At 46.8% G+C, this 71,381-nt stretch overlaps 1 protein-coding gene and 1 pseudogene across 1 annotated transcript; both read left to right on the top strand.

Annotated features, from left to right (window-relative positions):
• The first annotated feature begins 26,820 nt into the window (after positions 1–26,820).
• Positions 26,821–35,640, top strand: LOC123573072 (elongation factor 1-alpha 2-like; annotated as a pseudogene).
• Positions 35,641–48,563: 12,923 nt separating this feature from the next.
• RPL11 (ribosomal protein L11) lies at positions 48,564–53,416 on the top strand. The gene is made up of 6 exons (XM_005544465.4): positions 48,564–48,592; positions 49,354–49,504; positions 50,529–50,635; positions 51,648–51,779; positions 52,794–52,904; positions 53,335–53,416. Exons 1-6 carry the CDS (start codon positions 48,587–48,589, stop codon positions 53,362–53,364), a joined length of 537 nt encoding a protein of 178 aa, XP_005544522.1. The 5' UTR covers positions 48,564–48,586; the 3' UTR covers positions 53,365–53,416.
• The last annotated feature ends 17,965 nt before the right edge of the window (positions 53,417–71,381 follow it).

Raw genomic sequence — 71,381 nt, 5'->3', positions numbered from 1 at the left:
GAGGCAGGAGAATTGCTCGAACCCAGGAGGCAGAGGTTGCAGTGAGCCGAGATCGTGCCACTGCACTCCAGCCTGGGCAACAGAGTGAGACTCCATCTCAAAAAAATACAAATTAAAATAAAAGAAATAATGATAGGTGCTGCTTACTGAGCACTTACTTTGGGCCCCCTGCTTTCTGTGCATGGTTCTACTGAATCCCATTTTACAGAGAAGTAGGGGATTATGTGTCCCAATTTGGATGGGACAGACCCGATTGGCACCTATTGTCCCAGCATAGTGAGTATTTTATTCCCACTTTCCCCTTCTATTCTCAGAAGTGTACTGAGCTCATCAATAAAGTACACGGTGCCCCCTTAGATAAGGCAACGGAGTCTTAAAAATTCCCGAAGGCAATAAATTCAGCACCTGATTTGCTCTCTTCTCAGAGACTCTAAAGCCCTTGCCCTTAACTGCTAGTGGTGCTGAGGGTGTTAATTAGGAGGGTTTTTTTTCGTTGTTGTCCTTGTTTTGGTTTTGGCAGAAATAAGCCTGGTATCAAGTAACCATCTCAAGAGAGAGAGGTCACAGAGAGGCCAGCTCCCTCCCTGCTCCAGTCCAGTGATCTGTGGAGAAGGACAGAGGTTCACAGACCCCCATCCACGCAGACTGGCTCAAGAATTTGTGGGGCCCAGTGCAAAATCAAAATGCAGGGCCTCTTGTTAAACAATTAAAAAATTGTTAATAATTCAAGACAGCAACAGCAGAACATTAAACAAACGCTGGGCCCTTTGGTGTGTTGAGACCATGCAGGTCACATGCCCATGGAACTGTCCCTGCATCCCCCTGTTACTCAAGCTAGGAATCTGGCAGTCATCCTTGACCTCTCCCCCTCCCTCAGCCCTCCTTTCACATTGAGTCCTGCAGATCCAAGCTTATTGAGCAGCTCCCCCTACTCCCTCCCAAATGCCTTGCCTCTGGTCCAGTGGCACGTCTCACCTCTGGACTACAGCAGCCATTCAAACAGCTTCCAGTCCTGCCTGCTCCGGCCCATCCTCCCCTCTGAGGCCAGAGAGAGCACCCCAAAGGCCCATCTGACCCTAGCACCTTCCATGGCCCCTGCTGTGGATTGAATTTTGTCCTCCCAGAATGACATGTTGCAGCTTTAAGTCCCATTGCAACTGTGTTTGGGAAAAGGGTCTTTAGGAAGTAATTAAGGTTAAATGAAGTCATAAGAGTGGGACCCTGATCCCCTGGGATTCGTGTCCTTATAAGAGGAGACACTGCAGAGCTCACTCTCCTCTTCCACCCTGTGAGCACACACACAAAGAAAAGGCCATGTGAGGACACAGTGAGAAGGCAGCTGTCTACAAACCAGGAAGAGAGCCCTCACCGGAAGCTGAATCTGCTGGCACCTTGATCTTGGACTTCTGGCCTCCAGAAGAGTGAGACATCAATGTCTATTATTTAGTTACCAAGTCTGTGGTATTTTTTTGTGGCATCCGGAGCAGACAAAGGCAGCTCCCCGCCGTCTGAGATCTGGACATGATCTCCATGGCTGTGTGTTAGAGACCCCACCTCTCCAGCCCTTGCCAGACCTTCTTTCCTGTCTCTGGGTGTTCTACAAGATCTCCTTCCTCTGGATCTTCCAACATATTCTTCCTCTACCCCTTTCTTACCTACTTATCTGGCCAACTCCAGCTCGGCTCTTAGTCCCCAGCTTAGAAATGAAGCTTTCCTGACCTCCCCACCCATGCACAGTCCATGGAGGGCTCCTCCTCCCTGCCCCCACAGCTCCTCCATGCTCCATCCCTTGTAGGGAATTCTTGTCATTTGTGTCACTACATGTTTTGGGCCTCTCTTGCCCAATAGTTCAGGAGCTTCCTGAGAACAGGGACCTTATTCTGCTCAACCCTTTGTCCTGAGTATCTACAGGTCTGGGGGCCTCTCATCCCTGGTGTCCTTGACCTTTGAGAAGGATGCCAGGGGCAGACTGTGAGATCCAAAGCCCCTCTGGGAAGCTGGGGGCTGAGGAACAGAGTTGGAGGCCAGACTGTGGGTAGAGGAGCAGGGCTGAGGGTGCAGGAAGAGACCTCAACAGCCTCTGTGGGTTCACTTTTCATCCACCTCCTTTCCAAGGAGAACTTGCAACTGGCTCTGCTTGGAACGTGTCATTCATTTATTCAGTCAACAAACATTCATTGTGCTTCCAATTAGGGCCAGGCCCTGGGCCAGGTGCTAGGATGCTGCAGGGGAGGTTCCTGGGTCCCCACCAGGAGACACATGGCACAAGCCGTGACGTTGTGTTAAGTGAGGGACTTCCCCCAGTGTAACGGGAAGGAGAACTTGGAGGTCAGAAAAGCCTAGTGTGACTCCAGGCTCTGCTCCTCATTAGCTGGTAACATGGGACAATCCAAGCATGTGCCCTAGTTTTTTAAATCTTGAAAACGGCTCTGACAGCAGAGCCTCTGGAGGCCTGGGGTGGGATGAGGTCCTGGAAAATGACCCCAGTTCTGGGCTTCTGCTTCCTCCCATTCAGCTTGACATGCCTCATGCATGTCTTCCTCACAGTCACCTACTCCCCAACTTCATGGCCATGGTCAGGCTCGTGTCCATGTGTGGGGCGTACTTGACCACGAGGAAGACATAGCAACAACCTACAGCAGCAACCTTCAGCCAACACCCCCGGTGAGACCTGTCCAGAGACTCAGGCAAAGAATCCTCATGCGACACATTCCTCCCAAACCAACGTACCACTTTCTGCAGAGGCCGCCTCGGCCTCTCTCTCCCCTGGGTTCAGGTTTCTACTCTGACTGGGGATCTTAGAGCTGCCTGACCTGGAGAGAGAGCCCAGTGGATGAAACCTGTTATCAAGGAGGAGGAAATTCACTTTTAGGTCGTCCCATTCAGGCAGGCATCACTCGGGCAGCGAATGCTGCCATCCGGATAACAGTTTTCCACGTGTTAGGTCATTGAACGCAGAAGATACCTTCATCTCATTTAATCATTGTGAAAAGTCCTGAAGTGAGTACTATTACTCACCCTGTTTTACAGATGGGAGGCTGAGGTTCAAAGAGGTGAAGTCACTTGCCCAAGGTCACACAGCTTATAAGTGCTGCAGCAGGAATTTGAACCCAAAAACCAACCACTTAACTTCTATTCTAATTGCCTCCTCTAAGCCTCAGTTTCCTCATCCGTTAAAGGGGAAAATAGTGTCTCTAACCTACTATTAGTGTCTCTAACCTCTAACAACCTACTTCACAAGGTTGTTGATTATTAAATTACAAAGTTAAGAGCTGGTGAAAGGTGAGAAGTTCTCTGGACTCAGACAGACTTGGGCTTTAATCCCAGCTCTGAAACTTAACTGGGTGACCTTAGTTACATTACTTCCCCTCCCAGAGTGAATCTCTCCATTGTTGGAATGGGGAAACGTGGTCATACCTACCTGGAAGGGTTGTCGGAAGGAGTGAATATGGACATCTATTGGCGTGTGAAGCAGGATTTGGACTGAGGAGGGGAGGGTGCTGCCGGCAGAGGAAAGAACCCGAGCAAAGGCCTGGAGGTGGCGTGTCACGGGGAACATTGCATTGAATGAGATCCAGCTTGACTCAAATCTCATTTGCTGATGGCTTGACCCCCAGAGGACACCCCCAATCCCTCTGCTTCCTCAAGTCTGGTGAAGATGTTAACTCAGCTTGTCTCAATCCATCAACAAATATGCTGGGAGTGGCTTACTGGCAAAGACCTCAGAAAGAAAATGAGGGACATGTATTGAAATCCCAGTCCCCCCACTTACCAGCAGTGTGACTTTGCTGATCATTTCACTTCGCCGAGTCTCAGTTTCCCCATCGGAAAATGGGGAGAATATACACAAATTACAGGGCATCATGGAGTGGGCTGAATGGGCTCAGGTGGCAACCCTCCCACTGAGGGTCCCAGCCCTCTCCTATTGCAAGTGCCTGTGTACAGCTGGAGCTCAGACAGTGGAGCCTCCTTCCTCTTCTGTGCCTTCTGTGGCATCCTCATCACCTTGACCGCCATGATTTTGGCTGGAAGTGAGCCCTGGATATAGGGCTTCTGGTCTCTTCCTTGCTGTGCCCTCCGGTGTCCAAAGTCGCTGTGCTGGACCCTGGTGACCTTGTCCTGCTGCTGCTCCTGCAGATAGGTGCCCACCTGGAGCGCAGCCCCAGCACCTGTGCTCAACTAGAAAGGCAAGAAGTCACATTCCAGCTCCCACCTCTAATTTTATGAGGAAGCAGGAGCAACCCTTAATTTTTTTTTTAGTTTTAAAAACTGGCATTGGCTGGGCGCAGTGGCTCACGCCTGTAATCCCACCACTTTGGAAGGCTGAGGAGGGCAGATCACTTGAGGTCAGGAGTTTGAGACCAGACCGGCCAACATGGTGAAGCCCTGTCTCTACTAAAACTATAAAAGTTAGCCAGGCGTGGTGGTGCATGCCTGTAATCCCAGCTACTTGGGAGGCTGAGGCAGGAGAATCGCTTGAACCTGGGAGGCAGAGGTTGCAGTGAGCTGAGATTGTACCACTGCACTCCAGCCTGGATAACAAGAGCGAGGCTCTGTCTCATAAACAAAACAAAACAAACAAACAAACAAAAAATGACGTTGACTATGTGCAGTATGGCTGTATTGGTTGGTAAACTATGCAAATACTTTGCTCTAGTTGTTGAATAGCAGCTGCTGCAAACCCTGTGAGTGCCCCCAGCACCCTGGCAGTCTCAGCCCACCCCAGAGACACTCCCACTGTTGTAAATAGCTCAAGAAAGAATACCTGTAATTATATTTCCTTTGAAAAGTATCTCAAGTTGAATTACTGAGTCAGAAGGATGCACATTTTAAGGCTTTAGATTCGTATTTCCAAAATACCCTTCAGATAAATTATGTGATTTGAAACTCCCGTCAGCAAAGTATGAGACCGAGAGTGCTCATTTTCCTGCGTCTTCATCAACAATGGTTGTTACAATTTTTCTATTGCTTGAAAACCTGGAAGATGAAAAGAAATGATATACTGTTTTAATTTGCCTTTTATTTAGAGAGAGAAACAGTCTTGCTCTTGTTCTTCTCGCCCAGGCTGGAGTACAGTGGCGAGATTACAGCTCGCTGCATGCCCAAGCAATTCTCTTGAGTAGCTGGCACTACAGGTGTGTGCCACCATGCTTCACTAATTTTTATTTTTATTTATGTATTTATTTTTGAGACAGAGTCTTGCTCTGTCGCCCAGGCTGGAGTGCAGTGACGCCTCCCGGGTTTAAGCGATTCTGCCTCAGCGTCCAAGTAGCATGCACCACCATACCCGGCTAATTTTTTTTTTTTTTTTTTTTTTTGAGATGGAGTCTCACTCTGTCGCCCAGGCTGGAGTGCAGTGGCGCGATCTCGGCTCACTGCAACCTCTGCCTCCTGGGTTCACGCCATTCTCCTGCCTCAGCCTCCCCAGTAGCTGGGATTACAGGCGCCTGCCACCACACCCAGCTAATTTTTTGCATTTTTAGTAGAGACGGGGTTTCACTGTGTTAGCCTGAATAGTTTCGATCTCCTGACCTCGTGATCCCCCTGCCTTGGCCTCCCAAAGTGCTGGGATTACAGGCATGAGCCACCATGCCCAGCCCTAATTTTTTTATTTTTAGTAGAGATGGGGTTTCACCATGTTGGCCAGGCTGTTCTCAAACTCCTGACCTCAGGTGATCCACCTACCTTGGCCTCCCACAGTGCTGGGATTATAGGCGTGAGCCACTGTGCCCAACCAATTTTTTTTTTTTTTTTTTTTTTTAGATGGAATCTTGCTCTGTCGCCCAGGCTGGAGTGCAGTGGCGTGATCGCCGCTCACTGCAAGTTCTGCCTCCTGGGTTCACGCCATTCTCCTGCCTCAACCTCCTGAGTAGCTGGGACTACAGGCTCCCGCCACCACGCCTGGCTAATTTTTTGTATTTTTAGTAGAGACAGGGTTTCACAGTGTTAGCCAGGATGGTCTCGATCTCCTGACCTCATGATCTGCCCGCCTCAGCCTCCCAAAGTGCTGGGATTACAGGCGTGAGCCACTGCGCCCGGCCCTAATTTTTTTATTTTTCATAGAGACAGGGTTTCACCATGTTGGCCAGGCTGTTCTCAAACTCCTGACCTCAGGCGATCCACCTGCCTTGGCCTCCTGGAGTGCTGGAATTACAGGAGTGAGGCACTGTGCCCAACCAATTTTTTTTTTTTTTTTTTTGAGACGGAGTTTCACTCTTGTTGCCCAGGCTGGAGTGCAAATGGCTCGATCTTGGCTCACCGCAACCTCCAGAGTTCAAACAACTTTCCTGCCTCAGCCTCCTGAGTAGCTGAGATTACAGGCATGTGCCACCACACCTGGTTGGCACCTGGCTAATTTTGTATATTTAGCAGAGACGGGATTTCTCCATTTTGGTCAGGCTGGTCTCGAACTCCCGACCTCAGGTGATCCGTCCACCTTGGCCTCCTAAAGTGTTGGGAGGCGTGAGACACCTCGCCCAACCAATTAAAAAAAATTTTTTTTTGTAGAGATGGAGTATCCCTATATTGCCCAGGCTGGTCTCCAACTTCTGGACTCAAGTGATTCTCCTGCCTCAGCCTCCCAAAGTGCTGGGATTAGAGGCATGAGCTACCCCAACCAGTGGCCTCCTCTTATCTATTCGAAAGAGATTTTTTTTTTTTTTTGAGACAGTCTTACTATTGCCCAGGCTGGAGTACAGTGGCATGATCTCAGCTCACTGCAACCGCTGCCTCCTGGGTTCAAGCAGTTCTCCTGCCTCAGCCTCCCGAGTAGCTGGGATTACAGGCACCTACCACCATGCCTGGCTTTTTTTTTTTTTTTTTTTTTTGTATTTTTTTTAGTAGAGACAGGGTTTCACCGTGTTGGCCAGGCTAGTCTCAAACTCCTGACCTCAGGTGATTCACCTGCCTCAGCCTCCCATAGTGCTGGGATTACAGGCGTGAGCCACCACACCCGGCTGAAAGAGATTTTTGTATATTAAGTTGAGCAACTGCAAAGTAAGCTCTTGATTCCAGAAGCAATTTTGGTATTGCCTCTTCTGTTCGTCCATGGAGCTAGGAGAGGAATTATTTGTACTCTCAATCCAGAAAGGCTTTTTTATAGGAGAAATCTGGAGAAGATGGAAAACAAGAGATGCTGAAATATTCCAAGTATTTTTTACTTCGGAGGATTTTCTTCTTGAACCTACCCTTCCCGCTTCAAACCGTGGAAAGACCACTGTGCTCTTCTGTAGCCAGAATGACCGGGTTGCGCCCTCATGGCAGGGTGGGGTCTCTCTGGCTTGCTGCACTCTCTGAGCCAAGTGGGTCCCCACCCAAGAAATCTCCTTGCTCAGGAGCTGTGCTGATGTCAGAAAGACCCAGCTGACCGTCCTCTCGCCAAGCCCTGGCTCAAGTTGTCTCTGCCCCTGGCCAGCTGTGTGTCCTTGCCCTGTCTTTTAACCTCTCTGTGCCTCAATTCCCTTGTCTCTGAAATGGAGAAAACATTGCCTACCTTTCAAGGGTTGTTGGGAAGATTAGACAAGGTCATGCGTCTAAGGCTTTGGATACAATGCCTGGCACGGTGTAGGTGCTCCAGAGACACTTGTCAAATCAGTAACGGATGGCTGTTTTCCTTTCCGTTTGTTCTTGTTACTTTTGTGTGCATGATGTGTGTGTGTGTGTGTGTGTGTGTGTGTGTGTGTGTCCTTTTATAGCCTGCACTTTTTTTTCCAACTGAAAACTTACTCAACTTTTCAGAAAAGTAATAAAGCAAACCCCTTCACTTTAAACTATGTGGGCTAGGAACCTTTGGTGACAAGAAACAGAAATAAGTTGGAACTTGTAGAAAAAATAGAAAGTGGGGAGAATGTATTAAAAAACACAAGGGTGTCACAGATTCCAAGAGCCTGAAGTAGGGATTCTTCTCTCTACTAATCCCTGGAGGTGGGCTGTGTTTTCCTCTCTCCTCCTCTCTCTCACCCTCTCCTGTCTTCTCCCCAGACTGGCGTTCTCCTCCACTCAGTCATGCACAGCCTCATGGCTGTAACCACCTTCTTCTCCCAGGGACAGTCTCAACTACCTGCAGAGACTCACTAACTGACCCTAAGTCCCTAAGCCAGGTTCCGGTTAGGGAGATTCTGATTGGCTCACACTGGGCCAGGTCCAATCAGATGTTGTCCCTCGAGAAACACATAGTGTGTCACAGCTGGAGGGCAACTGAGTTCATCTGATCTCCTCTTGGTAGGCAGGAAAAGTCTGGGCCAGCTGAGAGGCTCTGGAGGGACTGGGGTGGAGGTAGCTGGAAACTGAATTCAGAGCTCATGGAATTCACCCCAGAAGGTCAGAGCTTGAAGGAGACTCATATATTGCCTGGTCCCACCTCGGCCCACAGTTCATAGAGAGAATGAGGCACAGAGGGGTGTGGTTTGTCCAAGACTGCCTGGCCAGTCAGTGATGGGGCTGGACAGAAACTCAGGTCCCCTAGCACCACGGCTCAGGCTCACATTTTCAGACAGTCAGACGATTTCTCCAAAAGCAGTGCTATTCAATAGAACTTTCTATTTTTGCTGGGTGCGGTGGCTCATGCCTGTAATCCCAGCCCTCAGGGAGGCAGAGGTGGGAGGATAGCTTGAGCCTAGGAGTTCGAGACCTGCCTGGGTAACATAGCAAGACCCCATTCTCCACAAAAAGGAAAAATTAAAAGGACAAAAAAAAAGAGAACTTTCTATTTTTGTGATAAAATATTTTCTATCCATATTGTTCAATATTGGTTATGAGCCACATGTGGCTCTTAGCACTTGGAATTTAACTATTGTGGCTGAGGAATCAATTTATTATTATTATTTTTTGAGATGAAGTCTCACTCTGTCACCCAGGCTGGAGTGCAGTGGCGCGATCTCAGCTCACTGCAAACTCTGCCTCCTGGGTTCAAGCGATTCTCCTGCCTCAGCCTCCTGAGTAGCTGGAGCTACAGGCGTGCGCCACCACACCCGGCTAATTTTGTATTTTTAGCAGAGACAGGGTTTCACCATGTTGGCCAGGCTGGTCTTGAACTCCTGACCTCAGGTGATCCGCCCACCTCGGCCTCTGAAAGTGCTGGGATTTCAGGCGTGAGCCACCACACCTGGCCACCTCATTCTCTTAATGAGTAAACTGAAGCAGAAAGAGGCCAGGTGGCTCACTCAAGGCTCACTCAACTAGCCAGCCTCCAAAGTCTGAGTTCTTCTGGTGAATCCTTGCAGAAGAGGTGAAGGTGGGAAGGAGAAACAGAGAGGGAGAGGGAGGAGGGGGAAGGGCAGGAGTGGGGACCAAGGATAATGACTGGGAGGAGAAGTCAGGGAGGACCGAAGGGAGGAGGGAAGAGAGCATATCACCTGGACAGGATTGTCCATCGGTCCACTGTTTCCCCCAAAATGCCAGGCCCTGCCCTATTGCTCTTGGCTGTGATCTATGGGGGCTGTGACTGCAACGTCTCAGTCATCTTGTTCTCTCTCACCATGACCTTGACCACCCTCAACCCAAGCAGGCTTCTTGGTGAACCTGAAGACATCGCTCCCAGGTGGGGCCTCTCCTTCCCCTCCCCTATCCTCCCTCCTCTCTACCCTTCCCACCCTGGGCGAAGGCTTGGCTCTGATTGGAAATAGGAGGTCAGAAGTAGATAGCCCAAACAGAGGACAAAAATGGGACCCATGGGCTAAATCCAATCACAAAAGGTCTGGATTTAGCTGGAATAATGCTTTTATGAAATTTGAGGCCGGGCGCGGTGGCTCAAGCCTGTAATCCCAGCACTTTGGGAGGCCGAGGCGGGCGGATCACAAGGTCAGGAGATCGAGACCACAGTGAAACCCCGTCTCTACTAAAAATACAAAAAATTAGCCGGGCGCGGTGGCGGGCGCCTGTAGTCCCAGCTACTCAGGAGGCTGAGGCAGGAGAATGGCGGGAACCCGGGAGGCGGAGCTTGCAGTGAGCCGAGATCGCGCCACTGCACTCCAGCCTGGGCAACAGCGTGAGACTCCGTCTCAAAAAAAAAAAAAAAAAAAAAAGAAATTTGAGACACCATTAAAAAGTTAGGTCTGGCCGGGCGCGGTGGCTCACGCCTGTAATCCCAGCACTTTGGGAGGCCGAGACGGGCGGATCACGAGGTCAGGAGATCGAGACCATCCTGGCTAACCCGGTGAAACCCCGTCTCTACTAAAAAATACAAAAAAACTAGCCGGGCAAGGTGGCGGGCGCCTGTAGTCCCAGCTACTCCGGAGGCTGAGGCAGGAGAATGGCGTGAACCCGGGAGGCGGAGCTTGCAGTGAGCTGAGATCCGGCCACTGCACTCCAGCCTGGGTGACAGAGCGAGACTCCGTCTCAAAAAAAAAAAAAAAAAAAAAAAAAAGTTAGGTCTGACAACACTGGGATGGGTTTATGCCCTTTATGTGGTCTCTTAGCCACTAAAGCCAATTAAAGGTAAAGTCAATTACCTTTCATTCTGCCTTTCATACTATTTGAGCAGTCATTTGTCTTCACAGTAAAAAAATACTTCAGTCAGCTGTGGTGACTCACACCGGCAATCTCAGCACTTTGGAAGGCCGAGGCAGGTGGATCACCTGAGGTCAGGAGTTCGAGACCAGCCTGACCAACATGGCAAAACCCCTGTCTCTACTAAAAAAAAAAAAAAAAAAAAATTGCCAGGCGTGCGTGGTGGCACACACCTGTAATCCCAGCTACTCAGGAGGCTGAGGCAGGAGAATTGCTTAAACTTGGGGGACAGGGGTTGCAGTGAGCTGAGATCGTGCCACTGCACACTCCAGAAAAAAAAAGAAAAAGAAAAAGAAATGTACCCAGGATCTCTTAGCTATGGAAGATCAGGGCCAATATTTGAGCCTAGCTCCCCTGACTCTAGGACTAAGTGGTTTGTACCACATTAGAGCTGCCTCTAGGACCAGGGGGGAAACTAAAATGCCAGCTCCCCAGGGTCAGGGGCTTTGGTGCTTTCATTCACCAGTGACTAGAACAGTGCCTGGCACATGGTAGGTGCTCAATCATACTTGCTCAAAAACAAAATAAATGAATGCATAGATGAACATGACATGGTCTATAGTCTATTACCATATCATAACTGCTAGTTCAAGAAGTCTGACCTACGCTTTAGTAGAACCAGGAGGGAAGAGAGATGCTTCCTGCCCAGGGGCTCAGGGCAGCCTTCAGAAAGAGTGACCGATGGGTTGGGCCTTGGAGGATGAGATGCACTAGGTGGGGATATTAGGAGAGGTCATTCTTGGCAGAGGGAAGCATGTTAGTAACGACCTGGAGGTGCGGAGAAAAGATGAGTCTCCTGAGGCCTCCCTGCAACTTAGTAGGTGGAATCAAGGTTCAAACCCAGAAAACTCAACTCCAAAGCCCATGCTTGTAACCACTAACTACCTAGACTGCTTCCCATGCAGCAGATAGTGAGCGCTGACCCTGGGGCATTTCGGAGGAAGAACTGACAGAAATGGGTGACAGAATGGATGACAGAGGGGAAGAAATTGAGAATGACTTCAGGTCACCAGAAAGTCACTCAATGAACAAGTAGTGAGCATTCGCTCTGTGCCATGCCCTGGCTAGGAGTTAAAGTCAGCGTTGAGCGAGACCCACCCCTGCCTACCAGAACTCACCGTGTGATGGGGGAGGTCGGCACACGTGCACATGACCAGGCCCGAGGGAAGGAGGGAGGCAGAGGTAAGAGGTTGTCTCCTGGCACAAATAATTAAACGGTATTTGTTCTGTCTCCTTCTCCGCCAGGTACACAGCCTTCTTATTTGGCATCCCAGACACCGCAGCAACAGACGGGGCATCTCGTCTTGCATGGCTGTGGGAGATCTGACTGGCCAAGGCAAGGACCCTGTTGAGGGGGTAGGGATGCCAGCTTTGCCCACAGCACCATGGATTCTGTCCCCACTCCCTGAGAGTCGCTTAAATCAGTTTGTTGGGTCAGATAGCCAGCAGCATTCCCTCTCCCTCTTCTTTTTTTTTTTTTTTTGAGACGGAGTCTCGCTCTGTCGCCCAGGCTGGAGTGCAGTGGCACGATCTCGGCTCACTGCAAGCTCCGCCTCCCGGGTTCACGCCATTCTCCTGCCTCAGCCTCCCGAGTAGCTGGGACTACAGGCGCCCGCCACCTCGTCCGGCTAGTTTTTTGTATTTTTTAGTAGAGATGGGGTTTCACCGTGTTAGCCAGGAGGGTCTCGATCTCCTGACCTCGTGATCCGCCCATCTCGGCCTCCCAAAGTGCTGTGATTACAGGCATGAGCCACTGCGCCCGGCCCCCTCTCCCTCTTCTAAAGCTGCTCTGAAATGGTTTCTCTAGGCAGAACTTCCCTACTCTGCCACGGACCATGCCAACTTGTGGCATTTCTGCTGCTGTTGGATCTAGAGAATCCCAGAATATCAAATCTAAGGCACTGATAGAGCTTCTAGAACTGTGAACCTCAAATTCTGTCCTTTAACCTGGGGAGCATCACCCCATGCGGTTGGGTGGACTCGGGGCTTCCTCAGAGTGGGGGGTTGAAACTCTTGTAAACTGTGCGATGGTCTGGGTGGTAGAGGGAACGAAAGACCTGGGAATGTGCCTATATATTGTTCTCTCACCTCTTTTTTTTTTTTTTTTTGAGATTGAGTCTTGCTCTGTTGCCCAGGCTGGAGTGCAGTGGTGTGATTTCAGCTCACTGCAACCTCCACCTCCCAGGTACAAGCGATTTCTCCTGCCTCACCCTCTTGAGTAGCTGGGATTACAGGTGCCTGCCACCATGGCCGGCTAATTTTTGTATTTTTAGTAGAGACAAGGTTTCACCATGTTGGCCAGGCTAGTCTCCAACTCCTGACCTCAAGTAATCCACCTGCCTTGGCCTCCCAAAGTGCTGAGATTACAGGCATGAGCCACCATGCCCAGCCTCTCCCCTTCTTTTTAACATAGATTCTAGTGTACAAGACGAACTATTCCTAACCTTACTTTTTCCCCCTAACTAATTTTGAAAAGCCTTCTTTATTACAGCTGCATAGTATTCCATTGTGTATGAACCAGAATTTCAAAACCTACTTAGAGAGAAAGAGAAAATCTCATGGGTGTTTTTAAATAGAAAAATTGAGAAGCCCCAAATTTTTATCCAACTTCCTCCTTTTGATAAACAAGCAGAGGTTCACAGGAGAGAGAACTATCATTTATTGAATACTTGATATGTGCCAGGTATGTTCACATACGTGACCTCAATGTATCCTCTCAATAGCTCCATGAAAGCTGGGTGTGGTGGTGTGTGCTTGTAGTCCCAACTATTCGGGAGGATCGCTTGAGCCTAGGAGTTTGAGTCCAACCTGGGCCACATAGCGAGAACTGGCCTCTTAAAAAAAGTTATGGCTGGGCGCGGTGGCTCAAGCCTGTAATCCCAGCACTTTGGGAGGCCAAGGCGGGCAGATAACAAGGTCAGGAGATTGAGACCATCCTGGTTAACACGGTGAAACCCCGTCTCTACTAAAAAATACAAAAAACTAGCCGGGCGAGGTGGCGGGCGCCTGTAGTCCCAGCTACTCGGGAGGCTGAGGCAGGAGAATGGTGTGAACCCGGGAGGCGGAGAGCTTGCAGTCAGTGGAGATCACGCCACTGCACTCCAGCCTGGGCGACAGAGCGAGACTCCGTCTCAAAAAAAAAAAAAAAAAAGTTATATGGGATACATATTAATATTCTCATTTTCGGGGGGAGGAAACTGAGGCTCAGAGGTTAAGCCACTTGCCAAAGGCCACACAGATGACACAGCTAGTGAATGGCAAAGCTGGATTTTTTTTTTTTTTTGGTAGAAATGTTTTAAATATATATATACAAGACACATTAATCCATTAATTTTTTTTTTTTTTTTGAGATGCAGTCTCGCTCTTGTCGCCCAGGCTGGAGTGCAATGGTGCTGTCTCAGCTCACTGCAACCTCTGCCTACCAGATTCAAGCGATTCTCCTGCCTCAGCCTCCCAAGTAGCTGGGATTACAGGCACCCACCACCACGCCTGGCTAATTTTTGTATTTTTAGTAGAGATGGAGTTTCACTGTGTTGGCCAGGCTGGTCTTGAACTCCTGACCTTGGGTGATCCGCCCACCTCCGAATCCCAAAATGCTGGGATTGCAGGTGTAAGCCACTGCACCTGGCCGTTAAATTTGAGGACACAGTACAAAAAAAAAAACCACTTCAACTAATGCATTTGACAATTTTGTTCATATTCATGACACCATTTTTAGTTGTTGTTGTTTTCCTAATAGTAAAGAAGGTGACCTTAGGGCTGTTGGGCTGATGTATATTTGCGGGTTCCATCTCCCCACCTCACCCATATACCACCAGGGTCAAAGCTGGAATTTATTTATTTATCTTTATTTTTATTTATTTATTTATTTTGAGGCGGAGTCTTGGTCTGTCACCCAGACTGGAGTGCAGTGACACCATCTCGTCTCACTGCAACCTCCGCCTCCCAGGTTCAAGTGATTCTCCTGCCTCAGCCTCCTGAATAGCTGTGATTACAGGCATATGCCACCATGCCCGTCTAATTTTTGTATTTTTAGTAGAGACAGGGTTTCTCCATGTTGGCCAGGTCGGTCTTAAATTCCTGACCTCAAATGATCCGCCTGCCTCGGCCTCCCAAAGTGCTGGGATTACAGGAGTGAGCCACCATGCCTGGCTAAAGCTGGAATTTATTTATTTATTTATTTATTTATTTAATTATTTTTTTTGGGGGGGATGGAGTCTGGCTCTGTCGCCCAGGCTGGAGTGCAGTGGCCGGATCTCAGCTCACTGCAAGCTCCGCCTCCTGGGTTCACGCCATTCTCTTGCCTCAGCCTCCCGAGTAGCTGGGACTACAGGCACCCGCCACCTCGCCCGGCTAGTTTTTTGTATTTTTTTTTTAGTAGAGACGGGGTTTCACCGCGTTAGCCAGGATGGTCACGATCTCCTGACCTCGTGATCCACCCGTCTCGGCCTCCCAAAGTGCTGGGATTACAGGCTTGAGCCACCGCGCCCGGCCTAAAGCTGGAATTTAAACCCAGGTCTGTGGACCTCGATGGTCTACAGACCATGTCTTTAGCCACAGGACTATATTGTTTTTTAGAAAAGCCAACTGTGCTGAGAAGGATATAGGTGAGGGGTTTGGCCAGCATTTTAGAGGGGGAGTTACAAACCACTAGAGGCAGGTGTGGTGCTGGCCGTGGAGATTACTGAGAGGCCAAAAGTGGCTGGGTAAGAATTCAGGTGCAGCTCTTGGACTCCTCAGTGCTGCCCGGAGATCTCTGCAGCCCAACGCCCCAACCTCAGTGCTCCTGAGCCCAGTGGGGTTCCTGCGATCATAAGCAGAACTATTTACTCCAAACCTGTACTGTCTCCATCATAGACGGAAGCGCTGAAGCTCCGTCTATGTCCCTGTGCCTAGCAGGCTGGGAGGTAGTACAGCATGGTGGCCAGGAGTCTGGGCTAGCTTTACATCCTAGCCTGGCTTTTGCTGGCTGTGTGCCCTGAATAAGTCACTTCACTTCTCTGAGTCTCTGAGTCTGGAAATGATAATAAAAACAAACCTCATACGATGTAGGAATAATAAAGGCTAAAGACACACTGCCTGGCACATGGTGCACACTTGTAAATATTGGTAATAATAGGACTAAGCATTGGACAAAGCTTTGGTGGGTTTGGTATTTGGGTTCCACAAAGGAATCCGCTTTATTACAAAACACAATCTGAAGCATCCCGACTTATCTCCCAGAATCTGGATTTATTCCCACTTTCTGCGCCCATCACCCCTTGCACCTGGCCCCAACACCAGGCAGCTCCAGTACCAAGAGCCGCACTGGTAGCACCTTCATTTGAGCCCAGTCCTGTCCAGGTTTCCCATCCACGGGACAACGTAGATACCTGTGCCAGGACTTTAATGCTTCCCTCCAACGGCCGGCCTTGTACCAGACTCCCTCCAACGGCCGGCCTTGTACCAGACTCCCTCCAACGGCCGGCCTTGTACCAGACTCCAGGCCTGGGCCCGAGTGGACAGCGCCCCTAGCGGGTGAAGGCGCAAGCAGCTTTCCAGGGGGCTCGGAAGCTCTGGGAGGGGGAGCCTTGGGTTGTGGAAAACTTAGAGGGGCCTTTGGCAGTGTGGGTTTGGTTTTCGTTTTGTTTTGAATTTTTATAAAGTTTTTCTGTTATAAAAATAATACAAGCCATTGTAACAAAACAAATTGGATGGATATACGAAAAATCAATCTCTCTGTAGTTCCCTGCAATCTCATGTTGGATTGTGTGACCTAATGCTGATTTTGGAATTTATTTATCCATGCTATTCACTATATATGTATATGTTGGGTTTTTTCTTTTTACACTTTGTTACAAAGATGGAATGATATAATTTACTTTGAAACTTTTTTTTTTTTTTAAGATACTGGCTCCCACTCTGTCCCCAGACTACAATGTAGTGGCATTACCTTGGTTCACTGCAATCTTGACCCACTGGGCTCAAACAATCCTGCTACCTCAGCCTCCCGAGTGGCTGGAACTAGAGGCTCTGCCACCATACCCAGCTAACCAAGTTTTTAATTTTTTGTAGAGATGGGGGTCTCACTATGTTGCCCAGGCTGGTCTTTCTTTTTTTTTTTTGAGACGGAGTCTTGCTTTGTTGCCCAGGCTGGAGTGCAGTGGCGTGATCTTGGCTCACTGCACCCTCCACCTCCCAGGTTGAAGTGATTTTCCTGCCTCAGCCTCCCGAGTAGCTGGGATTACAGGTGCCCACCACTACACCCGGCTAATTTTTGTATTTTTGTATTTTTAGTTTCACCATGTTGGGCAGGCTGGTCTCTAACTCCTGATCTCAGGCAATCCGCCTGCCTCGGCCTTCCAAAGTGCTGGGATTATAGGTATGAGCCACTGTGCCTGGCCCCAACCCTCTTAGTATTCCTCAAGGGCCAACTGAAGCAGAATTGGAACCCTCACCCAGCTCCTCGGAGTGTTTTCCTTTGGACCATGCAGTTCCATCACCTCTGTTCTGCTGGGTGGTTCCAGGCAGGAACACAGACAACTTTGTACAGAGGAAAGTTGACTTTGCATGCCATAGCTCTGGGATATGCTGTCTCTGCTTCCTAGTGTGGTTTCAAAGTTTGGTTCACGGATTTTAGTGCTTGTGGTCTGTTGAAGTTTTTGGATCCATAGGAGTACAGTTTTCATCAAGCTTGAAAAAAATTTGGCCTTTATTTGTTTGTTTATTTATTTATTTATTTATTTTGAAATGGAGTCTTGTTCAGTTGCCCAGGCTGGAGTGCAGTGGCACGATCTCGGCTCACTGCAAGCTCTGCCTCCCGGGTTCACACCATTCTCCTGCGTCAGCCTCCCTAGTAGCTGAGACTACAGGTGCCCGCCACCACACCCTGCTAATTTTTTTTGTATTTTTAGTAGAGACAGGGTTTCACCATGTTAGCCAGAATGGTCTCGATCTCCTGACCTCGTGATCCACCCACCTCGGCCTCCCAAAGTGCTGGGATTATAAGCATGAGCCACCGTGCCCGGCCGGCCATTATTTATTTAAATTTTTTTTTTCTTTCTTTTCCCTCTACCTCCTTCGGGGACTTCATTTACACAGATATTGGGCTACTTGAAGTTGTTGCAAAGCTCCCTGATGCTCTGTAACTATTTTTAAATCTTTTTTTTTTAATCTATTTCATTTTGGATGCTTTCTATTGCTATGCCTTCAAGTTCACCAATCTTTTCATTGGCAGTATCTAACCTGCTGTCACTCCTCGCAAGGGTATTTTTCATTTTAGATGTTGTTGTTTTAATTTCTAGAAGTTTGAGTTGGGTCTTTGAAAAGTCTTCCATGTCCAGGCTGGGCATGGTGGCTCACGCATGTAATCCCAGCACTTTGAGAGGCCAAGGTAAGAGGATTGCTTGAAGCCGGGAGTTCAAGACCAGCCTGGGCAACATAATGAGACTCCCCACCTCCTGCCCATATCTACAAAATCTTCCATGTCTCTACTTAGCTTACTTAATCTTTTTTTACCTGTTTGACCATGTGGGATACCGTATAGTTACAGTAACATTAATTCCCTTTTCTTTCTTTTTCTTTTTCTTTCTTCTTTTTTTTTTCCTCAGCCCAAGCAAAATGCCATGGCATCCGTTTTCTATTAATTCTATCATCTGTATCATTTCCCAGTTTGCTTCTATTAATTTATTTTTCTTTTCATTTTAGGTCTTATTTACTTTCCTCTTTGCATACCTAGTAATTTGTAATTGGATGATGCCAGACATTGTGAATTTTACCTCTTTTGGTGCTAGATATTTTCCTGTTCCTATGAATATTCTTGAAATTTGTTATGGGACACTTAAGTTACTTGGAAACAGTTTGATCCTTTTAAGGTTCACTTTGAGGCTTTTTTTTTTTTTTTTTTTTTTGAGATGGAGTCTCTCTCTGTCGCCCAGGTTGGAGTGCAGTGGCACAATCTCGGCTCACTGCAACCTCCACCTCCTGGGTTCAAGCAATTCTCCTCCCTCAGTCTCCCGAATAGCTGGGATGACAGGTGCCTGCCACCATACCCAGCTAATTTTTGTATTTTTAGTAGAGAAGGGGTTTCGCCACATTGGCCAGGCCAGTCTTGACCTCGTGATCTCAAGTGATCCCCACACCTCGGCCTCCCAAAGTGCTGGGATTACAGGCGTGAGCCACTGCGCCTGGCCAGACTTTGAGGCTGTTAGGTGAGACCAGAGCAGCCTTTATTCTGGGGTTCATTTTGTCCCACTACTGAAACAATACACTTCTGAGGACTGTACCAATCCCCCTGGAATAAAGAGGTTTTCTACTCTGCCTGGTGGGAACACAGAGTACTCCGGTTTCCATGTGAACGGTAGTGATTGTTTCCTGTAGTCCTTTCAGGTGGTTCTTCCCCAGCCTCAGGAAGCTTCCTTACAGGCATGTGCTGAGCAGTGAAGAGGGAGCTCTCTGCAGCTCTCTGTAGCTCTCTCCTCTCCAGTACTCTGCCCTGAACTCCAGCCACCATGGCCTCCTTGGACTCTCAGCTCCAGCTGCTCAGCTCCAGAAGTCCATCAGCCTCCACCAGGGTGCGAGCTGCCGTGCCTGACCCCAACCCTCTTGATGCAGCTCCCTTCCACGTGCCACAGCTCAGAAACTCCTTCCAGGCGCAAGGTGGGAGGGGCAATCATAAGACTCACGTCCTTTGTTTCTCCTCTCTCAGGAATTACTGTCCTGCACTGGTGAGGTCCAATATCAGAAAATCATTGCTTCCTAGATTTTGTCCAGTTCTTTCTGTTGTTTCAGTTGGGAGAATATATCTGGTCTCTGTTATCTCATTTTGGCCAGAAGCAGAAGTGTTCTGTATATGTAATGCACTATTTTAAAGTTTTTTTAAAAGACTATCTTAAGGCCGGGCGCAGTGGCTCACGCCTGTAATCCCAGCACTTTGGGAGGCCGAGGCGGGCAGATCACTTTAGGTCAGGAGTTCAAGACCAGCCTGCCCAACGTGGAGAAACCTTGTCTCTACTAAAAATACAAAATTAGCCGGGCGTGGTGGTGCGTGCCTGTAGCCCTAACTACTTGGGAGGCAGAGGCGGGAGAATCGCTTGAACCCAGGAGGCGGAGGTTGCGGTGAGCCAAGATCGTGCCATTGCACTGCAGCCTGGGCAACAAGAGCAAAACTCCATCTCAAAAAAAAAAAAAAAAAAAAAAAGAAAGAAAAAAGAAAAAAAAAAAGAAGAAAAAAAAAGACTATCTTTCTTCAGGCTGCTGAAACAAAATACCATAAATTGGGTGCCTTATAAACAACAGACTTTTATTTCTTACAGTTCTGGAGGCGGGAAGGTCCAAGAACAAAGTGCTGGCAGATTCGGTGTCTGGTGAGGGCCCTCTTCCTGATTCATAGAGGGTGCCTTCTTGCTGTGTCCTGACATAGTACAAGGGGCTAGCTAGCTCTTGGAGTTCTCTTTGATGAAGACACTAATCCCTATCATGAGGGCTCCACTCTCATGACCTAATCACCTCCCAAACGCCCACCTCCTAATACCGTCACCTTTGGGGTAAGGCTTATAATATATGAATTTGGAAGTACACAAACATTCGTTGTATAATCAGGATCAACTAAAGAGAAGGGTTCTAGGACTGTGCAGTCTTTAAAATATCCCCTAAGCATAATCACAGAAAGATTTGGAAAACAACATAATTCAAGAGTCAGAGATCCAAGTCCCTCCTATTCCGTTTGGCATATGGGCTGATTTTCAGGCATGTTCAGGTTGGTCCTTGGTGCCATGCCTGACTCATCTGTCTACAATTGCTACATCTTTTCTCTCTCCTCCCATCCACTCATCAGGTATTCCTACCCCCACCATCCTCCACAGGTACCTGAAAAGTCCACATGCACACCAACCCCTTCTCCAAGCTGCAGGAGGTGGGATGTTGGAAAGGCGGCATCCCACCCTGGAGAGGGGGAGTCCTTGCAATAAACACATTGGACAGTGGTGGAGAGGTCTTGCCTAGGTACTTCCCTCACCCAAATTTCAAGCTGTTTGTTTTGAAATCATTACACACTCAAAGGCAAGTGTAAGAACAGCACACAGGGATTCACATACCACTCACCCAGCTACCCCAATGGTGAAATCTTTTTTTTATTTTGAGATGGAGTCTCGCTCTGTTGCCCAGGCTGGAGTGCAGTGGCGTGATCTTGGCTCACTGCAGCCTCTGCTTCCCAGGTTCAAGCGATTCTCCTGCCTCAGCCTCCCAAGTAGCTGGGACTATGGGCATGCGCCACCACACACCCAACTAATTTTTGTGTTTTTAGTGGAGATGGGATTTCGCCATGTTGGCCAGACTGGTCTTGAATTCCTGACCTCAGGTGATCTGCCTGCCTTGTCCTCCCAAAGTGCTAGGATTATAGGCATGAGCCACCACACCCAGTGCCAATGGTGAAACCTTGTGTAGCCATATTATAACATCAAAACCAGAAAACTGATGTTGCTCTTGGCGTATTACTATTAGCCAGTCTACAGACCTTACTCAGTTTTTATCATTTTTAAAAACTGCTTTCATGTCTGTGTAGTTCTAGTTTTATCCTATGTATAAATTTGTGTAACCAACACCACAGTTAAGAAACAGAACCATTCCATCACCTCAAAATCACAGCCTCATGCTACCTGTTTGTATTCTTAGCCACTCTCACCCTCTCCCAGTTCCTCACCCCTGTCTTTGTCCTCTGGCAACCACAAATCTGCTCTCCATCTCTATAGTTGTGTCACTTTGAGATGTTATATAAACGGAATCACACAGTATGTAATCTTTTGACACTGGCTTTTTTTCACTAAGCCTAACACCCTTGATGTCCATCTAAGTTGCTGCGTGTATCATTAGTTCATTCCTTGCTATTGCTAGGGAGTATTCCATGGTGTGGATGTACCAGAGTTTGGTCAACCATTCTCCTACTGAAGAGTTGTTTCCAGTATTTTGTTGTTACAAATAAAGCTGCTATAAACATTTCTCAGGCCGGGCACGGTGGCTCACGCCTGTAATCCCAGCACCTTGGGAGGATGAGGCAGGCGGATCACAAGGTCAGGAGATCCTGACTAACATGGTGAAACCCTGTCTCTACTAAAAATACAAAAAATCAGCCAGGTGTGGTGGTAGGTGCCTGTAGTCCCAGCTACTTGGGAGGCTGAGGCAGGAGAATGGTGTGAACTTGGGAGGCGGAGCTTGCAGTGAGCCAAGATCGTGCCACTGCACTCCAGCCTGGGTGACAGAGCGAGACTCCGTCTCAAAAAAAAAAAAAAAAAAAAAGTCTGCAGGTTTTTGTGTGAACTTAAATTTTAATTTATCTGGGATAAATGCACAAGAATATAATTGCTGGGTTATATGATAAGTGCATGTTTAGTCTTATAAGAAATTGCAGGTCGGGCGCGGTGGCTTATGCCTGTAATCCCAGCAATTTGGGAGGACAAGGCGGGTGGATCACCTGAGGTCAGGAGCTCAAGACCAGCTTGGCCAATATAGTGAAGCCCTGCTTCTACTAAAAATACAAAAATTAACCGGACGTGGTGGTGCACCCCTGTAATCCCAGCTACTTGGGAGGCTGAGGCAGGAGAATTGCTTGAACCCAGGAGGTGGAGGTTGCAGTGAGCCAAGATCACTCAGTGATCTAAAAGTAGAATTTAAGGAATCATCAAGCCAGTGGAAAAGGCTTTTGGAAGGAGGGAAGAAAGAAAAGAAGGAGTTATTGATGTTTTACAAGAAGAATCTAAAGCAGCAGATTGCCAATGATGGGATTTCTGGCACTCTAATGGGCAGGTGCACAGAAAGACTTTCCAGACAATTAGGTGACTACCAACTTCACCCTGGCCAAAAGCTCAGCCCCGTATTTTTTAAAGTCCAGATACCAGAAAAATCTCTTGAGAGGTAAAATGAAATTTCTGACACAATAGGGAATTAGGACAGCAAAGAATCAGCGTCTTCAAAAACCACATATTAGACACTTACTTATTTATATATTTCCACAGGCCAGTGTCATAACAAATATAGACCTTCCTACAGTACTTTACAGTTTATAAAGCCACTTTACTGCTCATCTGCTCTTCACAATAATTCTATGAGGGCAGCTATTACCGTCTTTCTCTCAGTGGTAAGATAATGAGGCTCAGAGAAGTGAAGTAACTTGCCCAAGGTCACACAGCCAGGAAGTGGTGAAGCTGAGACCTGATGCCTGGTCTTTGGATGCCAAAGCCAGTTTCCTTCCCAACACTCCACAGATGCTCTCAGAAGCACGGCCTGAAAGGCCAAAGATGGGTGTCATAGGGCCTCACTTTACCTTTTATGAACTTGTGGGAGTTATGGCCAAGAAATTACATCAATACACCAAGATGCAAAATAATTCATGGAAAACAAAGCTTACAGGAAGGTGAAATTAGCTACATTACCCATCCATCCCCATCACTACCTATAACCTAAGGGGAAAGACCAGAATTGGTGATGATGTGATCAGAAAAGTGTTGTAATAGCAGCCCCCCAGGCATCCACGGCCTTCAGTGTCCTTGGTTTTAAGATCATTTTTCTCTGCAGTTTGTGGCAAGAGCGCCCCCGTGTGTTTTTTTCTTTCTTTCTTTCTTTGGAGACGGAGTCGCCCAGGCTGGAGTGCAATGGCCCATCTCAGCTCACTGCAACCTCTACTTCCCGAGTTCAAGCAATTCTCGTGCCTCAGACCCTTGAGTAGCTGGGATTACAGGCACGCGCCACCACGCCTGGCTAATTTTTGTATTTTTAGTAGAGATGGGGTTTCCCCATGTTGGCCAGGCTGGTCTCAAACTCCTGACCTCAGGTAATTGGCCCACCTTGGCCTCCCAAAGTGCTAGGATTACAGGAATGAGCCACCGGGCCAGTTTTAGTTATCAGCAGGGTGTGGTAGCTCATGCCTGTAATCCTAGCACTTTGGGAGGCCAAGGCGGGCCAATCACTTTCGGTCGGGAGTTCAAGACCAGCCTGGCCAACGTGCAGAAACCCCATCTCTACTAGAAATACAAAAATTAGCTGGATGTGGTGGTGCCCACCTGGAATCTCAACTACTCAGGAGGCTGAGGCATGATAATCGCTTGAACCCGGGAGACAGAGGTTGCAGTGAGCCGAGATTGCGCCACTGCACTCCAGCCTGGGTGACACAGTAAGACTCCGTCTCAAAACAAAACAGCTCAGTTTTATTTTGAATACAGTGAATATAGATAGCTCTAATCCACATAATCAAATCCCTGTGGAGTCCCTTTAGGAGAGTAAAGGGTTCCCAAGAGCAGAAGGTTGGAGAATCACCATATCAGATCATTCCTTTTTCCATAATCTTCTTGGAAAACCACGTCTCTACTAAAAATACAAAAATTAGCCAAGTATGGTGGTGCGTGCCTGTATTCCCAGCTACTTAGGAGGCTGAAGCATGATAATTACTTGAACCCTTGAGGTGGAGGTTGCGGTGAGATGAGATCGCGCCACTGCACTCCAGCCCAGGCAACAGGGTGAGACTCTGTCTCAAAAAATAAAAATAAAAATAAAAATAAATAAATAAAATATGAAATTTTTTAAAAAATTAAAAATGTAATTATTTTAAAATAGCAGTATAAACTCCTTACATATTAACATATCACGTTTTTTGTTTTGTTTTTGTTTTTGAGATGGAGTTTCGCTTTTGTTGCCCAGACTGGAGTGCAATGGTGTGATCTTGGCCCACTGCAACCTTTGCCTCCTGAGTTCAAGCGATTCTCCCGCCTCAGCTTCCCGAGTAGCTGGGATTACAGGCATACGCCACAACACCCAGCTAATTTTGTATTTTTAGTAGAGACGGGGGTTTCTCCATGTGGGTCAGGCTAGCCTCGAACTCCCGACCTAAAGTGATCCACCTGCCTCCGCCTCCTTAACTGCTGGGATTACTGGCGTGAGCCACCGCGCCCAGTCAACATATCACATTTTTAATGTGTGAAGAATAACTATTTCCCAAAACAAAAAAATCATAGAAGGGTGGCATTGTTTTACATTCTTGCAGATCTCTTTACTGTCTGGCTTAATAGAAGACAGCTGGATTCTCATATCTGTTTCTTCAGCCCATTACAATTTTACATGTCATGTAGCCCCTAGAAAACACCACTGTGCACTCATGGGAGAATGAGAGGGAAAATAATGTCTTAGCATCGTTACAGAAATAGTTTCGATCTTGGAAACCCTTAGGCCTCTACGGGTCCCTAGACTGCTCTTTGGGACCTGCTTATCTAATTTATATTCGAAACTACTTTGTAAACATTCCTATAGTAGCAAAAGTCAGGAGGCCTGTGTTCTAGTCCTGTCTCCGAATGACCTGATTAGTTTTCTTGAGGAAGCCACCTGGTCTCTGGTCTGTTTTATCCTCCACTATGCCTCAGGGCTTAGCACAGCACTCTAATTACGGCTGAAATAAACAAATAGCCAGGATCTCCCAGCTGGCGAGACTGATGTGGTAACCTATATGTTCTACTGACTTTTTTAGTAGCCTCATTTTTACCAGTGCTGAAAGAAGTGCAAAGTTCCCAGGTGTAACCATCCGTCATAGCTACCATTTACCACAGGGTAGCGTTCAAGGGCTGGAACCTGGGTTCAAATCCTGGTTCTGCTGTTTATTAGCTGTATGATCTGAAGCTAGTTCATTTATCTCTTACAACAGAGTGAGACCCTGTCTCAAAAACTAAAAATAAAAGAATAATAAAAATTAGGCTGGGCACAGTGGCATACACCTGTAACCCCAGCTACTTGGGAGGCAGAGGTTGGAGATTCGTTTGAACCTGGGAGCTGGAGGTTACAGTGAGCCAAGATGGGGCCACTGCACTACAGCCTGGGTGAAAGAGTGTGACTCCGTCTCAAAAATTAAAAAAAACATAGTAATAATAATTAAAATTAAAAAATAAAACTTCATTGAGTTGTTGCAAGGATTAAATGAGATAATCTGAGTTAAGTGCTTAAAGCAACACCAGATACATGGTGAGCATTACGTAAGTGTTTGCTGCTATTGCTAATTTAAAGTCTTGCTGACCATGTGGTAGGTCCATGTGCCAGGGTAGGCACTTTATGAATGGCCCTGGGTCACTTTGACTCTAAAACTTGCTCTTAAAGAAAAACCAGGCTGGGCACAATGACTCATGCTTGTAATCCCAGCACTTTGGGAGGCCGAGCCAGGTAGATTGCTTGAGGTCAGGCGTTCGAGACCAGCCTGGCCAACATGGTAAAACCCCATCTCTACTAAAAATACAAAAAATTAGCTGGGCGCGGTGGCAGGCACCTGTAATCAATCTCAGCTACTCTGGCGGTTGAGGCAGGAGAACTGGTTGAATCTGGGAGGTGGAGGGTGCAGTGAGCCGAGATTGCACCACTGCACTCCAGCCTGAGTGACAGAGCAAGACTCCATCAGAAAGAAAAGAAAGAAAGAAAAGAAGAAAGAAAGAAAGAGGAAGGAAGGAAGGAAGGAAGGAAGGAAGGAAGGAAGGAAGGAAGGAAGGAAGGAAGGAAAGAAGGAAGGAAGGAAGGGCCTAATTTTTCAAGTAATATATTCTATTATTTTAAAAATTTGGGTCAGGGATGGTGGCTCACACCTATAATCCCAACACTTTGTGAGGCCAAGGCAGGTGGATTGCTTGAGCTCAAGGGTTTGAGACTGGCCTGGGCAATATGACAAATCTCTGTCTCTCCTAAAAATACAAAAATGAGCCAGGTGTGATGGCATGTGCCTGTGGTCCCAGCTACTTGGGGCGCTGAGGAAGGAGGATTGCTGAAACCCAGTAGGTTGAGGAGGTCGAAGTTGCAGTGAGCCATGTTTATGCCATTGCACTCCAGCCTGGATGACAAAGTAAGACCTTGTCTCTAAAAATTAAAATTAAAATTTAAAAATTCAAAGTCTTCTCCATCACACTGCCCAGTTACTGTCCCTTCTGACTCTCGACTTATTTGGGAACTTTCTTCTTGGTTGATGGGAAGCTTTAGAAGTAGACGTAGGCCAGGTGCAGTGGCTCATGCCTGTAATCCCAGCACTTTGGGAGGTCGAGGTGGGTGGATCATGAGGTCAGGAGTTCGAGACCAGCCTGACCAACATGGTGAAACCATGTCTCTACTAAAAATATAAAAATTAGCTGGGCATGGTGGTATGTGCCTGTAATCCCAGCTATTCAGGGGGCAGAGCCAGGAGAATCACTTGAACCCAGGAGGTGGAGGTTGCAGTGAGCCAAGATCACGCCACTGTACTCCAGCCTGGGTGACAGAGCAAGACTCTGTTAAAAAAAAAAAAAAAAAAAAGGATCCCTGGAGTTCTTCTTCTCACTCCTAGTCCAGATGGGCAAAGGCTCCTTCACATACTTCTGGGTGCTGAACAAGCTAAAGGCAGGGTGGGAACGTGGCTGTATTCGTCCATTCTCACACTGCTAATGAAGACATACCTGGGTCATTTACAAAGGAAAGAGGTTTAATTGACTCACAGTTCAGCATGGCTGGGGAGGCTTTAGGAAACTTACAATCATGGTAGGAGGGGAAGCAAACATGTCCTTCTTCATGTGACGGCAGGAAGGAGAATGAAAGCCAAGCAAAGGGGGAAGCTCCTTAAAAGAACCATCAGACCTTGTGAGAACTTACTATCACAAGAATAGTATGAAGGAACCACCCCCATGATTCAATTACCTCCCACCGGGTCCCTCCCACCACAGGTGGGGATTGTGGGAACTACAGTTCAAGATGAGATTTGGGTGGGGACACAACCAAACCGTAACAGTGGCATCACCATCGACATCTTTCTGTAGAAGTTTGGGGCGAAGCAATGCTATGTCACCATCATTGATGCCATGGGTCACTGTGACTTCATCAAACACATGATCACAAGCACCTTACAGCTACCACCAGGGTTGCCTCGGCCCTGCTGTGGGGATGGGCAGGGGGTGTCCCAGGCCAGGTCTGAGCTGGGCCTTCCTCTCTCAGGCTAGGCAGACTGTGCTGTGCTGATTTTAGCAAGCGGTGTAGGAGAGTGTGAGGCTGTCATCTCCAAGAACAAGCAGACGTGTGAACACACACTGTTGGCCTATACACTGGGCGTGAAGCAGCTCACTGCGGCAGTCAACAAGATGGACATCACAGAGCCACCTTACGGTAGTACATGCTTTGAGGAGATCAGCAAGGAGGTGAAGGCTTATATCAAGAAAATTAGTTACAACTCCCAGACTGTGGGCCGGGCGCGGTGGCTCAAGCCTGTAATCCCAGCACTTTGGGAGGCCGAGACAGGCAGATCACGAGGTCAGGAGATCAAGACCATCCTGGCTAACACGGTGAAACCCCGTCTCTACTAAAAAATACAAAAAACTAGCCGGGCGAGGTGGCGGGTGCCTGTAGTCCCAGCTACTCGGGAGGCTGAGGCAGAAGAATGGCGTAAACCCAGGAGGCAGAGCTTGCAGTGAGCTGAGATCCGGCCACTGCACTCCAGCCTGGGCGACAGAGTGAGACTCCGTCTCAAAAAAAAAAAAAAAAAAACTCCCAGACTGTGCCCTTCGTGCCCATCTCAGGCCAGCATGGGGACAGCATGCTGGAACCTGGCAGCAAGGTGAGGGACAGCTGGGCAGGGCCAATTAAATGAGACTTGCCCATTCAAATCTTTGAGCTTCTCCTGGAATAAATACCCAGTATTCACGGTGTGCTCATGGACTGATCACCGGGAACGATCTCCATCCCCTTTTGGGGGATGCTTTGACCTCCATTTTACAGGTGAGTGAAATGAGTACACCCAAGACTATATAATCAGTAAGCATAAAACTGTGTGGACTGATGTTGTGGCCACTAGGTATGTGTGGCTATTTAAATTACTAATATGAAATCAAATGAAATAATTCCTTAGCTACATTTCAAGTGCCCAGCAACCACATATGGCTCTCATATTGAACAGCGAGTGCAGTAGCAGACTATTTACATCATTGCAGAAAGTTCCATTGGGCAGTGCTGGTGGGATCTAGAATTCTAGCCTATGCTTACAGTAGTATCTAAGCTATCCCACCTTAGGCAGTGTGGGCGCAATACAAATGTGTCTAAGACACAGTCCCTGTGCTCAGGGATCCCACGTTCAAGTAGATTTTTTTTGTTGTTTTTTGTTTTTTGTTTTTTTTTTTGAGACGGAGTCTCGCTGTGTCGCCCAGGTTGGAGTGCAGTGGCCGGATCTCAGCTCACTGCAAGCTCTGCCTCCCGGGTTTTTACGCCATTCTCCTGCCTCAGCCTCCCGAGTAGCCGGGACTACAGGCGCCCGCCACCTCGCCCGACTAGTTTTTTGTATTTTTTAGTAGAGACGGGGTTTCACCATGTTAGCCAGGATGGTCTCGAACTCCTGACCTCGTGATCCGCCCGTCTCGGCCTCCCAAAGTGCTGGGATTACAGGCTTGAGCCATCGTGCCCGGCCTCAAGTAGGTTTTGACATCTCTAGACAAGTATCTCCCTACCAAAATAGTTGAGTTCTAACATCAGACCTGAATTCAAGCCCCAACTCTATCCTTTGCCCACAGTAAAGGAGCAGCTGAGGTATTAATATTAATGCTCTGGAACTTTGGCCTCACTTCATGGGGTTGTAAGAATTAAACAAAAGACTTCACATCCACTGACACAGACAGTTGGTGCTCGCAGGCTAATTGCTATTACTTAGTATATTTGCCTAAAGCCTACCTTTTCTATAATTGACTTGAGAATTCTTAGCCTTTTCCTCCATGTGTACATAGCTATCTTTTTCTGATTATAAAATTAATGTCTAACATCTTTACAATAAGCATTTCGTGCAGATACGAAGCATAAACTGCCACCCCATGACTTATAACCTAGTTATAGATAACCTAGTTATAGATGATAACCTAGTTATAGATAACCTAGTTATAGATAGCCTAGTTACAGATAACCTAGTTATAGATGATAGCTTAGTTATAGATAACCTAGTTATAGCTAGCCTAGCTATAGATGATAACCTAGTTATAGATAGCCTAGTTATAGATAACCTAGTTATAGATGATAACCTAGTTATAGATAGCCTAATTATAGATAACCTAGTTATAGATCATAACCTAGTTATAGATAACCTAGTTATAGATATAACCTAGTTATAGATGACCTAGTTATAGATAACCTAGTTATAGATAACCTAGTTAGTTTCCATGCAATTCTTTCTAGGTATTCACAGCTGGACTCAAACTATACATAATGCTCTATACACATTTTTAAAACTTTCCTTGCCATTTAAACTATTGGAGAGTTAATGGGTGTTTTATATCACATCTCACTAGGTAGGTCGTTTGGCTATATCCATGATTCACGGTAAATGGCGATTAATGATTTAAGACTGAGTGCTTCACATGTATACAACCCCATGATGAAGGCATTTTACTCCCAGGTGAAGTAAGAAAACTGGGACACAGTGCAGTTAGGGAATAGCCTAAGGTCACTAGCTTCTGTTGTTTCTAATTTTATTAAAAACTGCCATAATTGGGCTGGGCATGGTGGCTTGTGCCTGTAATCCTATCACTTTGGGAGGCCAAGGTGGGAGGATCTCTTGAGCCCAGGAACCGAAGATATCAGTCGGCCAACATAGTGACAAAACATCTCTACAAACAAAAAAAAAAAAAGAAAGAAAACTTAGCCAGGCGTGATGGTGCATGCTAATGAGGAGGCTGGGATGGGAGGATTGCTTGAGCCTGGAAGGTCAAGGCTGCAGTGAGCCACGATCATGCCCCTGCACTCTAGCCTGGATGACAGAGTGAGGACCCCGTCTCAAAAAACAAAAAAGCAAAACAAAAAAACTGCCATAATTAAGAATGTTAACTCTATTTAAAAAATTAAAACCTTCCATAAGCATCTTGGTAAATAAATCTTTCCATGTGTCTTTGGTAGTGTAATTATAATCAGCTCCTAATGAAATAAATTCCTCGTGAACCACTGGGCATGGTGGCTCAAACCTGTAATCCCAGCACTTTGGGAGGCTGAGGCTGGAGCATTACTTGTGGCCAGGGGTTCAAGACTAGCGTGGGCAATGCAGCAAGACCATGCCTCTACAAGAGTTTCATTTTTTAAAAAAACAAAGCAAGGGTATGCATTATTTTTGGAGTCTTTTGACACAGACTGCCCAATTGCCCTTGAGAAAGGACTAGACCTGCAGGGACAGAGTGTCCCTTCAAATGGTGACTGAGCGCCAGCATGCCTGGCACTGTCCTTGGTGCTGAGAGTGCAGCCGTGAATGAGAAGCAACTCTGCTCTTGGAGCTCAGTCTCCTGGGAGACTGGGAAGGGACAATAAGGCAGATGATGACTAAGTGCTTCAGAACATTCTACAAAAAGGTGAAGGGACACAGTGTGGGAGAGTTACTGTACATCAGGTATTCAAGCAGGGGTGGGTTCTAAGATGACTTTAGAGCAGAAACCTGAAGCCTCAGTGCCTGTTTCCCATAACCTGAGTATTATCACACATCTCAGCTAGTGACACACATGAATTTCATCCCCATGTCCTCCGAGCATTTATTACACACCTACTGTGTTCTAGATGCCAAAAGAACAAAGCATGTCAGCCTGCAGCTAGTGAACTAGATATTCAACTTGTGGTTTACTGACCTCATAGGCTTGTAGTAGGACTATGGGTTGGCATAGAACCAAGTGAGTCACCAAGTTCATCAAACCAACGGGTAAAGTTCATCACTACCTCACCCTGACTGCAGGCCCAGTGGGAAGAGGCTTGTATTTGGGTCTGGGGAGTTGGTCTCATTTTCAACTTCTTATCTGGTCAATGTCAGTCACTGGGCCCTGGGCAACCCACTTCTGATCCTCAATTCTCCTTTCTGAGAAAGATAAAATATTCCTCTTACAAACTTGAATTATTTATATAAAAGTGCTTACTAAAAAATGCTTTCAGAGCCTCCTACCCACTACTCCTCCACCCCAAAAAGAGTTGAATATGAATAGAAACAGTAGCTTTATTCCTTGGGCTACCAATTTTTGAGTCCATGAGGCAAGAGGTGCTTTGTGTGGCTTCTATACTGTGTAGCTCTGGTTCTCTGCCATGGAAGGTTTCCCTTGTCTAGAGCCCTCGTCCCCCACCTGCCAAAGCCTCCCCTGATGCAATCACTGCATCCTCCAGTATCTGAGGGTCAACCAGCTACTGAGAGGCCTTCCTCTATTGTGCTAAGGTTGGAGTTGGCATTGTTTTTGATGCTGATGGGAGACTGAAGTTTTGAAGCCTAGAGATTTACTCCAGGACCTGTGACTGGAAAGGAGAAGCATTTTATTGAGATTCTGACAGTGTATTGGATCTAAGCCTATGTGTCTACCAACTCTGCTGCTGTGATAGTCCGGCTGCCCACTTAGCCCTTAATATCAGCCACCTTTGGCCGGGCGCGGTGGCTCAAGCCTGTAATCCCAGCACTTTGGGAGGCCGAGATGGGCGGATCACGAGGTCAGGAGATCGAGACCATCCTGGCTAACACGGTGAAACCCCGTCTCTACTAAAAAATACAAAAACTAGCCGGGCGAGGTGGCGGGCGCCTGTAGTCCCAGCTACTCGGGAGGCTGAGGCAGGAGAATGGCGTGAACCCGGGAGGCGGAGCTTGCAGTGAGCTGAGATCCGGCCACAGCACTCCAGCCTGGGCGACAGAGCGAGACTCCGCCTCAAAAAAAAAAAAAAAAAAAAAAAAAAATATCAGCCACCTTTGTTCCTTCTATACCTCTTCTGTCCTGTGTTTCCAGTCTTTGAAGGCAAAGATTATGTATCTAAGCTTTGCACTTGATCTTAGCCAAAATGCCAAGAAGCAATTGTCTGTAAGCTTTGGCCAGGGTTTTCAGATGAGTAAATATTATATCTTCTTAAAAAGTATGCGTAAAATGCATTGCCATACTGAAAATCATCCCCTGGAAGGTCTTACGTTCAACAGTGGTGGCTTTGCTTACAAGTCAGCATCCTTAGGAACAGTTTTGAGACCCTGAAGCACATTCTTTAGGGCACTGATATGGTTTGCCTCTATGTCCCCACCCAAATCTCACCTTGAATTGTAATAATCCCTGTGTCAAGGGTGGGACCAGGTGGAGATAATTAAATCATGGGGGCGGTTTCCCCCATTATGTTCTCATGATAGTGAGTGAGTTCTCACGAGATCTGATGGTTTTATAAGGGGCTTTTCTCTCTTTGCTCGGCACTTCTCCTTCCTGCTGCCATGTGAAGAAAGATGTGCTTGCTTCCCTTCCACCATGATTGTTAGTTTCCTGAGGCCTCCCCAGCCATGCAGAACTGTGAGTCAATTAAACCTCTTTTCTTTATAAATTACCCAGTCTTGGGTATCTCTTTATTAGCAGTGTGAGAGCAGACTAATATAGGCAACTTCACTAGGAAATGTCTGAGTCTTTAGAAACTTTAGTCTTAGTATTTATTTATTTATTTATTATTTACTTTGAGATGGAGTCTTGCTCTGTCACCCAGGCTGGAGTGCAGTGGAGTGATCTTGGCACACTGCAACCTCTGCCTCCCGGGTTCAAGCGATTCTCCTGCCTTAGCCTCCCCGAGGAGCTGGGACTACAGGCACAAACCACCGTGCCAGGGTGATTTTTGTATTTTTAGTAGAGACAGGGTTTCGCCAGATTGGCCAGGCTGGTCTTGAACTCCGGACCTCAGGTGATCCACCCACCTCAGCCTCTCAAAGTGCTGGGATTACAGGCATAAGCCACTGTGCTGGGCTGTCTTAGTTTTTAGAATGAGTGTTAGAGGCCAGGCATGGTAGCTCATGCCTATAATCCCAGCACTTTGGGAGACCAAGGTGGGTGGATCACCTGAGGTCGGGAGTTCAAGGCCAGCCTGGCCAACATGGTGAAACCCCGTCTCTACTAAAATACAAAACTTAGCCTGGCACGCTGGCATGCACTTGTAGTCCCAGCTACTTGGGGAGGCTGAGGCAGGAGAATCGCTTGAACCCGGGAGGTGGAGGTTGCAGTGAGCCGAGATTGTGCCACTCTACTTCAGCCTGAGTGACAGAGTGAGACTGCATCAAGAAAAAAAAAAAAAAGGAAAAGAAAAAAAAGAATGAATGTTAGAGTATTTGAATTTTACTTTTATTCTTACTCCTGACACTTATTTAACTTGCTGTACGTTAACAAGTCCCTACCTTCTCTGGACCTCAGTTCTTCCACCTGTGTAATGAACAGATAGAATGGGATCTAAGGGATATTCAGATTCCAGGAATCTCTGCTTTCTGAAATATATTAGCTTGATGCAGGGAGCCAATCTCACAGTGCCTGTGAGATTTAATCATAATCATTTAGCAAGTGCACAGTAGATATCATGAGATGGCTCGTGTGTGGTCTTTTGTGTCTTTACAACAGCCCATAAGGTAGATGGTGAGATCTCTGTTTCACAGATGGGGAAACCAAGGTTGAGGATGCATCCCTTGAGGTTCATGTTAATTGCAGGCTGGGTCCTGGATCAGACCCACGCCCTCTCTGGGCTGAATGAGCTGCACATTTGGTGGCTTTTGCAGATGCCCTCGTTTGAAGGCTGTAAAGCCACCAGGAAGGAAAGGAATGTGGCAGGCGTGACACTGCTAAAAGCACTGGACTCAATCACACCGCTACCCACTCCACAGACAAGCCCCCGCAGCTGCCCCCGAAAGGCGGGTACAAGACTGGGGGTAAGTTCATGCCTTGTGGAGGTGCTTGGGGTTGGGGGCCTACTGGGGTCTGGTTGCTGATGGCCCTGAGTGCTCTGTCCCTCCAGGTATTGGCACTGTGCTTGCGGGGCAGGTGGAAACAGGCATAGTGGTGACCTTCGCCCCATGCAACATCACCATGGAAGTCAAGTCCGTGGAGATGCACCAAGGCCCTGCCTGGTGACAAGGTGGGCTTCCATGTGAAGAACGTATCAGTAAAGGACATCAGGCGAGGTGACATGGCAGGACAGCAAGAATGACCTGCCCTCAGAGGTGGTGAGCTTCGTCTCCCAGATGAGACACCCACGGAGGGGCATGTCCCGCTGCTCCTAGGGCTGCTGGCTCACTCAGAGTGGTCACAGGGCATGGGCTCTGTATTAGGCTCTTGACCACTGTGGAGGTGGAGCCAGACTGCCTGGGTTAGAATTCTTACTCTGCCTCCTATTTGTGTGCACTCTTGAACAAACCAATGTACTTCAATGAATCTATTAGTTTCCACAATACCATCATGAAAAGCAGTATTTCTTTTTTTCTTTTTCTTTTTTTTTTTTTTTTTTTTTTTTGAGAAGGAGTCTGACTCTTGCCGAGACTGCAGTGCATTAGCAGGATCTCAGCTCACTGTAACCTCCCCTCCCAGGTTCAAGTGATTCTCCTGCCTCAGCCTCCCAAGTAGCTGGGACTACAGGCACATGCCACCACGCTCAGCTAATTTTTGTATTGTTAGTAGAGAGGGGGTTTCACCATGCTGGCCAAGCTGATCTTGAACTCCTGACCTCAAGTGATCCACTCGCCTCGGCCTCCCAAAGTGCTGGGATTACAGGCATGAGCCACCATGCCTGGCCGAAAAGCAGTATTTCTTAAACCAGGTGGTTTACAATCACCTGGGAAAGTGTTTCAAAAATACAGATTCTGGGGCTGGGCACATGTTGGCCAGGCCAGACATGGCGAAACCCCGTCTCTACTAAAAATACAAAAATTACCTGGGCATGGTGGCATGTGCCTGTAATCCCAGCTACTAGGGTGGCTGAGGCAGGAGGATCGCTTGAACCTGGGAGGCGGAGGTTGCACTGAGCAGAGATCCTGCCACTGCACTCCAGCTTCGGCAACAGAGTGAGACTCCATCTCAAAAAATTAAAAAATAAAATGTGCCCAAGGCACCTGACCTCTTAGTTGGTCAGGGTCACCTCCTTTGGATGGGGCTTAGCTGATGCCCCCCTTTCTCCCCTCCCCATCCCACCCTGGCCTCCAGGTGATCATTCTCAACTACTTTGGCTGCATCACAGCTGGCTACTCACCAGTTTTGTACCGCCACACAGCCCACATTGCCTGCAAGTTTGCAGAGCTGCAAGTTTGCAAACCAGCACTTGGGCAAGAAAGTGGAAGATAACCCCAGAGCTTTGAAGTCTGGGAACTTGGCCATCGCCCAGATGATCCTGGGCAAGCTCATGTGTGTGGAAAGCTTCTGAGACAACCTGCCCCTCAGTGAGGCCCAACAGCACCTGGCCACCAGGGCTGCCCCTTCCTTCTTCTGGGTCCAGGAAGCCAGTTGGCCACCTGAGGCAGGCAGTGGAACCTAGTTGCAAGGATCTGAGAGCCAGGTTAGAAGAGCCCACAGAGAGAAAGGGGCTTTCCCAGTGTCACACAGCAAGATGGGGGTGACTCAAAGTGTTCATGGACCCACTTCACAGTCATGCCCTGGGAGTTAGAAATGCAGAGTCTGGGCCGGGCGCGGTGGCTCATGCCTGTAATCCCAGCACTTTGGGAGGCCGAGGCGGGCGGATCACGAGGTCAGGAGATCGAGACCATCCTGACTAACACGGTGAAACCCCGTCTCTACTAAAAATACAAAAATTTAGCCGGGTGTGGTTGCAGGCGCCTGTAGTTCCAGCTACTTAGGAGGCTGAGGCAGGAGAATGGCGTGAACCCGGGAGGCGGAGCTTGCAGTGAGCCGAGATCCTGCCACTGCACTCCAGCCTGGGTGACAGAGCGAGACTCCGTCTCAAAAAAAAGAAGAGGGAGAGGGAATGCTGCTGGCTGTCTGACTCAACAAACGGATTTAAGTGACTGTCAGGGAGTGGGGACAGAATCCGTAGTGCTGTGGGCAAAGCTGGCATCCCTACCCCCTCAACAGGGTCCTTGCCTTGGCCAGTCAGATCTCCCACAGCCATGCAAGACAAGATGCCCCGTCTATTGCTGCGGTGTCTGGGATGCCAAATAAGGAGGCCGTGTACCTGGCGGAGAAGGAGACAGAATAAATACCATGTAATTATTTGTGCCAGGAGACAACCTCTTACCTCTGCCTCCCTCCTTCCCTCGGGCCTGGTCATGTGCACGTGTGCCAACCTCCCCCATCACACGGTGAGTTCTGGTAGGCAGGGGTGGGTCTCACTCAACGCTGACTTTAACTCCTAGCCAGGGCATGGCACAGAGCGGATGCTCACTACTTGTTCATTGAGTGACTTTCTGGTGACCTGAAGTCATTCTCAATTTCTTCCCCTCTGTCATCCATTCTGTCACCCATTTCTGTCAGTTCTTCCTCCGAAATGCCCCAGGGTCAGCGCTCACTATCTGCTGCATGGGAAGCAGTCTAGGTAGTTAGTGGTTACAAGCATGGGCTTTGGAGTTGAGTTTTCTGGGTTTGAATCTTGATTCCACCTACTAAGTTGCAGGGAGGCCTCAGGAGACTCATCTTTTCTCCGCACCTCCAGGTCGTTACTAACATGCTTCCCTCTGCCAAGAATGACCTCTCCTAATATCCCCACCTAGTGCATCTCATCCTCCAAGGCCCAACCCATCGGTCACTCTTTCTGAAGGCTGCCCTGAGCCCCTGGGCAGGAAGCATCTCTCTTCCCTCCTGGTTCTACTAAAGCGTAGGTCAGACTTCTTGAACTAGCAGTTATGATATGGTAATAGACTATAGACCATGTCATGTTCATCTATGCATTCATTTATTTTGTTTTTGAGCAAGTATGATTGAGCACCTACCATGTGCCAGGCACTGTTCTAGTCACTGGTGAATGAAAGCACCAAAGCCCCTGGCCCTGGGGAGCTGGCATTTTAGCTTCCCCCCTGGTCCTAGAGGCAGCTCTAATGTGGTACAAACCACTTAGTCTTAGAGTCAGGGGAGCTAGGCTCAAATATTGGCCCTGATCTTCCATAGCTAAGAGATCCTGGGTACGTTTCCTTTTCTTTTTCTTTTTCTGGAGTGTGCAGTGGCATGATCTCAGCTCACTGCAACCTCTATCCCCCAAGTTCAAGCAGTTCTCCTGCCTCAGCCTCCTGAGTAGCTGGGATTACAGGTGTGTGCCACCACGCATGCCTGGCTAATTTTTTTTTTTCAGTAGAGACAGGGTTTTGCCATGTTGGTCAGGCTGGTCTTGAACTGCTGACCTAAGGTGACCTACTTGCCTCAGCTTCCCAAAGTGCTGAGATTACAGGCGTGATCTCAAAAAAAAAAAAAAACCATGCAGAATCTGGCTGTGTGCAGTGGCTCATACCTGTAATCCTAGTGCTTTGGGAGGCTGAGGAAGGAGGATTGCTTGAGGCCAGGAGTTTGAGGCCAGCCTGAGCAACATAGTGAGACCCCCATCTCTATAAAACATTTTAAAAATTGGCTGGGCATGGTGGTGTTTGGGGATGCTGAGGTGGGGGGAATGGCTTGGGCACAGGAGTTGGAGGCTGCAGTGAGCTATGATCACGCCACTGAACTCCAATCTTGGAGACAGAGCAAGACCCTGTCTCAGAAAGAAAAAAGAAAAAGAAAGATAAACAGAAGAATCTCACTCTCGGCCTGGCGCGGTGGCTCAAGCCTGTAATCCCAGCACTTTGGGAGGCCGAGACGGGCGGATCACGAGGTCAGGAGATCGAGACCATCCTGGCTAACACGGTGAAACCCCGTCTCTACTAAAAAAATACAAAAAAATAGGTGGGCGCCTGTAGTCCCAGCTGCTCCGGAGGCTGAGGCAGCGTAAACCTGGGAGGCGGAGCTTGCAGTGAGCTGAGATCCAGCCACTGCACTCCAGCCCGGGCAACAGAGCGAGTCTCCGTCTCAAAAAAAAAAAAAGAATCTCACTCTCCATCTAGACCTGCTGAATTCAAATCTGCATTTTAACAAGATCCCCCAGGTAAATGGGCTTCACATCAGTGTTTGAGAAACACTGTTCCAGAGAAGGTGAGTAGAGCAGAGATGGGTAAGGATGTTTTTCCCTTCCTGCTGTCTAAGACGGTGGCTTTCGAACCTGCTGGATTATCATAACTACTGATGAAGCCTTTTAAACCCAGAAGCTCACACCCTGATAGAGTTACCTGGTTAAGGCTGCAGCCTAGGAGTCTGTTTCTTAGACTCCCCAGGTATCCTTTGCATGGCTGGGCTTGAACTACATTCTGAACTCAAATATCCAGGGAGTAAGCTCTTTCATGCTAGTGCTTCTGTGCCAGGTTCTGTGCTACATGTTAGACATTTGTGCCTGAGCAAGAAGAACAAGCCCTTCAGGTCTCCCAGTTAATGAAGAAAAGGGTGAATCTACATTCACCCTTTTAGAGCTGGGCTAAAGAGGCTGCCAACATAAATCTTGCAATGTTGGGTTAGGTCTTCCTACCCATACCAAAAGTATTATGAGACACAAAGCCAGGAACCGAAGCCTTTTCTTTTGCAACATGAAGTCAGGGACTTCAAGAACCCTCAGGAGCTGGGCGCGGTGGCTCACGCCTGTAATCCCAGCACTTTGGGAGGCTAAGGTGGGTGGATCACCTGAAGTCAGGAGTTCAAGACCAGCCTGGCCAACATGACGAAACCCTGTCTCTACTAAAAATACAAAAATTAGCCAGGCATGGTGGCAGGCGCCTGTAATCCCAGCTACTGGGGAGGCTGAGGCAGGAGAATCAATCGCTTGAACCCAGGAGGTGGAGGTTGCAGTGAGCTGAGATCGCGCCATTGCACTCCAGCCTGGGCAAAAGAGTGAAACTCCGTCCCCAAAAAACAAAAAACAAACAAACAAAAAACCTCAGGTGAAGCGAACCCCAGGTTGACAGTTGACTGTGAGAACCACCGCATGGGTTGTGATGGGCATGGGGGAATTGCTGGTTGCTTGGAGGCTGGGAGTGTTCCTTTGGTAGGATGACAGTGCACCAAAGGGAAAGCTTTCCCTGTGATCATTGCTGATGGCAGCAGGAGAGTTGGGCAGCTAAGAATATAAGGACTGGTGTGAGACTTCTAGTTTATTTTTGTTTTCATTTTTGAGACAGAGTCTTGCTCTGTCACCCAGGTTGGAATGCAACGGTGCAATCTCAGCTCACTGCAACCTCCGCCTCCCGGGTTCAAGCAATTCTCCTGCCTCAGCCTCCCCAGTAGCTGGGATTACAGGTGCCAATCACGACGCCCGGCTAATTTTTTTTTTTTTTTTTAATAGAAGCAGGGTTTCACCATGTTGGCTAGGCTGGTCTCAAACTCTTGACTTCAGGTGACCCACCCGCCTCAGCCTCCCACAGTGCTGGGATTACAAGCGTGAGCCACTGCTCCTGGCCAACTTCTAGGTTTTTAACCATTGCAGCCAACTTCTCTGCCTCACTTTCCTCACCTGTAATTTGGGTACAAGAAATGTACTGTGAATTGCTGGGAGAATGAACATGAGCTCATATATATAACTCAAATTATCACGTTCTTGGCTTACTTGACCTCTTTGCAAGTGTCCCATAGCTCCTGCTCTGAAAAGTATTCCCCCTATTTCTCCATGTCCTCTGTCCTAGGTCACTTCTCTGTGTGTGACATGAAGCAGACAGTGGCTGTTGGGACCATCAAGATTGGAGAAAAAAGCAGCTACTGGCAGCAGGGTCACCAGGGCAGCCAGCAAGGCAGCCAGGAAGTGAGTGGTAGAGCCTCACCCGGGGAAGAGTGGCTCAAGGAGAAGCCTTGGACTTGTTCTCTTGCCTGAACTGTCTTTTCTTTTTTGAGACAGAGTCTTGCTCTTCTCCCAGGCGGGAGTGCAGTGATGAGATCTCAGCTCACTGCAACCTCCACTTCCCAGGTTCAAGCAATTCTCCTGCCTCAGCCTCCTCAGTAGCTGGGATTACAGGCTCCCACCACCACGCCTGGGTAATTTTAGTATTTTTCATAGAGAAGGGGTTTCACCCTGTTGGCCAGGCTGGTCTTGAACTCCTGACCTCATCCGCCCATCTTGGCCTTCCAAAGTGCTGGGATTACAGGCATAAACCACCACGCCTGGCTGTCTGAACTATCTTAATCCTGACCCTGCTAATTGGTTTTCTTTCTGCTGATGAGTTTGAGGCATTGGATAAAGCAAAGCAAGTCTTTTCACCTCTGCCTCTACTGACCTCTGTCTCAAGCAATGAGGAGGCAGGAGGGGTACTGGGAGTCCAGATGCAAGAGCCAGACAGCTGAGGTTGTAAAGAAGAAAATGCATGGAAGGGAAACTGAGGGGAAGGTCTGGGCCCTAGCTTAGTCTATTAGCTTCTAAAATAGGATGGGCCGCTGGTGTTAGACTGCCTGATTTCATTACTGTCTTAAAAGTTCCTAGACCAGGCGTGGTGGTGCATGCCTATAATCCCAGCACTTTGGGAGGCCGAGGTGGGTGGATCACTTGAGCTCAGGAGTTCGAGACTAGCCTGGGCAGTACAGCGAGACCTCATCTCCACAAAAAATACAAAAAAACTAGCCAGGTGTGGTGGTGCATACCTGTGGTCCCAGCTACTTGAGAGGCTGAGGTGGTACGATCACTTGAGCCCAGGAGGTCAAGGCTGCAGTGAGCTGAGATCGTGCCTCTGTACTCCAGCCTGGGCAACTGAGTGAGACCCTGTCTCAAAAAAAAAAAAAAAAAAAAAAGGGCCGGTGCAGTGGCTTATGCCTGTAATCCCAGCACTTTGGGAGGCTGAGGAGGGCAGATCACTTGAAGTCAGGAGTTTGAGACCATCCTAGCCAACATGGCGAAACACCATCTCCACTAAACTACAGAAATTAGCTGGGCATGGTGGCGCATACCTGTAGTCCCAGCTACTCAGGAGGCTGAGGCACAAGAATTGCTTGAATCTGGGAGGTGGAGGTTGCAGTGAGCTGAGATCACACCACTGCACTCCAACCTGGGTGACAGAGCAAGACTCTGTCAAAAAAAAAAAAAAAAAAAAGCTGGACACGGTGGCTCACGCCTGTAATCCCAGCACTTTGGGAGGCCAAGGCAGGTGGATCACCTGAGGCCAGGAGTTTGAGACCAGCCTGGCCAACATGGCAAAACCCTGTCTCTACCAAAAATACAAAAATTAGCCAGGCCTGGTGGTGGGCACCTGTAATCCCAGCTACTCGGGAAGCTGAGGCAGGAGAATTGCTTGAACCTGGGAGGTGGAGGTTGCAGTGAGCCGAGATCGCGCCACTCCACTACAGCCTGGGTAACAGGGAAACTCCTCCATCTCAAAAAAAAAAAAAAAGTTACTAAACTTCTATGTGTTTGTCTGCTCATCTGTAAAATGGGAAAGCAATAGTATCTGCCTCCACAGGGATGTTGAAGGTTGAGTGAGCTGGTGCCTGGTGGGGACAGTAAATTAGTTATTAATCATCCACTCTCATTATCACAGTGTGGGCACTAGAGCCAATTAAGAGTTATTCTGGAAAGTTTGTTTGAAGAAAAGGTGGAGGTGGGGTGGGGACTGAGCTTTTGAGAATGAGTTCAATTTTATATCTTCCCAGGTACCTGTTTCCCTTTAAGTTACATAGAAGTTGCAAGAAGTCCCATATATCCTTCACCCAGATTCCCCATATCTTTTATTGATTGGTTGATTGAGGGGGAGGGCCGGGTATTGTCTGGCTCCATCACCCAAGCTGGGGTGCAGTGGTTGGATCATAGTTCATTGCAGTCTCAAACTCCTGGACTCAAAAGATCCTCCTGCCTTAGCCTCTTGCATGGCTGGGATTTTAGATGTGTGCCACCATGTCCAGCAGAGTCCCTAAAACTTAACTTTACCATGTTCTGCAGTGAGAAGGTATATCCAAACCTACCCCCAAAGGCCAAGGGAGCTGATGGGCTGAAGAAAGAGGATGACAAATCTAGTTTCTCAGAAAGAAACATGTAAGACACTTAGAAGAGAAGTCACGTCTCAGGCAGCCATGAGACAGTAGGTCCCTGTACTATTACCCCCAAGACCCAGGGCTCATATACCACAGGGAAAGGGTATATGTGATTCAGAAGAAATGTGTAGGACAATTGAGGTCAACCCTCTAGGAAAGGCAAAAACGCTATGTGTGACATAGCCTATGATTTGCTTAAGAAGAGGATTTACATTAAGAGTTTACAATGCTAACATCAAGGTTGTTTTGACCTAAAGGGCAGGATTTACAGCCCTTAATAGTAGATAAAGTAGAAATCATAGAGACATTCCTGGAACTGGGGTTAATCAGAAGTCAGGAACAGTGGTTCATGCCTGGAATCCTAGCACTTTGGGAGGCCAAGATGTCCAGGAGTTCAAGACAAACTTGGACAACATAGCAAGACCTGTTTCTAAAAAAAAAAAAAAAAAATCAGAAGTCAATATGGCAGATTAAAATCCAAAATCCAAGATGAAGTTCCCTTAGCCTCTACATGCTACATTTGCTTTATTATTTCCCCTCTAAATTTGTTTCATTCTGAGCCACTTGAGAGTAAGCTGCAGATATGATGCGGGTCTACTCCAAATACTGAATGTGCTTTTATTTAAACACAAGAACATTTTCTTACATAACCAAGATCCAGTAATCAGAATGAGGGCATCAACATGATACATTTCTGAAATCTACAGACCTTATTCAGATTTCGCCAATTGTCCCAATAACATGCTTTATAGCAAAAGAAAATCCAGGACCATGTGTTACATGCAGTTGTTTCTTTTCTTTTCTTTTCTTTTTTCTTTTTTTTTTCTTTTCTTCTTCTTCTTTTTTTTTTTTTTAGGCAGAGTTTTGCTCTTGTTGCCCAGGTTGGAGTGCAATGGCACAATCTTGGCTCACTGCAACTTCTACCTCCCTGTTCAAGCGATTCTCCTGCCTCAGCCTCCCAAGTAGCTGGGACTACAGGTGCCCGCCACCACACCTGGCTAATTTTTTGTATTTTTAGTAGAGATAGGGTTTCACCATGTTGGCCAGGCTGGTCTCGAACTCCTGACCTCAAGTGATCCACCCACCTCGGCCTCCCAAAATGCTGGGATTACAGGCATGAGCCACCACACCTGGCCCATTCAGTGGTTTCTTTATTCCAAGTTTCGAAGCAGCCCCTCCTGGGAGTCTGGCTAAAACCCCAGCTCTGAGTTGGCCAGTGGGTACTTGATGGTGGAGGTTCAAAGGAGGGGCCTTTTCCATTCACCCTCCTCCATCAATCCAGTTTCCCAGAAGTGCCCTCTGGTCCCTCTGGGTGAAATCAGGGGAGGCTGGGACTTCTATCTCGCCTATGGCTTATGGGGATGAGAGAAGGGAATTGTGGCAGCAGAAGGAAGCGGCTTGGTTCCTTCCCTACCAAAACCTGCTGTGTTCTCCTCTTTCCATCAATTCGTTCCTATTAAAGGAACTGGCTGACTCAAAGCTAGCTATAGCCTGGAACGTGGGTTCTGGTCTCCTATGCTGAGGATTCAGTGCGAGCCAGGGGGCCCTCTTACTGTCCGGGGTTGAAGTCCTTGTGTATCAGAGCCATCTTTATGCCTGCAGGATGACTTTCTCTTGATTACAATACCATGTCTAACACTTTTTAGAGGAGGGTATTGCTTGGATATACCAGCTTTATATTAATAACAAGAGTCACAATTTATTTCAGCCTTATCATGTGCTTTACATAATTATCTTAATTTTTACAACAACCTTATGAGATACAGGTACCCATTTTACAGATGAGGAAAACTGAGGCTGATAGGATTCTAATTACAGACTGAGCATCCATAATCTGAAAACCCCAAATCTGGAATGCTCTAAACTCTGAAACACTTTGAGCACTGACATGAAGCCACAGTGGAAAATTTCACACTTGTCCTCATGTGACAGGTGGCAGTCAAAATGCACGTACACAGCACACAGTTTATTCAGCATTCCTGAGGGAAAAAAGATGCTCCCAGCCTCCGTCAGCTGTGATATCTCTTTTCCACTCCGGCTCAGATTCCCCCACGAAAGCATGTCCACAAGAGGTAACACAAGGCTGAGCATGGTGGCTCACGCCTGTAATCCCAGCACTTTGGGAGGCTGAGGCGGATGGATCACCTGAGGTCAGGAGTTCGAGACCAGCCTGGCCAACATGGTGCAACCCTGTTTCTACTAAAAATACAAAATTAGCCGTGTGTGGTGGCATGCGCCTGTAATCCTAGCTACTTTGGAGGGTGAGGCAAGAGAATCGCTTGAACCTGGGAGGCGGAGGCGGCAGTGAGCAGAGATTGCACCACTGCACTTCAGCCTGGGCGACAGAAAAATATTCCATCTCAAAAACACACACAAAAAAGAGGTAACATGATGGCACATGTGCAGGCCAGACATGCCAACTGCAGGTTCCATGCATACCTTAAATAGGGCAGAGGTCTATGCACATCACTCACTGTGGTTTTTTCATTATTATTTTCTGTTCTGTGGTGTAAATATATTGTTGAAAGTGTAAACAAAGGCCTGCAGATATGCCTATGAGTAACAGTGATAAGGAAGAGAGGAAGCAGGACAGGCAAGGTGGCTCACGTCTGCAATCTCAACACTTTGGGAGGCCGAGGCGGGTGGATCACTTGAGGTCAGGAGTTCGAGACCAGCCTGGCCAACATGGTGAAACCCTGTCTCTACCAAAAATACAAAAATTAGTTGGGTGTAGTGGCAGGTGCCTGTAATCAGCTACTTGGGAGGCTGAGGCAGGAGAATCACTTGAACCTGGGAGACGGAGGTTGCAGTGAGCCTATATGGCACCACTGCACTCCAGCCTGGGCAACAGAGCAAGACTCCATCTCAGAAAAAAAGAAAAAAGAAAAAGAGGAAGCAGTTATGTTTACAACACAGAAAGTCAAGTTGCTGGAAAAACAGGACGGAAATGTAGGTGTGAAATATCCTACAGAAGAGTATGGTGTTGGCATAAACAACATAGATGACCTAAAGAAACAGAAGGATGGCTGGGCGCGGAGGCTCACGCCTGTAATCCCAGCACTTTGGGAGGCAGAAGTGGGCGGATCACCTGAGATCAGGAGTTCGAGACCAGCCTGGCCAACATGGTGAAACCCTGTCTCTACTAAAAGTACAAAAAAACTAGCTGGGCGTGGTGGCGCACGCCTGTAGTCCCAGCTACTCAGAGGGCTGAGGCAGGAGAATCTCTTGAACCCAGGAGGCAGAGGTTGCAGTGAGCCAAGATTGTGCCACTGCACTCCAGCCTGGGCAATAGAGGGAGACTCTGTCTCAAAAAAAAAAAAAAAAAAAAGTACAAAAAATTAGCCGGGTGTGGTGGCAGGCGACTGTAATCCCAGCTACTAAGGAGGCTGAGGCAAGAGAATTGCTTGAACCTGGGAGGCAGAGGTTGCAGTGAGCCAAGACTGCGCCACTGCACTCCAGCCTGGGCAACAAGAGTGAGACTTTTTCTCAAAAAAAAAAAAAAAAAGAAAAGAAAAGAAACAGAAGGATAAACTGGTGAAATTCTATATGCTGAAAATGATGAGCAGAAGTTAATGAGAAAGAGAAAAACAATGCAGAAAGCAAAAAAATGAAGATCTTGATTGTGTATTGAAAGAGCAGATCCATCTGGCTGAGCACGATGGCTCACACCTATAGTCCCAGCACTTTGGGAGGCTGAGGTAGGTGGCTCACTTGAGGTCAGGTGTTCAAGATCAGCCTGGCCAATGTGGTGAAACCCTGTCTCTACTAAAACTACAAAAATTAGCCGGGCATGGTAGCAGGTGCCTGTAATCCCAGCTACTCAGGAGGCTGAGGCAGGAGAATTTCTTGAACCTGGGAGGTGGAGGTTGCAGTGACTTGAGATCACACCACTGCACTCCAGCCTAGGCAACAGAACAAGACTCCATTTCAAAAAAAAGAAAAAAGAAAGAGCAGATCCATCAGCATTGTACTGATGGATCCATCCAGCATGTGCCACTTAATGGTATACTGAAGGTGAAACAAGCAAGATCTATCACAATGAACAGAAAATTTAAGGAAACTGAATATTCAACAGGCTGGTCGCAGAATTTTTGGGGGTGTGAGGTCAGGGTCTCACTCTGTCACCCAGGCTGGAGTGCAGTGACATAAATATGGTTGACTGCAGACTCAGCCTCCTAGACTCAAGCAATCCTCCCACCTCAGCCTCCCAAGTAGCTGGGAACACACACACATACACCATTATGCCAGGCTAATAAGTTTTTTGTAGAGACAGGGTCTTGCCATGTTGCCCAGGCTGGTCGTAAACTCCTAGGCTCAAGCACCCTCCCATATTGGCCTCCCAAACTGTTGGGATTACAGGTATGAGCCACTGCACCTGGCTGGTTGCAGAAATTTAAGACGAAACATGATGTTACATCTTTAAAGATTTGTGGGCCAGGCAACACGGCAAGACCCCATCTCTTCAAAAAATTTTAAAAATTAGCCGGGCATGTTGGTGTGCACCTGTGGTTCCAGCTACGTGGGAGGCTGAGGTGGGAGGATCATGTGAGCCCAGGAGGTCATGGCTGCCATGAGCCAAGATCACACCACTACACTCCAGCCTGGACAACAGAACAAGACCGTGCCTCAAAAAATAAAAAATAAAATAAAAAAGAAAGAAAAGAAACGCAGATGACTCTGGAGGAAACATTTTAAAAAGCCATCCAGGAGAACGCCTCCTTTTCCCTAGGGGACCCACTTCCTGCTCCCACAACTGCTTCTGATGCTTCTTCTCACCTTAAAAAAAATTACAGTGTCCAGTAATCTTTTAATCAAAACACTGCATCATAGGTGGAGACTGAAAGCCTGCCATTTGTGGTAGCTGTTTTTTGTTTGTTTATTTGTTTTAAGACAGGGTATCGCTCTGTCACCCAGGCTGGAGTGCAGTGGGGTGATCTTGGCTCACTGCAAGCTTCCTCTCCCAGGTTCAAGCGATTCTCCTGCCTCAGCCTCCCGTAGCTGGGATTACAGGCATGCACCACCAGGCCCGGTTAATTTTTGTATTTTCAGTAGAAACGGGGTTTCACCCTGTTGGCCAGGCTGGTCTCGAACTCCTGACCTTAAGTGATCCACCCACCCCGGCTTCCCAAAGCGCTGGGATTACAGGTGTGAGCCACAGCGGCTGGCCTGGTGGCGGGTGGGGTGGGGGCCGGTGGTCGCTGTTGCTTCACAGCTGATCCAGGTTTTCCGGTGATGCTCCTCTGCTGCTTAGTTGCCCTGAACACATTACTTTTTCACGGTATTAATGGCATAGCATATATTTTGCTGTGAAGTACTCATATGTGAATAAGCATAAGAAAGTATTGCTTATCAGTAGCATATACATTTACAGTCTGGAACAATGGTTAGGCCAACCAACCAGAGACTGTCCACAAGGGTGGCTGAGATAGTGACACCTTTGGTTTCTGATGGTTCAATGTATACAAACTTTGTTTCATGAACAAACTTACTTAAAATATTGTATAAAATTACCTTCACACTATGTGTATAAGGTGTATATGGAACATAAGTTAATTTCATGTTCAGACTTGGGTCCCATCTCCAAGATATCTCATTACGTTTATGCAAATATTCCAAAATCCGGAAAAATCCCAAATCCAAAAACCATCTGGTCCCAGGCTTTTCAGGTTAGGAATACTCACCCTGTAGTAACTTGCCCAAGGTCACATAGCTACTAACTGATCGAGACAGGACCACATCTGCCTGTCTTCAAGCTCGGGACTCTTGAGCTACCACACCATTCCGTTTGTATAAATTCTATTTGTGCCCGGCGTGGTGGCTCACTCCTGTAATCCCAGCACTTTAGGAGGCCAAGGCAGGTGGATCATTTGAGGTCAGGAGTTCGAGACCAGCCCGACCAACATGGTGAAACCCCATCTCTACTAAAAGTACAAAAAAAATAGACAGATATGGTGGTGCGCGCCTATAATCCCAGCTACAGAATAAATTTGCGTCATAATTTGCATGATTGATTTAATGTAGTTTTGGCGGTCTCATCACACAAGCACCACCAGCACCTGACACTGGGAGGAGAGAACGTCTTCAAGGTCCGGAAACTCAAGGTCGTGCTGATTCTAGGAGCTTTCAAAAACTATTTTTGGAAAACCCAAATCCCGGTCTTCAGCCAGCGTTGCTTGCAGTTGCTAGCCCTACCCACAAGGGGGAAGCCGACGCTGCACTGCGCAGCCAAATGCGCCTCTCTTCCTCTTCTTGATCTCTGTGGTTAGCCTGGGAAAAAAGCCCGCCTCCTGGCCCATAAGGCCCTGGGCCGGAAGCTCCGTTTTCTTTTCCTGCACTCCATCATGGCGGTGAGTAGCTGGGATCTGGATTTGCTTTTCTTTATCCGTCGCCATCCATGGCAGGCCGAGCTTGCGGGGGCTACCTCGCCTGCAGCCCGAGGAGTATGGACCCCTCAATGCTTGCCGGCCCAAAACTGGCAGAGCCGTTCGAGCCAAGGACGCAGGGTTGAATTCTGTCACTTTCCCTGCCATCATTTTAGGAGCGGCTCCGGGCAGTTGCCGGGAGAGCTCAGAAGCACTGTCAGGAGGCTGCAGCTAGGGCAGATGGGGTGAATGGAGGGTTCTGAGGCAAGGGTCCGCGCCTTTTCCTGGTTCCGGGGACTTGAGACTTGCTGAGTGCTAGGAAACCTTAGCCGGGTGCTCGGCTTAGGGAAGGTGCCAGCCTTTAGACAGCTTCCGAGTGGGATGCGGAACGTCGCATAACCACGTGTTTCCTGTTAGCAGTTAAGTTCTATTCCGTCGCTTACTCCCCTTAGTTTCCCTTACAGTGGGGGCGCTCTTTGTTATCCTGAGCCTCTTAGAGTTCGATCTCAGTGTCCGTAACCTTTAACACTCAATACCTGTCCTGAGTTTTCTCTTCACCTGTTCCGTTCGTGGAGGAAGAATAGGTCCCGAGCTGACTTCGTTCCTTGATGCCTCCCAAACACGGTGATACCTTCTTCGTTACGATTTGGGATGAGCAGAAATAAAAATGCTGTGCAGATAGAAAGTAGTAAAAACTCAGGGCTCTCAGCTGTGAGTGTATTGACTGCTGCTCTTCCCCATTGCAGCAGGATCAAGGTGAAAAGGAGAACCCCATGCGGGAACTTCGCATCCGCAAGCTCTGTCTCAACATCTGTGTTGGGGAGAGTGGAGACAGACTGACCCGAGCTGCCAAGGTTTTGGAGCAGCTCACAGGGCAGACCCCTGTGTTTTCCAAAGGTGAGTAGTGACAAATGACAGGGCTACCCACTTGGGTCGCCTGTTTGTTTAATTTACCTGCTGTCGAGTCTGTTTAGAAAGTGACAGTCGGCATCACTTAAAGCGTTAAATTCATGAGCCGACCAAAAAGTGTCTTTGTTTTCGAGATTGCATGTGGGATTGGAACACTGGATTTTATATGAGCAGATCTTAAGCTAAGGCTAGCCCAAGTAAAGATTTTCCCAAGTAACTAGGATATGAGATAGAGTGGAAATATCAGGAACGAAGTAAAGATCATTAGATCTGATTAGCAGTTAGGGTTATATAGGCTGCCTTAAGAACAGGGCTGTACAGGAGCATGAGAGGCTTCAGTGGCCTATGATAGTGCTACTGCACTACAGCCTGGTTGACCCTATCTCAAAAGTTGTATACAGATTGCCTGGGTTTGAGTGATGGCTTCACCACTTGCTGGTCTGACTCTGGGCTCTCTGGACCTCTGCTTTTTTATTTGCATAAAGAGGGTGTAATACTTGATAATTGTGGAAGATAAAATGAGTTGTATATGTGCCGTTGCTTTAGGATGGTGAAATGTGGCAAGTCTTTGGATTCCAATCCTGCTTTTTATTACCAGTTGTGCAAGTTAATAAACCTCTCAAAACCTCACGTATAAAATGTGGACAACAGTATAATAATAAGGTTTTAGCAAGTACTAGATTATTGTCAATAATGCTTTATTTTCTTTGGACCATGATAATCTTACTAGTGACTTCTTTGGCTTATTCTGGTTGTGAACTTGCCCTTCTTGGAACTTTGGCATTATGACTGTTCTTAACTGCTGAAGGATGGCTGGATGTCTGGAAATGGGAAAATCTGCTGTGGATGAAATCTTATTAATAGATGTAGGCGACACTAATTAGAACACCACAACTTAGAGTGTGGATGAATACTTAATGCCTCTTTAAGTCATGGAGATGGTGTTCTGGGAAGGAGGTGAGTGTAGTGGGGGTGTGATGGCATCTGACTCCTTGTTACCCCCTTTCTGCAGCTAGATACACTGTCAGGTCCTTTGGCATCCGGAGAAATGAAAAGATTGCTGTCCACTGCACAGTTCGAGGGGCCAAGGCAGAAGAAATCTTGGAGAAGGGTCTAAAGGTGAGGCTAATCCCCTAATGGAGTGATATTAATGAGCACCCACTTAATAACACAAGTAGATAAGTTACATTTAATGTTCTGTTCTTTGGTGCCTTGACATTTATTATTTAAGTTTCTAAAATACTTTTTACAATCAGCAGGGTTAAACTATTCTTGGTGGTTTAAGAGATGCTTGAGGCTGGGCACAGTGGCTCTACGCCTATAATCCCAACACTTTGGGAGGCCAAGGAGGATAGATTATTTGTGGCCAGGAGTTCGAGACCATCCTGGCCAATATGGTGAAACACCATCTCTACTAAAAATATAAAAATTAGCCAGACTTGGTCGCGGGCGCCTATAGTCCCAGCTACTCGGGAGGCTGAGGCATGAAAATTGCTTGAACCCGGGAGGTAGAGGTTGCAGTGAGCTGAGATTGTGCCACTGCACTCCAGCGTAGGCCACAGAGTGAAACTCTTGTCCAAAAAAAAAGGATGCTTGGGAGTCATTTCACTCCTCTGCTTTCTCTGGGTTTTTCTCTGTTCTTTGGAAGCTGGGAGAGGTCATTTTGGGTAGTTGGGGTGTAGTGAGGAAGTCAGATTGTGTTCCTAGCCAAGTTTTATTGACTTTTTTTTTTTTGAGACGGAGTCTCGCTCTGTCACCCAGGCTGGAGTGCAGTGGCCGGATCTCAGCTCACTGCAAACACCGCCTCCCGGGTTTACGCCATTCTCCTGCCTCAGCCTCCCAAGCTGCTGGGACTATAGGCACCCGCCACCTCGCCCGGCTAGTTTTTTGTATTTTTTAGTAGAGACGGGGTTTCACCGTGTTAGCCAGGATGGTCTCGATCTCCTGACCTCGTGATCCGCCCGTCTCGGCCTCCCAAAGTGCTGGGATTACAGGCTGGAGCCACCGCGCCCGGCCTATTGACTTCTGTTTTTGCTCTGGGGTGCATGTTGCAGACTGAGCTATTAATAGTTATTTGGGGGTGGGAGGGAGATGATGACGAGGAATGTTATTGCTGCATTTTTCTCCACAGGTGCGGGAGTATGAGTTAAGAAAAAACAACTTCTCAGATACTGGAAACTTTGGTTTTGGGATCCAGGAACACATCGATCTGGGCATCAAGTATGACCCAAGCATTGGTATCTACGGCCTGGACTTCTATGTGGTATGAATATTTCATCTTTTCCCGCTCCTGGTCTGTGAGGAGAGGGGAATCTTTATTTTATTTCATATGTGGTATGTTGGTGTTCACATGTTGAGTTGCAGCTTTGAATATTGTCTGCCTTTGTGTTCTCCTCCCTGTTGGGAATATGTGCCTCATTTGTGGCAAGTGTAGGGGTGCAGCACTGAACAAGATGGACAAGATCCCTGCTGTTGGAGAGCTTGCAGTCCAGGATCTGTAAAGCACCCACATGGCTTAAAGGTGGATGAAGGAAACTGTTCCCTCCAGCCAGTGATTTGAAACTTTGGAGAGAGGCAGTATTGGTGCCACATTTGGTCTGTGGTTTGGCTGCACTGAGGCTCTTCTTCCCCTGATTCTTCCTATAGAAACAGCTTTGGGTGATGCAGTGGTTTGATCAGGAAGGGGGTTTTAACATAGAAATGACCTTTTGTGTTACTGCCGTGTTTTGGTCCAACAATAAAAACTGAATAGCCTAAATCAGAAGTCCTGACTAGCGTGGAACCTGAAAGATGGTGACACCCTCATTAGACAGACAAGTAATAAGAATTGGATATTAACAGGATGTTGGAGGAACCGCACACCTTTGGGAAGCACTTTTGAGCTGAAGCAGAAGGAAGAAAATATAGATATATATTTGTGCTTCTCAGAGTTTTATGTTTTCTACACTGCTGGTGTGGCTATAGATTTTTAAATGTTATTTTTTAAAATGTTTTGGAGATTGGGGAGCAGGAATGGAGGATCCTCAGCACCACTGGAAGATAGGCTGGGGTTGGGGGGAGGTGCTGAAAGTTCCAGCCTCCATAGCAAACCTATAGTATGGCTGTGTGTTGTGTGAGATGCTGGTGGCAGCTTTGTCAGACACTGAGATCAGGGGTCTTGCTCCAGAATCCACCGGGCTGCCAAGTGACTCTTGAAGATCTGTCTGTAATGTTGAGTCTTGTCCATCTGCTCTTGACTCTGAGCTGGCTAGGTGACTGTTGGTTATTCCTGGGACAGGTGCTGGGTAGGCCAGGTTTCAGCATCGCAGACAAGAAGCGCAGGACAGGCTGCATTGGGGCCAAACACAGAATCAGCAAAGAGGAGGCCATGCGCTGGTTCCAGCAGAAGGTAAAGCTGATTTATCTCAAGTGAAGTGGTGGAATGTGGTGTTGGTGAATGGAGTTGGGATTTGGGGATGCAAAATATAGGACTATTTGCTGGGTACCTTCTTTAAAATTAGAATATTGGGCACCTTGATAAATCAGGGGCTTCCAGGGATGATGGTTTAAAAGAATATCCAGAACTAGGCCTCCCCACCACCATGAATGGGGGTAGCTGGAAGGGGAGGAATATGGCTTTAACAGGAGCCCCCTTTCTCAGATGATAGTGCAGTTCAGCACAGTGTAAAAACCAGCCAGCTTCCTACTTAGTCCAGAAAAGGATGGGATTCAGAGCCCAAGTTCATGTATCAGTCAGATTTGAATTCTCAAAAGTTAGCCATTGCTGCAATCTCTGCTGTTGCCTCCTGTTCTGAAAAATCAAATCTCTTCTCTTTCAGTATGATGGGATCATCCTTCCTGGCAAATAAATTCCCGTTTCTATCCAAAAGACCAATAAAAAGTTTTCAGTGAAATGTACAATTCTGTTGTGTGTTCTGTGAAAGGATCCTGGCCATATTCAAGTCCTTGGACCTCAAGCCACTTAAAGCTTCGATGGGAGTAGCTGGTAACAACCCTGTCATCCTCTGATTGGATGCTAGTATTTCCTGGCAGATCCAAGTCCGAGCTTCATAGCATCCGTTGCCTGTGCTTGCCACACCTTGGTTGATGCACTGTGGTGCAGTAGCCCCATTTAGGAGGGGAGGGTTTGGTTGATGTTGGGGTTTGAATTTAGAGCCTTGATTAAGCAGAGTGCAGTGCTCCTGTGTTCCAGGAGGCTCCCTGCTATTCCGTGATACTGTTCTGTACTAGAAATTTTATCAGCATTGATGTATCATGAAGGAATGATAGGCTTTGGTGTGATGTTTGAGATTAAATTTAGACTTAACTGTTCAGGCTCAGGTTTCTTTAACAACGAGAATATAAGGTTGTTGGGAGGCAGTGTGTGTAGATAAGAGGGCAGTCTTTCCATTTCCAGCCCTCTCGGTGAGTTGTTTCTCTGCCCCAGTCTCCTTAACTGTATCAGGAGGCAATAATAGTAATATCTGTCAGAGGATTAAATGATTTAATACGAAATGCTCAGACTAGCACCAGGCACGGAGTGCTCAAAAGGGGTTTAGTTTTTGTGTTTGGGTATATGAGAAATGTAAATTCTGTTAGCTTGCTTCCCTTTGGTGCAAAAATGGAAATACTTTCTCTGTGGTGATTGTCTTTTTTTTTTTTTTTTTTTTTGAGGCAGAGTCTTCACTCTGTCGCCCAGGCTGGAGTGCAGTGGCACCATCTCAGCTCACTGCAAGCTCCGCCTCCCGGGTTTGTGCCATTCTCCTGCCTCAGCCTCCCGAGTAGCTGGGACTACAGGCGCCCGCCACCGAGCCCAGCTAATTTTTTGTATTTTAGTAGAGACGGGGTTTCACCGTGTTAGCCAGGATGGTCTCGATCTACTGACCTCGTGATCCGCCTGCCTCGGCCTCCCAAAGTGCAGGGATTACAGGCGTGAGCCACTGCGCCTGGCCGTCTTTTTTTTTTTTTTTTTGAGACTGGAGTGGTCTGTCACCCAGACTGGAGTGCAGTGGCGCGATCTCACTGCAGGCTCCGCCCCCGGGTTCACACCATTCTCCTGCCTCAGCCTCCCGAGTATCTGGGACTACCAGCATCTGCCACCACACAGAGCTAATTTTTTTGTTTTGTTTTGTTTGTATTTTTAGTAGAGACGGGGTTTCACCATGTTAGCCAGGATGGTGTCGATCTTCTGACCTTGTGATCCGCCCGCCTCAGCCTCCCAAAGTGCTGGGATTACAGGCATGAGCCACTGCGCCTAGCCCCTGTAGTGATTTTCTATATCTCACTGAAGCCGACGCTCAAAAGCCATCATTTTTGTGTATTTGTTTTTTTGTTTGTTTGTTTGTTTTTTTTTAGACAGTCTCCCTTTGTCATCCAGGCTGGAATGTGCAGTGGCACGATCTCTGCAACCTCTGCCTCCTGGGTTCAAGCAGTCCTCCCACCTCGGCCTCTCAAGTAGCTAGGATTACAGGCATCCGCCACCAAACCCAGCTAGTTTTTTTTTTTTTGTACAGATGGGGTTTCACCATGTTGGCCAGGCTGGTCTTGAACTCAGCTTCCCAAAGTGTTGGGATTACAGGTGTGAGCCACTGCACCTGGCAAACGCCATCATTTTTCTGACACAATACTTGGCCATTGGTTCATCATTTTCAATTTCGGGTTTAAATTTTTTGGAGCACATGTTAATTCAGTTAAATAATTTACTAATTTCTGACTAATTAGAGTTCAGTTGTCCTTGGGCCACCCATTCATTGCTGTTCAGAAGTTCTCAAATTTGCTGCTTTTGTAGGTATTTTGAAACCTGGAAGTAGATTATTTGGTGTGTCTCATTTTTAAAATGAAAATAAAGTTACCTTACCCAGTAAGATGAGTTCTAGTTGGTGAAAGGGGAGAATCATGGAACATGTTGCCATATACTTTTTAATTTCATTTAAAATATAAAATGTGCATTCATATCTCAGTCTTTTACTACAGGGCCAGGGCCCCCACCTCAAATGGGGTGAAGGAGTCTCATTCTTAAAATTCAGCTTCATTTTTATAGGGGGGAACCATACTTGTTTTTACTAACTTCTGAATTAAATAATACTCAATAAACATGTTTAAGAACAGACTTGGTGAATGGATAGGTAATTAGTTCTGGGTACGGAGAACAAATACTAGTTTTACCTAAATAAAGCATTTCAGAAATACAAAATGTAGAAATTCTCTCAATTTTAACAATATAAACCTGTTGAGCCTTCATTTGGTCCTTGTGTATTGTTTGTGTACTCAGTTGACTTAACTTCCCACTTAAAAAAACTGCTGTGTTCCTGACCCAGTGGATAAAGCACTGTTGGGAGTTCAAAGAGCTAACTAGGTTTTAGTCCTGGCTCTAACTAGCATTGAGATTTTGGGTAGGTCATGAAACATCTGGAGGACTGGAACACTAGACACAGACTCCTACCCAGTAGCTAGACAGCTTACCCCTATTCTGGCTAGAAGCTTGACTTGGAAACAAATGTCCTACTGGTATCTAAAGCACTGTCATTTGTGGTTGAGCTTGTACCAAGTGGGTAGATAGGATTGCCTGGTAGTTTGTTAAAACTCTTGGGCACTATCTCAGACCTACTGAATTAGAATCTTAACGAGATCTGCAGGTGATTTGTACGCATACTAAAGTGTAGAGGTAGTGGCCAAAAAAAGCAGGAAGGGCATGATACCCAAGGAGGTTCTTAATACATTCAGTTCTTAGGAAGTTCTTACTGTGCGGTTATTTTTCTCGTTTCTTTAGCTGCCACCCATGAAAGTCTGGGAGTAGACCCTGTCTCAGAAAAAAAAATTGATCAAAAATTATACTCAATGATTACAATACTGAGGGGACAGTATTTTCACTATTAGAAACACCAAATAGTAAACACAGCTAAGGCTTTTTTGTCTTTTAAACATAGTTGGGAGGTGTTCTTACTTTTTCCCTTTAACAGTTGTGTTCTCAGTACATTGCAGTGGCTATACAATATTTCATTCTGGAAATGTATAGGACATAATTATGTAGTTGGCACTAAATGTCAGGAATGTCAGTTTCATTAAACTGTCCAATAGAGGCTCTTTTATCCTGCTGTCTTGGCCCTCAGTCCAGTGAGTACCTTTAAGGTCCTTGCAAAGTATCTTGAGCTGTTGTTCAATGGGATGGTATTGTGGAAAGAACACTAAACAGGAAAAAGGTTATCCATCTTCATTTGTGTTTGAGACAGGGTCTTGCATTGTCATGCTGGAGTGCAGTGGTACCATCACGACTCACTCCAGCTTCAACCTCCTGGGCTCAAGTGATTCTTGTACCTCTATCTCCCGAGTAACTGGGACTACAGTTGCATGCCAGCATGCCCAACTTTTTTTTTTTTTTTTGGTAGAGAAGGGGTCTCACTGTGTTGCCCAGGCTAGTTATCCATGTTATGATTTTGGTTCTGCTTTTCCTACTAGCATTATGACCATAAGCAAGAAACTTAGGAAGTTAGTCTGGCCATCTAAAGTGGAGCGTGTTGGATTTTGCGTATAATTGTGTGCTTAAGCTTTCTTTTCTTGCAGTTTAACACTGGCTAGTCCTAACCTGCTAAACTCAATGCGAATGCTGAGGTGCTCCAGCCAACTGGTGGGTGAAGACCAGAATGAGTAGTCTGCCAAAGGCAACTGAGTCCTAAAGGGTTAAGGCCCAAGCCTTGTAGGTACTCTAGCCCAGAAACCACCCACACAGGTAATTTAAACTGCCAGCCACTGGGGACCAAGCTAGTGCCTGGGGATACAGAACTAGTCAGAGCTGCTTGTTATAGAAAACACTGTGGTTGTCGGAGGGGAATCCAGCCTAAGGCACCTGGAGGGCGCCAGGAGAACTGAACTTGACTCTGCTTAAGGTGGCAAATGCAGGAAAGCTTAGGAAACAAGTACAGATGGTTTGTTTTCACAAGTCAGTGAACCAAACTGATGACCTGTGATTATACCAGTTGACCTTTGTGTAACAAGTTTAGGATGTTTTGTAATTATCTTTTGTCAAGATTGATACTTTTTGTGTGTGTGTGTGTGTGACGGAGTCCTTCTGTCACCCAGGCTGGAGTGCAGTGGCGCATTCTCGGCTCACTGCAACCTCAGCCTCCCGAATAGCTGAGATAATAGGCGCCTGCCACTGCACCCAGCTAATTTTTATATTTGTAGTAGGGATGAAGTTTCACTGTGTTGGCCAGGCTGGTCTCGAACTCCTGACCTCATGGTCCACCTGGCTCGGCCTAAGATTGATGCAATTTTGTATGCAATAAGTATGTAGGTAGTTACCTGGAATCTAAAAGGAGCTTGAAAGGCAAAGGCATTCAACAATAGGCACAAGTGAAATTCTAGACCCTCTCAGTTACCCATTGCTTTGATAACATGACTCAACGCTTTGAAATGCTCTGATGTCTGTCTTTGGAATACAGTGCTTTATTTTTTGCTTTAAAGATTGGTTCTGTTCAAACATTACATGGCATATCATAGTGGTTAAGAGCACAGAGTTTGGAATTTAAGGGTGGGGGGGATGAAGAGAGGTTGATTAATGGGTATAGAAATATAGTTAGAGGAAATAAGACCCAGTGTTTGATAGATCAATAGGGTGACTAATGACCTGTATTTTAAAATAGAGAAATTTTTTTTTTTTTTTTTGAGACGGAGTCTCGCTCTGTCGTCCAGGCTGGAGTGCAGTGGCATGATCTCGGCTCACTGCAAGCTCCGCCTCCCGGGTTCATGCCATAAAATAGAGAATAATTCTAATGTTACCAGCATAAAGAAAGATAAATGTTAAGGTAGTGGATATCCCAGTTATCCCGATTTGATCATTATACGTTGTACGAATGTATCAGAATATCACATGTACTTCAAAATATGTACATCTGTTTTGTATCAATAAAAAAAATAGGCCAGGCACAGTGGTTCATGCCTGCAGTCTCAGCACTTTGGGAGGCCTAGGTGGGCAGATCACTTGAGTTCAGGAATTCAAGACCAGCCTGGGCAACTTGGAGAAACCCCACTGGGCGTGGTGTTGCACACCTGTAGTCCCAGCTACTCAGGAGGCTGAGGTGAGAGGATTGCTTGAGCTGGAGAGGTGAAGGTTGCAGTGAACTGAATCATGCCACTGCACTCCTGCCTGGGCAACGGAGACCCTTTCTCGAAAAAATTAAATAGGGTGTGGTGGCTCACACCTATAGTCCCAGCACTTTGGGAGGCAGAGGCAGGAGGATGGATTGAGTCCAAGGAATTTGAGACCAGCCAGTAAGACCCTGACTCTACAAAAATAAATTAGCCAGGTGTGGCATGCACCTGTAGTCCTCATTATTTGAGTTTAAGGCTGAAGCAGGAGGATCCCTTGAGCTCAGGAGTTTGAGGCTGCAGTGAGCCATGATCGTATCACTGGGCAACCAAGCAAGACCCTGTCTCTAAATTAATTAAAATAAAAAATTTAAAATTTAAGCATCTCAAATGCCTTGCAGGAATATGGGATAAAGTGCCCAGAATGGTCCCTGTCAGATAGTATAGGCTTGTTTTCTGTGAAGAGCCTACTAACTGCCACTGGTGTCCCCTTCCAGCCCTGACATTAGGAAATAGTTGTGCAATGGTTGTTACTCTCAGGGTGGTCACCCAGGCAAACTCCAGAGGAGGGTGTACTTTCGCTGATTAGCCTTCTAGCCCCTTTTCCCCAAATCCCCAGGGAAGGCTGGGAATCATGAAAATGGAGTTGGGCTTTACTTGTCAACAATTGAGTAAATCCTAAATAGGGACAAACATCCAAGTAGCTCCTGAATTATAATTAAAGGAAAAACATTTCTTAAAATGGAAGGTGTATGTACTTTGTAGTGGACATTCTGTAATCTCAGTCACAGGGCCATGTCTTACTCTATATTGCTAGTGTCCCTTGAGACCAGCTTGTTGCTCAGATTGGACACAGCAGCACTGCCGCTGACTACCTGAGTGAGAGGGTGGGCAAGTCAGCCAGCCTCTCTGGGCCTCAGATCTTGTATAAAATAGGCTTAACACTTACCTTACAGGGTTACTTGCCGGAATTAAAGATAGTATATGTAAATCACTCTGCATATATAGTAGGAGCTGTTTATTGTAAATATTATGTAATAATTGAGTATATTCTTGATATTCTGTGGTAAACTTAAATTTAAGAGGTTTTATTCTGTGGCTTGAGCATCATTCTTTGCTGGTGAAGAAAAGAAGACGAATTCATTTAATATTTGAGTGCTTGCCTACCTGAAGCATAGCATTGAACCAAATAGATATATAGTCCCTGCTGCTAGGTGAGCAAAAATAAGTATTAATACTTGTGCTTCTTCTGCCTGCTTTTCAGGTGGAAAAAACCCAGTGCTCCTCTTTGACATTATTTAAGATTTCTCCTCACTATAGCAGTATAGTGACATTAACTATGCTTTTTCAAATCATTTCTTACCACCACCAAAAAAAAAAAAAAAAATTGTACCACCTGAGGGCATTCCAATCTCCTCCTCCCCAAGTATAGGAAAAGACTGGATGAATTGGGTCCTGGCACCTGTAGTCCCAGCTACTCAAGAGGCTGAGGGGCGAGGATCACTTGATCCCAGGAATTTGAGGCTGCAGTGAGTCATGATCACATCACTACACTCCACCTTGGGTGACAGAGTAAGACCCTCTCTAAAGAAAAAAAAAAAAAGACCGGGTGCATTGGCTCATTCCTGTGATCCCAGCACTTTGGGAGGCTGATGCTCAGGTGGATCACCTGAGGTCAGGAGTTCGAGACCAGCCTGACCAACATGGTGAAACCGTGTCTACTAAATACAAAAAATTAGCCAGGCATGGTGGCGGGTGCCTGTAATCCCAGCTACTTGGGAGGCTGAGGCAGGAGAATCGCTTGAACCTGGGAGGCGGAGGTTGCAGTGAGCTAAGGTTGTGCTGTTGCACTCCAGCCTGGGCAACAAGAGTAAAACTCTATCTCAAAAAATATATATATATCTAATATAAATATGTATAGTATATGTTATACACACACACAGATTCCTGAACTCTTCTCAGAAACTTGGTTTTTGTAGGGCTCAAGAATTCACATTCTTAGAACACTGAAGGTTGAGAATCATTGTTTTCTCAACAGCAGTGGCTTTCAAAGCTTTTTTTTTTTTTTGAGACAGTCTTGCTCTGTCGTCCAGGCTGGAGTGCAGTGGCGTGATCTCGGCTCACTGCAACCTCTGCCCCTCCAGGTTTAAGCAATTCTCTGCCTCAGCCTCCCGAGTAGCAGGGATTACAGGCGCGTGCCACCATGCCCGGCTAATTTTTTTGTATTTTTAGTAGAGACGGGGTTTCACCATCTTGGCCAGGCTGGTCTTGAACTCCTGACCTCGTGATCCAGCCGCCTTGGCCTCCTAAAGTGCTGGGATTACAGGCGTGAGCCACCACGCCCGGCCTCAAAGGTTTTTGACTACAGTTCACAGTAAAAAAAAAAAAAAAAAAAAAAAATCAGAGTAGAGAGAGGAAGGATAAAAAATGTATTTTATGTATCACTACATACGTATATACTCACCCCTGGAAAAACTTCATGAAACAACCTCACTACAGGTAATGCAGTCCTATTGTATAGTCTGTTTAATTGTTTTCTTTCCTAATGATGATCTCGCTCTTTTTTTTGTTTTTGTTTTGAGACAGGGTCTTGCTTTTGTTGTCTAGGCAGGAATGCAGTGGCATGATCTCAATTCACTGCAACCTCTGCCTCCCAGGTTCAAGCGATTCTCCTGCCTCAGCCTCCTAAGTAGCTGGGACTACAGGTGTGCACCATCACACCTGGCTAATTTTTGTAATTTTAGTAGAGACAGGTTTTCACCATGTTGGCCAGTCTGGTCTTGAACTCCTGGTCTCAAGTGATCTGCCCGCCTTGGCCTCCCAAAGTGCTGGAATTACAGGTGTAAGCTACAGTGCCCGGCCCCTAATGCTGATTCTAACCCATTGTATTACTCTGTTTTCACACTGCGATAAAGAACTACCTGAGACTGGGTAATTAAGAAAAGAGATTTTAATGGACTCATAGTTCCACATGGCTGGGGAGGCATCAGAAAACTTAAAATTATGGTGGAAGGGGAAGCAAGACATGTCTTACAGGGTGGCAGGAGAGAGAGAGCACGAAGGGTGAACTTTTAAACCATCAGATCTCGTAGGAACTCTACGAGAACAGCACGGAGGAAACAGCCCCCATGATCCAGTCACCTCCCACCAGGTCCCTCCCTCTACACATGGGGATGACAATTTGAGATGAGATTTGGGTGGGGCACAGGGCCAAATCATATCGACCATTAAGGAGATTGTTTTTTGAGACAGGGACTTGCTCTGTCACCCAGGCTGGAGTGCAGTGGTGTGTTCACAGCTCGCTGTAACCTCTAACTGGGCTCAAGTGAGCCTGCTTTGGCCTTCCCAAGGTGCTGGAATTACAGGCGTGAGCCACTACACCCAGCCCATTAAGTAGATTTTAATCCGCGGTTTGAAAAATGCAGTGTGTGATGTTGTTGATCAAGTTTGAACCCCAGAGGCAGAAGTTCTGAGCTAGAAGAGCCTTCACAGGTCATCTAATCCACCAGTCCCTAAGCCTTGCGCAGTACTGGGCTGGGTACAGGAGAATCACCTGAGATATCTGTTTAAAATGTGCATTCCAGGCCCCAACTCCAGAGAGCTTAAAATGGAACAAAGGACTGTGTTTAAAGTTTAACAAGCTTCCTAGGTGAGTTGTATGCACAGCCAGATTTGGGAGTTCTTCAATGCAACCCTTACCGGTAAAGGCCCTCCAGAATGGTGGAGGGTTTGAATTTGCCTCTGTTGTATGGAGGAGAGGCTTTCTCAGTTTGAAGTAACACCTTCAGGTTACTTAGGAAATACAATTATTTACCTGATACTTTGTTTAAAAGTCATGAAAGAACTGTCACTACTGAATTTGCAGGTTTGACATGTTTATTGTATTACTTTCTAGTATACCAAAATAAAGATGTAACTGTCTAAGAAATGTGTCTGGCCGGGTGTCATGGCTCATTTGGAAGGATTGCTTGAAGCCAGAAGTTTGAAACCATCCTGGGCAACATAGCAAGACACCCATTGCTACAAATTTTTTTTTCTAAATTAGCCGGCCAGGCTCGGTGGCTCATGCCTGTAATCCCAGCACTTTGGGAGGCTGAGGCGGGTGGATCACGAGGTCAGGAGTTCAAGACCAGCCTGGCTAACATGAAACCCCATCTCTACTAAACAAAGTACAAAAAATTAGCCGGGCGTGGTGGCGGACGCCTGTAGTCCCAGCTACCGGGGAGGCTGAGGCAGGAGAATGGCGTGAACCCGGGAGGCAGAGCTTGCAGTGAGCCGAGATCATACCACTGCACTCCAGCCTGGATGACAGAGCGAGACTCCATCTCAAAAAAAAAAAAAAAGAAAGCCAGGTGTAGTGGTGCACATCTTTGGTCCCAGCTACTTGGGAGGCTGAGACAAGAGGATCGCTTGATCTCAGGAGTTCAAGGCTGCAGTGAGCTGTGATCACACCACTGCACTTCGTCGTGGGTGAGAATGAGACACCTGTCTCTTTAAAAAAAAAAAGGAAGGAAAAAGGCCAAGCACAGTGGCTCACGCCTGTAATCCCAGCACTTTGGGAGGCTGAGGCAGGTGAATCACTTGAGCTCAGCAGACCAGCTTGGGCAACATTGGTGAAACCCCGTCTCTACTAAAAACACAAAAATTAACCGGGCATGGTGGCAGGCACCTGTAGTCCCAACTACTGCAGGAGAATTGCTTGAACCTGGGAGGCGGAGGTTGCAGTGAGCCAAGATCACACCACTGCACTCCAGCTTGGGAGACAGAGCAAGCCTTTGTCTCAAAGGGAAAAAACAAAATAAGAAAAATTTTTTAAAAGTGTCCACTAAAGTCCCTTATTCAGTAACTTTCTTTTGAGTGTCTACCATGTGCTGGGCACTGTTTAAGGGGCGTAGGGTGCATTGGTGAACAAAGACAAAGATCCCTGGCTTGGAGCTTACATTCTAGCGGAGGGAGACAGACAATAAGCAATCCATGAGTAAATGTTAGAGAATGTTATAAGATGGTATGTGTGTTGGGAAAAGAAAAAGTAGAGTGGGGTGAGGGGGTGAGGAAAGGCTGGTCAGAGGAGGCCTCACTGAGAAGATGAGATTTGAAGCGGGTAAGGGTTGGGCACTTGGATCTGTGAGGAGGAGCTTTTGGAGAGATGGAAGAGCTAGAGCAAAGGCCTTCAGGCAGAGGCGCATTATAGCACCGAGCCCACTACAGCTAGGCAGCATGAGAGGGCAAGAGGAGGGGGTCAGAGGTGATGGGCAGCCACTGTGCAGGCTGTGTAGGCTGTTAGAAAGACTGTTAGAAAGACTGTGGCCTTTACTGAGCGAAATGAATCACTCCTTGCTGAGTTGGCAGAGGCATCGCATGATCTGACTTCCATTTTAAAACTAACTGCATATTAAGAACAGAATATGGGGGGCAAGGGTGGAAGCAGGAAGACCTGTCAGAAAGTATTGTAAGCTGAGTGCCGTTGTGCAACTGTAGTTCCATCTGCTTGGGAGGCTGAGGCAGGAAGATGGCTTGAGCCCGGGGGGGTTGAGCCTGGGAGGTTGAGCCCAGGCATTCATGCTGGTCCAGATGTGGCAGCGTTGGAGGTGGTGAGACATGGGCAGATGATAGATACATCTTGAAGGTAAACCAACGAGATTTCCATGGACAACTGGAGGAAAGAGATGAGAGAAAGTCAAGTGGAGAATGACTCAAGTTTCTGGCCCCTAGCAAAAGAAGTACGGAGTTGCTGTTAATTTAGATGGAGAAGGTAGCATGGAACAGATTTGACAGTTAGGAATTCCATTTTGAACATGTGTAACTTAAAATCTATTTATTATCTGAAGGAAGATGTCAAGTAGGCATTCTGGAACCTGGACTGCAGATATCTGTTTGGAGGTCTTCAGCATAGGGAGGTCCATATTTATAGTCTTGAGACTGGATGAAGTCATAGGGGAGTAAGTATGACAAAAAGAGAAAAGGACCGAGGACTGAACCTTAGGGTACTTAAGCATTAAGAGGCCTGAGAGGCGGCCGGGCACAGGGCCTCACACCTGTAATCCTAGCAATTTGGGAGGCCAAGGTGCGAGGATTGCTTGAGGCCAGGCATTCGAGACCAGCCTGGGCAACATAGCAAAGCCTCATAGTGAGTCTCTATTAAAATTGTTTTTAAAAAAACTAGCCAGGCATGGTGGTGCATGCCTGTAGTCCTAGCCACTTGGGAGGCCGGGACAGGAGGATTGCTTGAGTTCAGCAGTACAAGACTGCGCTGAGCTGAGATCACACCACTGCAGCCTCGGCAAAAGAGCAAGACCCTGTCTCAAAAAATAATAATAATAATAGTAATAAAAAGAGTTGTGAGAAAACAAGAGGAATTGACAAAGGAGACTAAGAAGGAGGGACCAGTAAAGTAGGAGAAAAACCAAGTGCCTGGTAACCTGGAAGTAGAGTAAGGGTATGTGAAGGAGGAGGGATGATGAACTGACGTGAGTGCCCGCAAAGAGTCCAGTAAAACGAGGACTTTGAATTAGGCATGAACTTCACAGCATGAAGGCCTCTCATGGCCTCCCTGGAGCAGTGCTGCCAGGGTGATGGGCCAGAAAGCCTGAGTATAGTGGGCTTCAAAGAACGTGAGGAGAGTGACTGGGGACAACTGGTAGACAATGCTTCCAAGGAGCTCTGCTGTCAAGGGGAACAAAAGTGGGAAAAACTTTCTATGACTGGGAAAATCCAGTAGAGAGAAAAATTGATGTGGGAGAAGGGAGAGCTGCAGTAGCAGTATCCTTGAGTGGGTGAGAAGGGTGAGTTTGTAGCACACAGAGAGGGTTTAGACTTGGATAGAAGCATGGCTGGGGTGTTAGTGATAAGTTGGGAGCCTGAGTGTGAGTGCACGTGTTGGCTGGTGGTGGATATGGAATGGAGTTCTGCGGATGTGCCCGGTCGCCTCTCAAGCCTCTTAATGCTGAAGTACCCTAAGGTTCAGTGTTGGGTTCAGTTCTCTTCTCATTGCTCTCATTTTCTCAGTGAAGTAGAAATAAAGGTAGGGATGAGTCACTGGGAGAGTCCTGCACCACAGTAGGGAACTCTACCTGAGGGCAGGACCCTCAGTGCAGCCTCTGTGGGTAAAGAAATAGGTTTGAGAGGTAAAGGGCCATGCTGGTTAGTAGCAGAGCCAAGATGGCCCAGATGGCCTGGTTTCGTGCCTGGCATCTGACAGATCCATAAGAAACAAATCATTTCACTGTCTTGACAAGGTTGAACCCTCGTGGCTCTTCCTAGTAGTGTCTCAATCTGCAGGTCTGTTCTGATACAGAGATGTCCTGCGAGCAGCTCTTTCCTCTCTGTCTGTTCTCTCTGGATTCTGCCTTGCCTGCCTTCCCCCCTGCTCTGCATCTTCTTCCTACAAGATCAGTGATGCTCAAACTTGAGAGTACATTAGAATCTCCTGTATGGCTTGTAAAAGCTGGATTGTTGGGCCCCCACCCTCAGAATCTCTGATTCAGTAAATCTGGGGTGTCTGAGAATCTGCATTCCTAACAAGTTCCCAGGTGATGCTGAGGCTGATCCCGGAACCAAGCTTTGAGAACCACTGTGTTAGACTGTATACATACCTCTTGAATTCAGGTTCATGAAGGAACTGTGTTAGACTGTATACATACCTCTTGAATTCAGGTTCATGAAGGAACTGTGTTAGACTGTATACATACCTCTTGAATTCAGGTTCATGAAGGAACTGTGTTAGACTATATACATCCATCTTGGATTCAGATTCGTGAAGGAACTGTGTTAGACTGTATACATCCCTCTTGCATTCAGGTTCATGAAGGAACTGTGTTAGACTATACATCCCTCTTGGATTCAGGTTCGTGAAGGAACTGTGTTAGACTGTATACATCCCTCTTGGATTCAGGTTCATGAAGGAACTGTGTTGGACTATATATACATCCATCTTGGATTCAGATTCGTGAAGGAACTGTGTTAGACTGTATACATCCCTCTTGGATTCAGGTTCGTGAAGGAACTGTGTTAGACTGTATACATCCCTCTTGGATTAAGGTTCATGAAGGAACTGTGTTGGACTATATACATCCATCTTGGATTCAGATTCGTGAAGGAACTGTGTTAGACTGTATACATCCCTCTTGGATTCAGGTTCGTGAAGGAACTGTGTTAGACTGTATACATCCCTCTTGGATTCAGGTTCATGAAGGAACTGTGTTAGACTATACATCCCTCTTGGATTCAGGTTCGTGAAGGAACTGTGTTAGACTATACATCCCTCTTGGATTCAGGTTCGTGAAGGAACTGTGTTAGACTATATACATCCATCTTGGATTCAGATTCGTGAAGGAACTGTGTTAGACTGTATACATCCCTCTTGCATTCAGGTTCATGAAGGAACTGTGTTAGACTATACCTCCCTCTTGGATTCAGGTTCATGAAGGAACTGTGTTAGACTGTATACATCCCTCTTGGATTCAGGTTCATGAAGGAACTGTGTTAGACTATACATCCCTCTTGGATTCAGGTTCGTGAAGGAACTGTGTTAGACTATATACATCCATCTTGGATTCAGATTCGTGAAAGAACTGTGTTAGACTGTATACATCCCTCTTGCATTCAGGTTCGTGAAGGAACTGTGTTAGACTATACATCCCTCTTGGATTCAGGTTCATGAAGGAACTGTGTTAGACTGTATATATCCCTCTTGCATTCAGGTTTGTGAAGGAACTGTGTTAGACTGTATACATCCCTCTTGGATTCAGGTTCATGAAGGAACTGTGTTAGACTGTATACATCCCTCTTGGATTCAGGTTCATGAAGGAACTGTGTTAGACTATACATCCCTCTTGGATTCAGGTTCGTGAAGGAACTGTGTTAGACTATATACATCCATCTTGGATTCAGATTCGTGAAAGAACTGTGTTAGACTGTATACATCCCTCTTGCATTCAGGTTCGTGAAGGAACTGTGTTAGACTATACATCCCTCTTGGATTCAGGTTCATGAAGGAACTGTGTTAGACTGTATACATCCCTCTTGCATTCAGGTTTGTGAAGGAACTGTGTTAGACTGTATACATCCCTCTTGGATTCAGGTTCATGAAGGAACTGTGTTAGACTATATACATCCATCTTGGATTCAGGTTCGTGAAGGAACTGTGTTAGACTGTATACATCCCTCTTGGATTCAGGTTCGTGAAGGAACTGTGTTAGACTGTACACATCCCTCTTGGATTCAGGTTCATGAAGGAACTATGTTAGGCTATCTATATACATCTGTCTTGGATTCAGGTTCATGAAGGAAGTATGTTAGACTGTATACATCCCTGTTGGATTCAGGTTCGTGAAGGAACTGTGTTAGGCTATCTATATACATCTGTCTTGGATTCAGGTTCATGAAGGAACTGTGTTAGACTGTATATATCCCTGTTGGATTCAGGTTCGTGAAGGAACTGTGTTAGGCTATCTATATACATCCGTCTTGGATCAGGTTCATGAAGGAACTGTGTTAGACTGTATACATCCCTCTTGGATCAGGTTCATGAAGGAACTGTGTTAGACTGTATACATCCCTCTTGGATTCAGGTTCGTGAAGGAACTGTGTTAGACTATGTACATCTCTCCATCTGTCCTCTGTCAAGCCTTAGGAGTGCCTCCCATTAATTGTGTTCTAAGAATGTTTGCTGAACTCATTCATTCGGCAAATTTTTATTGTGTGCCTGGCTGTGTGTTGGTATCTGGGGGATACAGCACAGAGAAGCCATTCAGCTGTTAAGGGGTATAGTGGAGATTGAACCCAGGCAGTCTGGCTCCAGAGGCCATGCTGTTAATCACCACCTTAATACACCAGCACCATACTGACCCTTCCTCATTGTCATCAGAGAGATTGAAAGAGAACTGGAAAGAGAATGACTTTCTCACTTTGTGATTCATTGTTAATTAATGTGGTATCCATGTGGCATCTAAAATCATTTGTGCTGCCAGTAGTGCCACCCCACACTGTAGGATACAGCAGGTTAGAACACACGGTGACATATGGTGTGGCAGGAGTTTGCTTAGGTAGTTCTGTGAGCACTGTGTGAAGGAGTGGCTGGTGGGGAGGGGGGCAGATTACAAAAAACCCATTTGATTTAAATCTATTATTATGAACAAACCAAGAAAAGAAAAGAGTTTGGAGAAAAGTCATCTCAGGCAAGGCAGTAGTGATCACTAAGGTAGGGAAGCAAGAAGAATATTAAGTATTTGATATGCCTGGAGTTGAGAGAGTGTTGGGGGCCTGACAGGAAATAGGGCTGAATTGACTAGATTTTTGAAGGGCCTTGAACATCAACCTAAAGAACCTGAACCTGATCTTGAAATCCAGTCAGCTGCAATGGGAAGGGCATGGGCTCTGGAGCCAGAGATGTGGGATGGAATCCCAGTTCTGGCTCTTAATAACCTTGTGATCTTCATGACTTTCTTAATTTCTCTGAATTCAGTTTCTTGGGTAAATAGAAATAAATATTCCTATCTGACTTGGTTATTATGAGGAGCAAAAATAATGCAAGTACCTGGCATATAACTGACACAAATGGTCATAACTATTATCAGTTACCTTGATGTTTAGAAAGCTCATCCTAGCAACAGCATACAGGGGACAAGGGCAGTGTCCAGGGCAGAGGCGGAAGCAGCAGGAACATTTTGCCGCATTCCTGATGAGAGATGGTTTGGCCTAATTGAGGCAGTTGGAGAGGGGGTGGCAAGTAAAGATAGTTGAGTGACATCTGGTGTTAATTACTGCTGTTTACATGCAACCCTGAAAGTCCATAGCAAATTTTAATTTCTAATTTTGCTGAGACACCCTAACCGATGTCTGTTATGAAAGTCATCTGCTAGTGAAGGTGACGGAAGAGGAGAGAAAATGAGGCAATCTAAAGAAAACGGTTTCTGAGACGGAAATCAGCTGGAGATAGAGGTGAGATTCATCAGAGACTGGGATCGTGATGGGAGGCAGCCTCTGTGTAGACAGTACTGTTTATTCTGCAGCAGAGGAGAAGCCTTTTGTTCTCATCATTTTCATCCAGTATAAAAGTTACTTATCAAAGAAGTCAGGCAAAAGTTGGAAAGGTAATTTAATTATAAAGCACTATAGTCCTGGATTTATATGATCAGTGGGTATCCAAGGGTCTTTCTCTAGTTATATTTTATTTCATATTCCAGAGACAGTTATATGGAGGCACATACTTGGGAATTCTCAACAGTCTTTTATCCTCTAGAATATCAGATGTTTTCAGTAGAATTGACAAGCGTTGGTCTATAATTTTCAAGTCAATACTTTTCTCATGTTTTTGAAGATGGTAACAACAAATTTGAAGTTAATCTAGTGTAGGTTCTATAAAGCAATTACAGAATAAGGAGCTTGACTTGAGATCCGTTAATCTTAATCTAGTATCCTGGTCCAGTCTTTCAAAGTACCTGCCACTGATCAGAGCATATCTGGAGGACTATGGTCAGTTCAGAGGTTTATATTTTAAGTGGGAAGTTGACATATTAAAGCAAGGTCCAGGCCGGGTGCAGTGGCTCATGCTTGTAATCTCAGCACTTTGGGAGGCTGTGGTGGGGGGAACACTTGAGGCCAGGAGTTCGAGACCAACCTGGCCAACATGGTGAAACCCCACCCATCTCTACCCAAAATACGAAAATTAGCTAGGTGTGGTGGTGGGCGCCTGTAGTCCCCCTAGCTACTTGGGAGGCTGAGCTACGAGAATCACTGGAACCCAGGAGGCGGAGGTTGCAGTGAGCCATGATCATGCCACTTATACTCCAGCAAGACTCTGTCTAAAGAAATAATAGTAATAAATAAAATAAGGTCCAAGGAAGGTCACTGGGTATAAAGTATATAAGGTGTTTTGACTGTCTTCAATAGTTTGCATAAACACATCTCATTCATCCAAGCTAGAAGCAAATACTTGTTTTTTTTTTTCTTTTTTTTGGGGGGGGGGAATGGAATCTCGCTCTATCACCCAGGCTGGAGTGCCGTGGCATGATCTTGGCTCACTGCAAGCTCCGCCTCCCGGGTTCATGCCATTCTCCTGCCTCAGCCTCCCGAGTAGCTAGGACTACAGGCACCGGCCACCACGCCTGGCTAATTTTTTGTATTTTTAGTAGAGACGGGGTTTCACCCTGTTAGCCAGGATGGTCTCGATCTCCTGACCTCATGATACGCCCACTTTGGCCTCCCAAAGTGCTGCAATTACAGGCATGAGCCACCGCGCCCGGCCATAAATACTTATTTAAGCTGCTGAGTTCAGCCTAGACTGACTTCCACTGAGGCATAACAGCCTTTTATAGCATAAAATGCTGTTAGAGCTGAAATGAAAGGATACTAAATTCAGACCTGCTAAGTACTGTTGAACCTGGGCTTGTGTATTAACCTCTCTGAACTTTAGATAATAATATTGCACAGGATTACCAGGAACTAAGTGAGATCATATTGGTAGCATGTCTGCAATACGGTAGGTCCACAGTAAGCATTGGTTCCCACATACTTACAGGCAATTTCTAAACAGCCTTTGTATCCATCATTCTAGTTATTCATCTAGCAAGTATTTATTGACGGCTACTGTATTTCAGGCACTGTCTAAACTACAAGTATACTTATAGAGCTTACATTTATCAAGCAAATATAACGTCAGGCCAGGCGTGGTGGCTCACGCCTGTAATCCCAGCACTTTGGGAGGCTGAGGCAGGTGGATCACCTGAGGTCAGGAGTTTGAGACCAGCCTGACCAACATGGTGAAACCTCGTCTCTACTAAAAATACAAAAAAATTAGCTGGAC

Source organism: Macaca fascicularis, chromosome 1 (genome assembly GCF_037993035.2).
Source record: "Macaca fascicularis isolate 582-1 chromosome 1, T2T-MFA8v1.1".
In the NCBI taxonomy this organism is placed as follows: domain Eukaryota; kingdom Metazoa; phylum Chordata; class Mammalia; order Primates; family Cercopithecidae; genus Macaca; species Macaca fascicularis.
The sequence above is the reverse complement of the archived record's forward strand: the minus strand, read 5'-3'. Positions and strand labels throughout refer to the sequence as shown.

Excerpts from the sequence above, each read along its gene's own strand:
- RPL11 (XM_005544465.4), top strand. Across the intron at positions 49,505-50,528 it reads GACCCCTGTGTTTTCCAAAG|CTAGATACACTGTCAGGTCC; the intron begins GTGAGTAGTGAC and ends CCCTTTCTGCAG. Across the intron at positions 52,905-53,334 it reads TGCGCTGGTTCCAGCAGAAG|TATGATGGGATCATCCTTCC; the intron begins GTAAAGCTGATT and ends CTTCTCTTTCAG.